The 63,828-nt window shown below is 42.1% G+C and overlaps 3 protein-coding genes and 1 long non-coding RNA gene across 9 annotated transcripts in view; 2 read left to right on the top strand and 2 right to left on the bottom strand.

Moving 5' to 3' along the window:
- Positions 1–3,135: 3,135 nt before the first annotated feature.
- MYL12B (myosin, light chain 12B, regulatory) lies at positions 3,136–20,279 on the bottom strand. Of its 4 annotated transcripts, none has more exons than XM_011957794.1 (4): positions 19,919–20,279; positions 8,930–9,128; positions 3,982–4,143; positions 3,136–3,644 (listed from the first exon to the last, which is right to left on the bottom strand). In XM_011957794.1, exons 2-4 carry the CDS (start codon positions 9,111–9,113, stop codon positions 3,472–3,474), a joined length of 519 nt encoding a protein of 172 aa, XP_011813184.1. In that variant the 5' UTR covers positions 9,114–9,128; positions 19,919–20,279; the 3' UTR covers positions 3,136–3,471. The 4 variants fall into 4 exon arrangements, with proteins under 4 accessions (XP_011813184.1, XP_011813185.1, XP_011813186.1 ...); XM_011957795.1 differs by having other exon boundaries at positions 19,387–19,991; XM_011957796.1 differs by having other exon boundaries at positions 19,415–19,991.
- Positions 19,800–26,049, top strand: LOC105523067. Of its 2 annotated transcripts, XR_001003532.1 has the most exons (4): positions 19,800–20,079; positions 20,958–21,016; positions 25,176–25,256; positions 25,661–26,049. It is a non-coding gene; the product is annotated as an uncharacterized LOC105523067 (long non-coding RNA). The 2 variants fall into 2 exon arrangements; XR_001003530.1 differs by lacking the exons at positions 19,800–20,079; positions 20,958–21,016 and adding an exon at positions 20,279–20,518.
- On the bottom strand, positions 25,262–33,806 carry LOC105523068 (myosin regulatory light chain 12A). Of its 2 annotated transcripts, none has more exons than XM_011957799.1 (4): positions 33,695–33,806; positions 28,040–28,235; positions 27,432–27,593; positions 25,262–25,753 (listed from the first exon to the last, which is right to left on the bottom strand). In XM_011957799.1, exons 2-4 carry the CDS (start codon positions 28,218–28,220, stop codon positions 25,581–25,583), a joined length of 516 nt encoding a protein of 171 aa, XP_011813189.1. In that variant the 5' UTR covers positions 28,221–28,235; positions 33,695–33,806; the 3' UTR covers positions 25,262–25,580. The 2 variants fall into 2 exon arrangements, with proteins under 2 accessions (XP_011813189.1, XP_011813188.1); XM_011957798.1 differs by lacking the exon at positions 33,695–33,806 and adding an exon at positions 29,149–29,261.
- Positions 33,807–56,848: 23,042 nt separating this feature from the next.
- The window catches only part of MYOM1 (myomesin 1), a 163,196-nt gene continuing 156,216 nt past the window's right edge, over positions 56,849–63,828 (top strand). The window contains exons 1-2 of the mRNA XM_011957820.1: positions 56,849–57,153; positions 61,680–61,997. Of these exons, the coding sequence (XP_011813210.1) occupies positions 61,708–61,997 (290 nt within the window). The 5' untranslated portion in view covers positions 56,849–57,153; positions 61,680–61,707. The remainder of the gene's footprint in view (positions 57,154–61,679; positions 61,998–63,828) is intronic.

Below are 63,828 nucleotides of genomic sequence, written 5' to 3'. Positions count from 1 at the left end.
GATCTCCTGACCTCGTGATCCACCCGTCTCGGCCTCCCAAAGTGCTGGGATTACAGGCTTGAGCCACCGCGCCTGGCCTGTTTCTTATATTTTAATACATATCAATTTTGAGATGCAAATCGGTGTAATTGCTGCTTTTCAGGATAGACAATATTAAATATATACATTGTGAGACATTCTGATCAGGCTACAGGTACTAATTATTTAATTAGGAAATTACAGGTTTAATGAGAAGCACCCACCTTGGTCAAAAAGGTTAGAAGTTAGACACTCCTCTAGCTTCTTCAGTTATACAAAGTTGAGCAGGTCAGGTAACTTCAGTAATCTCATCTGTGAAATGGGATGACAATTCCTACTTTATCCACTTCCTAGAGTTCTGAGGATCAAACACAGTAACATGCTTGTAAAACTGGTTCATAACCATAAGAAACTAGTGGTGGCGTTTCCCTAATCATTTTCTTGGGAGGAGCGCAACTGCCTGGGCTCAGGTAGTTGCCCCACTGCTTATTCCCTGTGTAACTTTGAGAAGTTACTTTCTTGCTCCTTGACATTTCATTTGTAGAATAGGGATAATAAAAATACCTACCTCAGACCAGCCGCGGTGGCTCATGCCTGTAATGAGCCTCACTTTGGGAGGCCGAGGCGGGTGCATCACTTGAGGTCAGGGGTTCAAGACCAGCTTGGCCAACATAGTGAAACCCCGTCTCTATTAAAAATACAAAAATTAGCCAGGTGTGGTGGTGCACACCTGAATTCCAACTACTTGGGAGGCCGAGGCATGAGAAGCACTTGATTGAACCTGGGAGGTGGAGGTTTCAGTGAGCCAAGATTGTGCTACTGTACTTCAGCCTGAGTGACTCTCTCAAAAAAAAAAAAACAAAAACAAAAAAACTCAAAGAGCAGTTGTGTAACGTGCTTAGTACATAGTGAATACTGAGTACATGTTCACTATGGGACCACACACACACACACACACACACACACATTCTCACTGCAGTGGCCGTGGGATCAACCAACTTAGGAGATTGTCACTATGTAGTTCTCAAAAGGAGAAAGATATTAAGTAGGCAAAGTTTTTATTGTCATCATTAATAGTATTTACTGGACATCAAAAAGAAACAAGGTCTTGGCCCAGGTGTCTTCCACTACTGGATTCCACACCACTCTTCACAAATAATGTAAATGAAACAGAACCGTGTGTCAGGTAAACATAAGGCAGTTGAGAAACAACTAAGTTTTTTTGTTTTTAATCTTCAAAACTTTTCTCAATTTTTCAAATCTGGCTTTAAGCAGATCAATAAAATAAGCACAGTTACAATTATGCCAGAGATGGAAAGAAGGCTGAGCTGGAGGCGAGGAAACAGGTAGGACCTGGAGAGGCATTTTATAACCATCTCCCCCGCTGAGTCCACGCTGCCCGCTCTTGCCTGGATGACAGCAACAGCCTCCATACTGGGCTTCTTGCTTCAATTCGTGCCCCTCCATTCTAGACACAGCACCAACACTGATATTAAGAATGTAAATCACCTTTCTTCCCTGCATTTCACACTAGGATTCTGCTCCAGATACCCTCTCTGGACCCATATCATCCATGTGCTCTCCCGATGCTCCTGCCACGCGTGCCTTGGAGTGGACAGCCTCGCCCTGATCTTCACAGGGGCCCCCGACCTCCTTCCTGTCATTCAGATCTCAGCTTACCACCCCCTCAGAGGCCTTTCCTGACCACCCTGTCATGCCTGCCCCGTTCTCTGCACAGCACTTACCTGATACTGCACATGGATCGTCTCCCAGCAGAGAATGCAGTCTCACAAGCGCAGCATCATTGTCTGTCCCATCCCTGTTATCCCCAACCCTTGCAACAGTGTCCGGCACAAAACAGGTGGCTGACAGTGGTTCAGTGATCAAGATTATCCCACCATATTTTCCTGTTTCCTGTGAAACACACAGCAAATCTCCACCTGGTTTTGTGACACTTTGTGGTGACTTTAAGCTTCTAAGTGGAAAAAAGAGCCAGATGTGGATTCTAGTATTTGTTAGATCTTGGGCAGGAGCTTCAGTCTAAACCTCAGGTCTATAAAGTAGAACTGATACCTCAGAGACTGAGATTAGGTAATGTGAAAGTTCATGAGCTGTCCCCTCATTCTGATGATAAAAGGAAGCCCAGGCCAACTGTTAGCAAGTGAATACACACCGGCCTACTACCGCAAGTTGTAAAGCACCCATATTAAACAACATATAAATGCTCTGGTGTTAAGCAGATAAAATATAATCACAATACTTTTAGGAGGAAAAATCGGTGTTGAACAATGTTGGTTAATTTTTTAAAACTGATTTTTTCCTTTTTCAGATTGTTCTCTTTATTCTCATATTGTTTGGCCTTAAGGATTCTAAATGGGCTCAGCAACCTTGTCTTTCGGCTTTCTAGTCAATGTGTTACATGAACTGCCTTCAAACACACAATAGTATCACTTGTTTATTTTAACCTGGGATAGAATTTTCTGAAATTCTGTTCCAATAATCGATTACCCCAAGATTATTTTAAATTTCAATAGTGACTACAGAATTGTATCATAATAGAACAGAAATGTCTTGACTCTTTTAGGCATTTGGGGCTTTTCATAGACAGTACCGTGGTTCCAGCACTGCGAGCTCTGGTTAGGTGCCCTAGGTTGGAATTCCAACTCTCATGTCCTAATAGTTACCCTGATCAACTACTCAACTATGCTAAGTCCTCCCACTTGAAATACAGGGCTAATAAAAATCCCACAAGGCTGTTGGGAAGATTCAATAAAAATTGTGTAGGCACAATGCTCCACATGTAGTTAATGTACAAGTAATCTTGGGAATTATGCCTCTTCTCAGAATCTTAGATGAATGCAATGTTTCATGTTTTCCCAGATACATTCTATATTTACCATTTAATAAACATCTGGCTAGAAGCATGAAAGAAACAGTGGCATAACTAGTTTGCACTGCATAATAATGTTAAAGGGTACTTAAAACTTCTGAAGAACACTGTCCCATATATGTGAAAAATCAATTTTACCAAAAAACTTGAGTCATATGAAGTTGAAACCCTGAAAAAAGGACTACCCGCACCTATCACTCATTTGTTTAACTTGCCATTACATTGCATTTGAGTCAGCATAATCTTTATTTCAAAATAACATTTTTATTATATAAAAATGTAAAAATCCAGCAAAACCAGAAATACGAATATATTTTTCTGGGCTTTCACATTTCTTGATTTTTATTCGCGATCTCTTTTTCAATACAATTTACACCCTCATCCCCATTTCCAGTCTGATTATACAAGTGCTAAGTGGCAGAAAGGTCTGGAATAAATACATCAAAAAGAGGCAAAGCTGTGAAACTAAGTTGCATGCAACAGGTTCTATGAGGGTGGGGGAAGTGTCTGAGAAATAAAACAGAGTAAGATAATGTAATTGGAAGGTTTTAGCTAAAGTTCTTTCAGTCATCTTTGTCTTTTGCTCCATGTTTCAGGATGCGCGTGAACTCGATGTAATTGAAATTCCCCTTTTTGTCAATAGGTGCTTCTCTGTACAGCTCGTCCACTTCCTCATCTGTAAACCGATCCCCCATGGTTGTCAGCAGCTCTCTCAGGTAATCTTCCTGAATGGTGCCTGGAAGGCAACAGAAAGAAGAACGCAGTCATCACTACTTCCTGGCACATTAATGGTTCATTTCTAAAGCTAGTCAATCTTATAAAACATTTCAGAATATCTATATCTAGAAACAAAATAAGTTAGTGAACTAAGGCTATATGAACTATATTATGTTTTCATTATGTTTTCCAGTTATTCTTAGAGTTCTGTCAAAAGCTCAGAAACAGATCATATACTTACAAAATTATTCTTAAGCAAATATTTTCGAGAGGTAAAAAAAGAAAACCCTTTCTATTTTAAGAGAAGTACTTCATATAGTCTGGAATGAGGCTGGGCATAAGCAGATAGTACTCACCTGTTGCTTCTTCATCAAAGCAAGCAAAGGCATTTCTGATGACATCTTCAGGATCTGTGCCATTTAACTTCTCACCAAACATGGTGAGGAACATGGTGAAATTGATGGGGCCTGGTGCCTCATTCATCATGGCATCAAGGTATGCATCAGTGGGATTCTTCCCTGTTAAAAATGCACATTTTAACATTTAAAGACAAAAAAATCTAACTTCAATAGTTATTTCACTATTATTATGCTCCTCAACATATTTTAAAAATTTACATCATTTGACACCAATTTTTCAATTAACTTTAAGAACATTTTTAAAAGATTCTTTTTGACAACTTAAAACATATTTGATATATCATTATAAAAATGTATTCCAGGCTTACATTGAAGGTTATTTATTCGTTTATGTGAACTTTCTCTTCATTATTTTTCATTAAAAACAAAACAAAAACCTGAAGCCAGGCAGTGCCACATTATTACAACTTTTTTTGGGGGGGGACCACAGACATGTGCCATCACGCCCAGCTAATTTTTTATTTTTTGTAAAGACTGGGTTTCACTACGCTGCCCAGGCTGCCCTTGAACTCCTGAGCTCAAGTGATCCACCTGCCTTGGCCTCCCAACGTGACAGGACTGCAGGTGTGCATCACCACGCCCAGCCTATATCCTGAATGCGGATAACATCCACGGTTCACAGGGGAGTCGGTTCAATACAGTCACTCAAAAAAATCTAAATATTCACATTTCCAGTTGTGGTACGGATGCCCATGAGTTGGTATGCTTTAAAGTTGTATTTATAAGTTGGCCATTTAAGTTTAAACTATTAGCATGGTTTTGAATTGGGAGCTTATTTTCAACAATGTTAGACATCTTCAAACACTGTTTACACATGTCATTGAACTGTGGTCTTGTTTGGTATTGTTTGTAATGGGAAATCTTAATCTCCATCCCAAGTGTGAACACTTCTTTTAGTGCAGTGGTGAACTCCCCTGACCTTTCCCTAGGAGCTGGAAGAAATCTCTCTGCAAAGGCCAGACATGGTGGGGGTGTTTTTGAGGCCCCACGGTGAGGGGGAAGCAGCACTGAACCAACGGTCTGGAATACTGGGTTTGAATCCCAGTTCTACCACTGGCTGTGGGACATAGGAGGAAGTGGCAGAACTGGCATTCAAACCCGGTATTCCAGATCCTTCATTCAGTGCTGCCCTATGTAGAATGTACTTCTTTTTTAAAAAAGTCTAGGGGCCGGGCGCGGTGGCTCAAGCCTGTAATCCCAGCACTTTGGGAGGCCGAGACGGGCGGATCACGAGGTCAGGAGATCGAGACCATCCTCGGTGAAACCCTGTCTCTACTAAAAATACAAAAAAAACTAGCCGGGCGAGGTGGCGGGTGCCTGTAGTCCCAGCTACTCGGGAGGCTGAGGCAGGAGAATGGCGTGAACCCGGGAGGCGGAGCTTGCAGTGAGCTGAGATCCGGCCACTGCACTCCAGTCCAGGCGACAGAGCGAGACTCCGCCTCAAAAAAAAAAAAAAAGTCTAACACTGACTGGTTAAAGTTGGTATCTCAAAGGTATCTTCCAACATTAAGTTTATATGATTTTATTAATAGATATTATAAGAATATCTATTAATCAGATATTCATATCTAAGGAAGCATCTCAAAATTACATCCAACTAAGCCAAAGCTAGAATAACAATCAAAGCTACAATTATAGTTCATATGTAAGTTTTAACTCTGGGAATTTGGGTGAAATTTAAACATCATGTTGGCATCTATTTCACTGCATTCCAATCCTACCTGATTACACTTACTCAATCCTCCAGTATCAAAATTAGCCCAAAATTAAACTCAAGATTCATTGAATAAGTTAAAGTAGCTAAAAAGATCTACTTTCGGCTGGGCGCGGTGGCTCACATCTGTAATCCCAGCTCTTTGGGAGGCCAAGGCGGGCGGATCACAAGGTCAGGGGATCAAGACCATCCTGGCTAACACGGTGAAACCCCGTCTGTACTAAAAATACAAAAAATTAGCCAGGCATGGTGGCAGCGCCTGTAGTCCCAGCTACTTGGGAGGCTGAGGCAGGAGAATGGCATGAACACGGGAGGCAGAGCTTGCAGTGAGCTGACATCATGCCACTGCACTCCAGCCTGGGTGACACAGCGAGACTCCGTCTCAAAAAAAAAAAAAGGAAGAAGAAGAAAAAAAAAGATCTACTTTCCTACCTCCAGATTTAACCCAATCACTTGCAGCATTTTTGGGGGGAGAAGAAAAACTGTAACCAAAAGGTGTGAAGAGAACTCTAGGGTACAAAAAGTTACAGGGATTTATAATGAATTGGTTTAGGCTAAGCACTTACCGACCCACTCAAGACATCCAGTGTAATCTGTTGATTTGAAAGGTAAATACGTATCTTTTGAAAATTCATATTTATTTCAATTGTTATGAGTACACAGGAGGTGTATGTATTTATGGGGTACATGAGATACCTTGATACAGGCATATAGTGCATAATAATCACATCAAGGTAAATGGCACAGCCATCCCTTCAAGCACTTATCATTTCTTTGTGTTACCAACATTCCAACTATATTGAGTTATTTTAAAATGTACAATAAATTACTGCTGACTGCAGTCACCTTGTTGTTCTATCAAATACTAGATCTTATTCATTCTATCTATACTTTTGTATCTATTAACCATTCCCATTCTTCTCCCCGCCCTTCCCAGTCCTGATAACCATCCTTCTACTTTCCATCTCCATGAGTTCAATTATTTTAACTTTTAGCTCCCACAAATGTGTAAGAACATGTGAAGTTTATCTTTCTGTGCCTGGCTTTTTTCACTTAATGTAATGTCTTCCATTCCATCCATGTTGTTGCAATGACAGGATCTCATTTTTTATGGCTGAATAGTATTCCATTGTACATATGTACCACATTTTTTAAATCTGTTCATCTGGTGATGGACACTTATGGTGTTTTCAAATCATGGCTGCTATGAATAGTGCTGGAATAAACATGGGAGTGCAGATACCTCTTCAATTATACTACTGATTTCCTTTTTTGGGGGTATATACCTAGCAGTGGGATTGCTGGATCACGTGGGAGAGCTCCTATTTGTAGTTCTCTGAGGAACCTCCATACTGTCCTCCACAGTGGCTGTACTTATTTACATTCCTACCAATAATGTATGAAGGTTCCCCTAAAAAGTAAATATATATGCTAAAGCAAACGAAATATGGCCTGAGAAAGACTCCGTATTTCTCATTTGAGTCCTTGTGGATGAACCATAACCTAGCTTATAGTCTGACAAGACTGAAAACCTGACTTAGGAGTATGAGCCTGTAACAACTGCTGAGTCTTGGCCAATCCCAGCGGCCATACTTCAACCATTCATACACTGCCGAGTGTTCAAACCATGTTCAAATAAGGCAGACGCCGAGCTGTAACCAATCCAGCCATTCCATACCTCACTTCCAACTTCTGTACGTCATTTCCCTTTTTTTGTCTATAAATCTTCTACCACGTGGCTGTACTGGAGTCTCTGTGAATCTGCTGTGATTCTGGGGGCTACCTGATTTGCAAATTGTTCATTGCTCAGTTAAACTCCCTTAAATTTAATTAGGCTGAAGTTGTTCTTTTAACACATATCTTTAAAAGGATGAGTTTCTGCAAAACAGAAGGCCTCAAAGACAACCTCTGACTCTATCACAGCTTGTTCATTCAACAAATATCTATTGAGCATCTATTATAAGAAGAGTATAGACTCGAGAGTTCAATCTTTGGAAGACGGCTAAGTTCCTCAATTTTCCTCAGAGGCCTTCTTCAGTACTGACTTGCCCAAGAATATACTCAGACATTCTGAATGTGAGAAACAGGAGGTTATAATCTCACTGCAAATCAGATAAAAATCTTTGATTCTACTCTCACTTTGGATAAACAGAAGTTATAAAATGTTAACAATCAGTGAATACAGCTAAAGACGTATAGGTGTCCACTGTAACGTTCTTTCCACTTTTGTAGGCTTAAAATTTTTCAAAATCGTATGTCGGATAGGAATAAGTACACACCTAAACTTTACTTTCAATGTGTTAGGAGAAATAAGCAAAATCAAAAGTTAGAAGAAGAAAAGCTAGCTAATCATTTCGTAGGCATTAAAAGAAAAAAACAAAACCCACCTTTCTTTGCCTTTTTGGCCAGTCAGCCAAGCAGGACAGAGTACAAAGTCTCACTGTAGGCCATGCCTGACCCGCTCCCAGCCTGCCTCACCCCCTCCACTTTGGCCTATCAAGGTCTCCTTTGCCTGTAGCTCCTTGACTCCCAGCTGTAAAATAACTGCTGACTCTGGGCTAGAACATGTAGGATGCTCCCTCCTGTCCTTCTTTTTAAGATCAAAAGAAACAATAACAAAATCATAAAAGGAATATTAACACCCATATACCAACATACAAATGGCTGTTTATGTGTGCTTTAAATCCTGTATCTTTACATTTTCTTTAGTTATTAAAAAAAAGTCATACAAAATATTGCGAAAGTCTTCTTCCCTGTTCCCTTTTCCAGTAGCACTGCCCCTCCTCTGCAGAGATAACCATAGCACTTACTGTCACTCCTTGTTTATAACCCATACTCAACCTTTATTAAGTATATTATTTAGCTATACTTATTTGAAACTCTGGTATTTTGCTGCCTAGCCATGCCCTGGCTTTCCATCTAGAGACCTAAAAAATTTAGCTAACAGGAACAGTAGTCTACCTGGGCACAGCATCTGCCAGGTCCCCAACCTTATAGACTTATCCCCATATGACTGGCCAAGCCCCAAAATGGCACCTCCCACACCCGGAAATCTCTCTAGAAGCCTTTTGAGACAAGGAGAGAAATATTTGTACATCACACAAAAAAATGATTCATAAAGAGACAAATTATTATTTTTGGGAAAATACAAATAAAGAATATAAAGTCTACCTAGAGAAGCAAGCATATCATGCAAATCTTCCTTGTCGATGAAGCCATCTCTGTTCTGATCGATCATGTTGAAGGCCTCTTTGAACTCCTGAATCTGTGACTGGTCAAACATGGCAAACACATTGGATGTCGCGCGCTGAGGGCGCTTCTTGGTGGTCTTGGTCTTTGCCTTTTTGCTTGACATGGTGGTTGTTTAATTCTGGAGTTTAAAAAAACACAAAAACATAAAACCAAAAAAAATCAAAATTATAAAACAAAGCAAAAACAGAATACATAACACCTAAAGTTAGTATGTAAAAATATCAGTATGGAATTATTACTTCAATTGGGTAAGAATAAGTATGCAACTAAACTTGTTATTTCCAATGGGACAATTAAATTTTAGAGATGGGGGGTTCTTACTATATTGCCCAGTCTGGTCTTGAACTCCGAGGCTCAAGAGATCCTCCCAAACCACTGGGATTACAGACAGGAGCCACCATGCCCTTTTCTCTTCTTCCCAATCATTTCTCGATTCTCTGTAATATGGCTTTGGTAGCAGCCTCCAACACTCTACTGAAAGCCACCAATAATTTAAATATCAAGCAGAAAAGACAGCTGTCATTTCATTTTTTATGTGCAGTTTTATATAATAAATAACACACAAAAATACCATCAGCTCTGGAGTTGGGAAGTCGTAAGTTCAAATCTCAGCTCCACCATTACTAGCTACATATAACCTCTGAAAACTTACATATCTGAGCCTAACAGCTTTCAGTGAGTTCTGTGAGTCTTAGCAAATAATCAAACTCAAGGGTGGTCTTAGGACAGCCAAACCTGAAACTGCTGTCAGCAATGATGGTCTCGCAGACTGTTTCCGTAACTTCCCACAATGTGAAAACAAATGACTAGACAGGTCAATGATTGAGCAGGGGGATTTTTGGACCTGAGTCTCCAGGACTTCCAGTATTGGGATTTTTTATATAAATTTATTGTCTACTTCTATTTCTTCAAGCTAAAGAACACGCACAGGGTGTTTTGAAGCTTGACTTAGTGGTGTAGTTTTGAAGTACACCAGCCTCACAGTCCTTACTATAACATTCCAACTCCTCACCCTCCCCACGTACAAGTCCTAAATAAATGTTAATTTTCTTCTCTTCCCTGTAACTTAGTTTGTTATTTGACCTTAGTTATATCGAAGGTTAAATCAGAGACAGAAAGAATGTAGTCTACTAACAAGGCATTTGATTATGTTTTCATTCTTGTTCACATACCAAAACTTATAAGGTTCATTTTAATGCTAAAAATTTTGACTCAATTTCTTCAAGATTAGTCAAGTATGTCTGAAGGCAAAAACATTAGTTCTTTCCCTCTCAGTATCAGCAAGTCATTTTTGTAATCAAGTTATTTAGAAAAAGTTCCCAAAGAGTTAAATATTTATTTTTAAAAACTAATCAAGCCGGGCGCAGTGGCTCACACCTGTAATGTCAACACTTTGGGAGGCTGAGGCCGGAAGACTGCTTGAGCCCAGGAGTTTGAGACAGGCCTGGGCAACAAAGTGAGACCCTGTCCCTACAAAAAAATAAAAAAATGAGCCAGGTGTGGTGGCGCATGCCTGTGGTCCCAGCTACTACTTGGGAGGCTGGGGTGGAAGGATCATTTGAGCCTGGGAGGTCGAGTCTAGTGAACCGTAATGGTGCCCCTAACCTCAGCCTGGGTGACAAAACAAGACACTGTCTCAAAAAATCAAATCAAATCAAATCAAAATCAGTCAATTGTATCATGCTACATCTACAGTTAACCCAAAAATATACTATATTTAAACATTTTTGAAGTTTAGTCTGAGTTCTCTAAGAAGCTGATACCAACATAGAATTAAACACCCAAGGATGTTATTAGGGGAAATGCCTGTGAGAAAGAATATGTAGGTAGTTAGCCTGATAAGGTTAGAAGAGCCATCACCATCTGACGGTGACGCCCAAGAAAAGGAAACAGAGAAGGCAAGTTGATGGAAGAGAACAAAAAACAATTCACTAACTGGTCCTAATCAAAATACGTTAGAGCAGATAAAGGCTCAATGTAGAAATACCATATTTTAAATTTGTTTCATACTTCATTTAAAAACAGTGGTACATTTGTATATGTATATGGTACCTATAAAAACACACACAACATCAGCTGAAAAGTGAGGCAAAATTGCATCAAAATAATCAATCTGAAGGGAACTCTGGCCCCTAAAGAAATTACCACCCTCTCTCCTTCCCTTCTGAAATAAGTATCTTGGCTTCCTCCACCTTCTCACTTCCCACTCACTTTTCAGCCCACCACAATCTGGCTTTGTGTTTTCTACTGCAACTGCTTCAATTGCCAAATCTGGTCTAAATCTTCTTGGATCAGTCTACCGCATCACACTATTTTATCCCTCTTTTCTTTGGAGATTCAGCCACTGTTAGCCTGGTGCTCCGTAACAGTAGAAATGAACTTTCCCAGGTAGAAAGGGTCCCAACCTTGAAGAACTTATGCTCTAATGAGGAAGACTGATTATGTACAATGGTGTATTTGACTTAATCTAGCTCAGTTCTCCTATTTCTAAGACTTCCTCCTCCATTTCCCTCTTAGATGTTTATCTCCACTTAAATATTCATGTTTCCCAGTATTCTAGCAGCACATGGTTTAAAGTTCTTTTCAGTCTTCGTTCCTTGGATGATCTCATCAACTTTCACTGTTCTGACAACACCTACACCTCCCAAATCTGAACCTCCAGGCCTGACCTTTCCTTGGAGCCTCGGACTCACATCCAAATGCCTGTGAAAGGCACCCATCTGGATACCCCATAGACACTCATCATCAACATGCTGAAAACTCATTATCTCCCCGCTCCTGAACTTTACCATCTTTGTTTCCAGTCATCTACCCAGTAGCCAGAAACCTAGGAGTCACCCTCCCCAATCCCTCTCCCTGATGAACCAAGCCCTGCCTCTGAGAAGTATTTCTCAGAGATGCTCATCTTCCTCATTCCTCTGTCACCACCCTAAACTGGATCCTCATTATCTCTTGTGTAAAATACTTCTATGGCCTCTTCACTATCCCCTTGCCTCTGGGCTCTCTCAAAACTACCCTTAGTTTTCTAGCCAGGGTTGTCTATGAATATGACCTCATCATTCCACTTTTTAAAATCTTCTTTGGCTCTCCACTTCCTAAAGGATAAAGTACCAAGTTCCTAAACATGGCGCATGAGTCTTCCTTTCCCTACTCTGGAATGAACTTTCCAGCCTCCTTTCTAGTCATTCCCTGCTTTGTACTTTTCCTTTAGCAACACCAAACTGCAAATGTCCCCAAGGTACCATGCCATTTCTTATCTTGTATATCTTTGTTCTTGCTATTTTTCCAACCCCAATTGCCCTGATCTACTTCTCTGCCTTAGGAACAGAGAGAGAATTAAAGGTCTACTCAACTTACAGCTACTACCATTTATTAAGTGAGTCACATGCTGGAAACATTATGTACGTTAACTGAAACATGCCCCCCTGCCAAGTGAAGAAACTGAAGGTCAAAGATATTAAATAATCTTGCCCAAGATTATTTGCAGCAGAGGTAGGATTCAAATCCCATTTGTTACAGGTTGTTTCTCCCTGTATATTTTCTACTTCCTACGAAATACTCTTCTAATTATTTTGAGTTTAGCATAAAATTTTTAAAACTTGCAATGCCACCAATATAATTCAACACTGATTTCTGAGCACCTACATTCCTCTAAATGCAAATCCTAGACAAACTGAGTTTTCTTTTTTTTTTTTTTGAGGCGGAGTCTCGCTCTGTCGCCCCGGGGCCGGGAGTACTGTGGCGATCTCAGCTCACTGCAAGCTCCGCCTGCCGGGTTCAAGCCATTCTCCTGCCTACAGGCGCCTGCCACCTCGCCCGGCTAGTTTTTTGTATTTTTTTAGTAGAGACGGGGTTTCACTGTGTTAGCCAGGATGGTCTTGATCTCCTGACCTCGTGATCCGCCCGTCTCGGCCTCCCAAAGTGCTGGGATTACAGGCTTGAGCCACCGCGCCCGGCCACAAACTGAGTTTTCAAACCAAGTCAAACTATATCAGAGACACAAATGTACAGAATAGAGTTGCAGTCAGTAAGTGAAATGTGAATGGCACTCCTTGGAATTGTCCAGTGTAGTAGCCCTGGTTGGGTTTAGTCAGGTGGCAACTATCAGTCATGGCTTTCCTTTGAAACTTTGATCTAGGACTGTCCAATTTATTAATGTTTAATCAAGAAGCATTCAAAAACAACAAACAAAAACACAAAAAAATCAACCCAACCCTTAAAGACAGAAAATAGCCATACAGAACACAGCACAAAATGAATATAATAACCCTCAATAGCAGTAAAAACACGTCTTCCACCCTCTGCAACCCTGTTACTCTGATATTGCTATAAATTTCTAATATAAAGTGAACTAAAGGATATAAGTAGTACTCAGAGGTTACATCAAAGGCAGGCATGTAGGAATTGATACAGCACTCCCTCCTTATCTGAGGGGGATACATTCCAAGATCCCAGTGGATGCCTGAAACCAGGGATAGCACCCAACCCACACAGTTAGCCCTCCATATCCACAGGTTCCACACTCAGATTCAACCGAGAATCAATTGTTCATTCATTTGGAAAAATACAAACAAAAAATACAACAATAAAAGTGCAAATAAAAAATACAGTATAACTATTTATATAGTATTTGCATTATATTAGGTATTATAAGCAATCTAGAGATGATTTAAAGTATTCAGGAGGATATGTGTAGGTTATATGCAAATACTATGCCATTTTATATGGGGGACTTGAGCATCTGCAGATTCTGGTTCCATCTGCAGGAGGGTCCTGGAACCAACCCTCTGCAGATCCAGATGAATGACTACATACACTGTTTTCTTATACATACATACCTAAGATAAAGTTTAATTTATACATTAAGCACAGTAACAGATTAACAATAATCAAATAGAACAATTATAATATACTGTAATAAAAATTATGTGGATGAGATCTCTCTCTGAAAATATCTCACTGTACTGTACTCACTTATTTTCAGACCTCAGTTGACCACAGGTAACTGAAACCGAGAAAGCAAAACCATGGACAGTGGAAAGAAGCATCATGTAAGACTACTGTATTATATATTATAGGTGGCTGTGGTATCAACATACTTAGTTGATAATAAAAATGTTTGTAAAGTCACTTGCAGTACTGACATGCAAACAGAAGCATGGACACCATGATCATTAGTAAGTAGAAATTGTCTATGTACTTCAGCATATACGGCTCTCTCGAAGCCTGGGGAAGATGCTCACAGAGCACATTCTGTTAGCTACCTATGATTTCCTCAACATTGCTTTGAGGCCTCTTCCTTCAACTATCTGAAGTCAGCTAGAGCAAGTAAATACGGCTCTTAAAGCAGTTAAATCCTCTGGTTTCAATCTTGGCTGCACATCAAAATCACCTCAGAAGTTTCAAACAAGTGATGCCTGTAGCTTCAAGGAAATGGAAGGTCTGGGGGTGGAGCCCAGGCATCTGTAGTTTCAAAAATGTACCAGGTGATTTCAATGCACATTGAAGGTTGAGAACCACTTAAATTGTTAAAGTTAACCACTTAGATCACATTGGCTGTTTATGCATCTAGCTGCCCTTAGTTTTTCAATGTTATCATTATGGTTTAATGGAGATGATGGAGACATGGATTCTAATTCTAGTTCTATCATTCACAAGTTGTATGACTGCTGGTCATTTCAGCTTTCCCAGGCCTCATTTTCCTCATCCATAAAATAAGTGTTAAGTAGATCAGAAGTCATAACCTGGCAGCTACCAAACTACATGCAGTCTGCACAGAGGTTCATTTAGTAAGCCACAGGGATGACCTTTAAAATGCCTTTTTTAAAAATTGAATTAGTTTGCCAACATTTAAAAAAAACTGAACATTTTACATAACCTAAATTTCAGATATTTTAAACAACTGTACAACAAGGAATCACTTGACCAGCATCCTGGAAATTCCTGTAGGTCGTAAGTGTTCAACAAGCAATCCCCTCTACTCCCTCCAGCTCCTTATCCCAGCTGGTATTAGTTTGTTATCTGTCTGGCCCCTCAGAACACTTCAACTTGCCCCTCTGGTCATGGTGGTAGCCAGCTCCCAAGAAAGCCCTCAACAATTCTCATGCCCTTGTGCAGTCCCCTCCAACAATGAAAAGTGTTGACCTGTGTAACCGATAAGATACTGTGACAACAAGATATTGTGGGCCGGGCGTGGTGGCTCACGAGGTCAGGAGATTGAGACTACCCTGGCTAACACAGTGAAATGCTATCTATACTAAAAATACAAAAAATTAGCAGGGCGTGGTGGCAGGTGCCTGTAGTCCCAGCTACTCAGGGGGTTGAGGCAGGAGAATGGCGTGAACCCGGGAGGTGGAGCTTGCAGTGAGCCGAGATCGTGCCACTGTACTCCAGCCTGGGCGACAGGGCAAGACTCCGTCTCAAAAAAAAAAAAAAAAAAAAGATATTGTGAAATGAGGGTGTTTGGCTTTGTCATAATACACCTTGCAGCTTTTTCCCTGCTCTGTCTTGGATCACTCAATCTGCGGGAGCCAGGTCATAAAGACACTCACACAGCCCTGTGGAGAGATCCATATGGCAGGGAATTGAGGATTCTTGCCAACAGCCAGCACCAACTTGTCAGCTATGTGTCAGCCATCTTGGAGGCTGATCTTCCTTCAGACGACTGCAGCCCCCGCATGCCACCTCATGAGAGACCCTGTGTCAGAACCACCCACCTAAGCTGCTCTGGCTCTGACCCTCAAAAATTGTTCATTGTTTCTGAGGTGCTAGGTTTTGGAGTAATTTGTTATACACCAACAGAAAAGCTACAAAGCCACTGTCTCCTTGACCTCTTTAATGTTAAAATAGGGCTATGCCTTTATTTCAGAATTATAGTCACAGTCCAAGTTCCAAGGGACCACAGTCAAGTTTGCATAGCACAGGGAATTTTCTATTTCTGAAGAGAAGTTTTAACTCCTTCTACTCAGTTCCCATTCAAGTTCTGTAGGTTCTCTTTACTGCACGAGTCACCCTTCCTCAACATTCCTAACACCACCATCCTATTCTTTCGGCTGAATTCCGCTGGCTCTGACCAGCAAATCACTTCCTGATTTGCTAGTCATTCCTGCTTTCTAATTAGAGCCTCAAAGCTCTGTCCTTTTTCCTAAGTACTAACTGAAAACCTGGTAGTATAAAGGCACCACTCAAAAACGAGATAATTGAGGAGGGGAAGGAGGAGCTGGTTTTGTGGGCAAAGGATGATAAACAACTCAAATTTTAGCTGGGCCACAGTAGAATGCTAGTAGAGGACAGGACTCTGAGAGGGTCTTGTTAGCAGTGCTGATGAGTGAGCAGAGGCACAAGGTAAAGCCCTCAGAGTAGATGAACTCACACAGAAAAGCAGAGAGTAGTTCTTGGGCTGAAACCTAAGGTCATTTTTACTCCACCTCATCTTCTTCAAGGTCTATCAGAATCTTTAGAAATTTATCATGGATTCTTATGGTTATTACTGTAGTCAAGATGAATGTTCTAACTGGAAGACTCAAATGACTGGACACATAAGCAACAGTCTGAAAACAGCAGTCATAAACAGAATTTAGTTTATATCAAGTTAAAATACTTCCGAAATTAACCTCATATACCTAATGACATAAAATTGGTTTTATGCTGCATATTTAGGCAAAAAAAATAGCTCTATAAATTATTAGAAGTATTTTTTTTCGGCCGGGCGCGGTGGCTCAAGCCTGTAATCCCAGCACTTTGGGAGGCCGAGACGGGCGGATCACGAGGTCAGGAGATCGAGACCATCCTGGCTAACACGGTGAAACCCCGTCTCTACTAAAAAATACAAAAAACTAGCCGGGCGCGGTAGCGGGCGCCTGTAGTCCCAGCTACTGAGGAGGCTGAGGCAGGAGAATGGCGTGAACCCGGGAGGCGGAGCTTGCAGTGAGCTGAGATCCGGCCACTGCGCTCCGGTCTGGGGGACGGAGCGAGACTCCGCCTCAAAAAAAAAAAAAAAAGTAGTATTTTTTTTCAAGGAGTCAAACTCAATTTTTTCAACTTTTTTTTTTTTTTTAACACCAGGGAAGCATTTCCCCTAGTACTCTAGATGTATTTTAACACTTACCACATACATGTAACACTGACATTTCTTTCTCTATTATAGGTTTTATGATCATTCCAGTTGGCTGCAAACTTCCTATTCTGAGCCTTCCATATCATTTTGTTTTACTGCAGTGAAATTTATATAGTCAAATGTACAAACCTTAATCAGTTTTTATAATGTGTATACCCATGTAACTATCACTCCCATTAAGTTACAAATGTTAACATTGTTTCAGAAAATTCTCTCCAAGTTTAGATTTCTATCACCATAGATTAGTTTTGTTTTTGAACTTCTTATAAATGGAATTGTACAGTATATATTCATATATATGCCTGTCTTCTTTCACTCAATACAATGTTTTTGAAATTCACCTCTCTTACTGGGTTTATGGCACAAAGTTCACTGTAGCCTTGAACTCTTGGACTCAAGTGATCCTCCTAACTCAGCCTCTTGAACAGCTAGGACTACAGGCATGAGCCACCATACACAGCTACTTTGCAAGGAGGGGGTGCGGGTGTAGAGACAGGGTCTCGCTATGTTGCCCAGGTTGGTCTTGAACCCCTGGCTTCAAATGACCCTCCCACCTTGGCCTCCCAAAGCACTGGGATTACAGGTGTGAGCCACCATGCCTGGCCATATTCATTCCTTTTATTGCCTTCTACCTTTCCACTTTGGACTGTGGAACTTAGTAGCATGCCTTACACACGGCAGGTGCTCAAATAATCCTAGTTAAGCAAATACATATATATATGTATAGATATATGTATAGTATATATAGTTGTGTACAGTGTGTATATATAGTTCCTTCCTGTAACAAACAGAATTACACATATATGTTCATTACAAGGTAGGTCCCGGATCTGAATTTCAACATAAGGCTTTTCTCTATGGTCTACCTATGGTTCCAGTCTCTTCCCCAAGAGATCCCTAAAGAAACTTAGCAGCTACCCACTGCTCCATACCTGGAAGCAGCAGTACTAACCAGGGACAATAACTGAGTGCTAAAGATGTGCCAGGCACTGATTTAAACATTTCGTATGTATTAACACATTTAATCCTCACGACAACTCATCATATAGGTACTGTTATCATTCTCTTCTCTCAGATACGAAAATCAGGGTAAAGAGAACAAACAACTTGCCACACCGCTAGAAAATGGCAGAACTTAAGAGTCAGGATCTGTACTCAGAAATCTAGCTCCAGAGCTTAAACCACTAGCCAGTAACATCCTGCGTTCAGGCAGCTGAAATTCTCTACCATGAAAATGTGGATAGCTGGGAGTAACAAGCAATGATACCCCAAAGTTAATGTGTGGAGTGAGGAAGGAAGATCCCAAAGATGCTGGCAAAAAGGGTATGATAAACTCACCCCCAAATACACCTGGAGTCTTTGAATCTTGGGAGAAAGGGAAAACTAGCCCCATGTTGGGGCTCCACATCCTGTTATCTTTCCTAACCTTAGCAACTCTCGTCTGGGGATCTGTCCTTTAGAAGTTGCAGTTCATCTTGTCCAAGCTTAGTCTCATCAAAGCATAAACGCACACCGAGTCGGCCATCATAAAAGTTGTTTCACTCAACAGAGCCTAAACAAGGCAAAAGCTGTGCTCTTCGTTATGAAGTCCAGGAGGGTCCACCACCTTGGGCAAATGACCTCACCTCTCTGGGCTTCGTTTTTCTCAGTTATAAAACGCAAAGGCTTCACAAGGTAATCGATTAGGTCCTACTGAATTCTAAATGCTTTGATTCTTCTCTTACCAAAGGACCATGCCAAATCTACTTTCAACTAAAGCGGCCAAATGAATCCTCTAAACATCCCTTTCTTATTACTCCCTTAGTGAAGACTCCAAAATTACTCTCTATGGCTTCTTACATAATCTTTTCTTTCTCCTAAGTTTTCAAGACATCCATAAGAAGGTCCCACTTACCTATCTACCCTTATTTGCTACTATTAGTCGTTATAGTTCTGTTCGATACCCGCCGGTATGGGTTCCATACCCCACGGTCTGCTTTTCACAGGAGACAATTCCCAGCTTTTGAATTTTGCTCTTGTTACCAACTCCCACACATCTAGCCGGAAACGCCAAGTTCTCCCTCCTAGGGCTGAATCCAAGGCCTTCAGTGAGGTCACGATTCTTTTCCAAGTAACCTTTCCCTATTTCTGTTAATTGTCCTTTCTTCAGGCAACACGAATAAACTAAATCTTTACAAGATGCAAGACACACTAAGCGAATTACAACTCTATGTAAAACATTACATTTGAGCCTGTATCAACCACACACTCGGCTACCGGCATGCTAATAGTTTCCTTGGAGGCTTCACCTTAGGCAAGACCTTGCACTAGGAGGCTCCTGCACCCTCCAAAGCATCTAGGACAGTGTTGGGCACAGGGCAGGTACTCCACACGAACACGCCTGCGTCTGCCCTAATCCACCGCCAGGGCCCGCCGCTGCGCCGGGGGGGCAGGCGTTGACCCCGGGGCCGGCGGGCGGTCCAGGGCCCAGGTGTGTGAGGTCACCCAGGTGGTGAAGGGTCGACCCACGCACCGCCGGGACCCGGCCACCACTCCAGCAGGGCGTCTCCCCAGGCCGGCTACATGGCCTGCAGCCTCCCGGCCCCCGGACTTCCGGGCCAGGGCCTCACCGCCAACCCCCCTCCCTCCACCTCCACCTCCGGCCCCGTGCCCCCTACTCAGCCAGCCTGACAGGTCCCGCCGACGCCTGGCCGCGCTGGGGCGGGGTCCGGCCGCAGGCGCGCGACGGGAGGGGCCCCGGGGACACGGAGGCGGCCCGAGGGGTATCGCGAGCGGAGTCGAGCGCCACTCACCCGGCGCCAAACACCAGAACCGGGGTCGCCCTGCGCGAGACGACGAGCGACAGCGAAGAGCGCTAGGCTGTGGCCGGACACTGGCGGCGCCGACACTTCCTGCCTGAAGGGGCGGAGCGGAAGGCGCACCGGAAGGCGCGGCTGGACCAAGTGGAACGGGGGTGCGCAGAGTGTTCGCGCCCGCGCGCGGGGTCTGCGAGTCAGCGGAGCGGCTGGGCTGCTGGGGTCGGAGGCACACGGTCGGGGTCTTAATTGCCCTTCGGCCTGCTCCGATCCGCTGCGATATAGCGGCCGGCGCTGCGGCGGTCGCCCGCAGCCGGGCCCTCGTCCCCCGCTCCTTTGGCAGCTCCGCGGCCCTTCCGCATTCCTGGCCCGCTGGGCGCGGCTGGGCCGGGCCCTGGAATTTGACCCGAGCGGGCCGCGATCAGCGGAGGATTTGGGGTACCCTTTGACCCAGGCGGGGCGCGATCCGCCGAGGATTTGGGGTCGCCTGGCGACGAACCCTGAGTTGCCAGATTTAGCAAGTAAAAGTACAGTTCTTCTAAATTTGAGTTTCAGACAAGACAGGGTTTAGGGTTCTTCCCATGTAATGTTGAGAAGGTGAGGGCGGCGCCTGGGCGGATTCTTTTCCGCTCAAGAATCCCTTTCTCTTTTCAAACCGCATTCCAGCCCGAGTTAAATCCTTTAACCTACTCCTCTCTGCTTACCCTCATAAGGTTTACGGCCTTGGAGGCTACGGCCACAGCCTATGGCTGTTTGATTCCTCTTTTAGCCACAAGAAAGTTTTATTCAAACTACTTTCTTTCCGTTATCAAGAAAATGGCAACGCACACACATAAAGCACACACAAAGAAAAACACGAAGCGGCTTGGCGCGGTGGCTCACGCCTGTAATCCCAGCTCCTCACGGAGGCGGAGGCGGGAGGATAGCTTGAGTCCAGGAGTTCGAGACCTGCCTGGGCAATATAGCGAGACCCCGTTCTCCACAAAAAGGAAGAAGAAGAAGAAGAAAAAGAAAAACACGAAGCTACGTTTCTCAGGTTTTGTTCTATATCGTGTTTGTGGCTGTGTTCTTCAAGATCTTTTCCCTCACCTTGAGGTAATCTAGCATTACTTCATCTAGCATTACTAAAATAGCATTACTTCAGGATGCTGGAGGATTGGCAATCTAATAGCAAATCTTTATTGAACTCTTCTTATTGCCTTAACATGTGCTGCATGCTGACAGATGAATTCAAAACCTCTTAGTGAGTTTATATTCTAGAAATCTTTGATCAGAAATTCCTAGAAGGGAGGGAGCTTGTGTTCAGCACTCTATAGCAGTTCTTAAACAGTAGCACGCCTAATAACAGGACTTTAAAAAACATTTTTGAGCCTCAAAACCGGGTATTAGGATTCAGTGAGTAAGGGCTGGAGGATAATTCGATTTTCTGGTAAGCACACATGATGCTGATGCGGTGGTCGTCATCCCAGCAGCACAGCTCTAAATCCAGTTCATAACTGTATGTATTTTCTGAATAGTGTTAGAAAAGCAATTGCTGAAAAGTCACACCTGGTTCTACAATATTTACCCTTTCCTTAACTGTAGTCTAGGTTTTGGTTCGATAGTTTAAATAATTAAAAAAAATAAGTTTCTAGAATTGTGCTGTCCAATACAATCGTCACTAACCACATGTAGCTAAACTTAAATTCAGTTCCTCAGTTGTATTTGATACGTTTGATACCTGGAATGCAGTGGCTATTCACAGGTGTGATCATAATGCACTACAACCTGGAACTCCTGGGCTCAAGCAATCCTCTCACCTGAGCCTCCCAAGTAGTTGGGACTACAGGTGAGAGACACCACACCAGTGCGTCTGGCAGTATTAGACACATTTTTTTTTTTTTTTTTTGAAACAGTCTTGCTCTGTTGGCCAGGCTGGAGTGCAGTGGCTCGATCTCGACTCACTGCAACCTCTGCCTCCCGGGTTCATGCGATTCTCCTGCCTTAGCTTCCTGAGTAGCAGGGACTACAGGCGTGTGCCACGACGCCCATCTAATTTTTGTATTTTTAGTAGAGATGGGTTTTCACCATATTGGCCAGGATGGTCTCAGGCTCTTGTCCTTGGGATCCATGCGCCTCGGCCTCCAAAAGTGCTGGGATTACAGTCGTGAGCCACCACGTCCGGCCAGTATTACACACATTTTAAGTGCTCAATAGCCACATGTGGTTAGTGTCCTTATTGTATGGCACAGAGAGCATTTCCATAATTACAGAAGCTTCTATTTGACAGCACTATTCTGAAGAAATAATTCTAAGGTACATTGTTCTCTCTAGATGCAAAAGAAAAGCCTATATAGGCTTTGTTTAATCATTAATAAAAATGTATTCACTATTAAAAATAGCTGGATAGCTAAATATCTATCATTGGAAAATTGTCAATTATAGCATACACACGTCAAAGATAATTGAAGTTAAGAATGGTTGAAAAAGCAATGTGGCTATGCCAAAACATGAGATATAATTTTAGTAAATGAAAAAACAAGTTGTAAACTCATTACAACTCTAAAATGTATGTGGATAAACATTGGAGAAGTCACAATTCCTGCTATTTGAGCAGACACAGAGAAATCTAGACTAAAAAGATATAGGGACTTGGAAGATGGACGAGCAAGTGAAAACGGAATAAGCAGCACGGGGAAAACTGGGCATTTCTTCAATGTGGGATTAGCTACAACAATCGCTTTATGGACAGAAAAGGTAAGCAAACATGATTAAGGACTTGTCAAATCTGGGGGCATCTCATTTAAACCTTCCCATACTCCACTTTTCTGTGTTGGACACTACTAACCTCCTTACTCTTGACATTAACTAGGTTTCCGTAAAACGGTTTTTGTGGCTCCATTTACCTCTTCAAACTCTGATCATTTTTTATCTGATCCTCAAGTCTAGGTGTTAAACCTCTCGCTGTCCTTCCTCTTTTCACTTTGTAGCAAGTGGTTTCCTTTCCTTCTCAATTTGCTTTTACTTGTCTCTTACGCTCAGGCCTTCCTCCTTTCTTTCCCAGGAGCATTCAATTCCTGCTCTCAAGTCATAGGTTCTTGCATCAAGTAAAATTTGGGGCCTGGAATCCAAATGACCATATCATATGCAGGTAGATAAGGATGCCACCCCCATTAGGTTGGTTTTGTCTGATTTTTTTTCTTTTTTTTTTTTTTTAAAGACAGGGTCTCGCTATCACCCCAGGCTGGAGTGCAGTGGCACAATCAGTTCACTCCAGCCTCGGACTCCTGGGCTCAAGCAATCCTTCCACCTTAGCTTTCGGAGTAGCTGGGATTATAGGCACCCGCCACCATATCCAGCTAATTTTTCTTTTTTTTATTTTTATGTAGAGATGGGGTTTTGCTTTGTTGCCCAGGCTAATGTCAAACTTCTGGCTTCAAGCAGTCTTCCTACTTCGACCTTCCAAAGTGCTGGGATTACAGATGTGAGCCAACGTGTCTAGCTAGATCTTTTGAAATGGTTTGTTTCAAGTTTGACTTTCATCATGGAAACTTTTGAGACTGATTTTTCAGTCAAACACACCATTGAAATGGATGCTTTTACCTTTCTATTGGCAATCATTCTTGTTTAAGCAAAGAATGGTATTACTTAATTAGGAGAATTATTTCATTCAGGGTACATCATTGTTCTTAATGCAAGTTGGTTCTTTGAGCAGTTATCTGAAAGGGAAACAGGAACCCTGCAAGAGATCATTTTAGTAGTACCTTGTTTTTCATATAGTGGAAACAATGTTATCTGTTCTTCACTGGAGATTTAACAAAGCATATGATAATTTTTTCTCTTGATATGGAAATTCAATTCAAAAAACAAGATTTTAGCACCATGGCCATAACCTGGAAAAAGTATTTTGGCTTAACCAGTGAATAAAATTCAGTAACAAAAGACAAAGAATGAAGGCAGGTTCTAAGATTCTAATGTTGAAGAGGACAAGAACTAGCTTTGACTAGTCCATCTATTCCTATAGCGTTGGCCTTCTCAGGTTACAGGATCTAGCTGATCTTATTGGCTGCAAAGGCCTGCTGCCCAGAAGGCTTTTAGTAATTGTTTATACTGAATGAGGTAATGGTTTTGTCCAAGGAGAGTCATGATAATCATAGCATAAAACTTGAAGTTATTACAGTAATTGTCAATTACTCATCTTCATGGGCTAATTGTCAACTCTTTTCAACCAAATTTTTCTCCGTTTCAAATATTTTAAAACTCATGAATCTTTGAGAGTGGGAGTTTTGGGCTGTCCATGGTTGCTCACACCTGTAATCCCAGCACTTTGGGAGGCAGAGGTGGGAAGATCACTTGAGTACAGGAGTTTGAGACCAGCCTGGGCAACATAATGAGACCCTGTCTCTACAACAAACTGAGAAATTAGCCAGGCACGGTGGTGCATGCTTGTAGTCCCAACTACTCAGGTGGCTGAGGTGGATCACTTGAGCCCGGGAGGTCAAGGCTGTAGTGAGCTGTGATCATGCCATTGCACTCCAGCCTGCATGACAGAGCGAGAGACCCTGTCTGGAAAAAAAAAAAAGAGAATCCTGAAGCCCTTTGAGAGTCAGATTTTTAAAGCTGAGAAAGAATGAAACTGTCTGCCACTCCCTGATTAACTATGAAACAGTTCTGCATTTCTGCAAATAGTGGAAGTTATTTTTAGGACTGAAATAATGACCTCACTTTCCCAGGCATGTAGATTCAGCTGTTTTGATTGTGGGAGGGTCAGGAATGTCCAAAACTCATACCTGGACTCGTGGTGAATCTCTGCATAAATATCTTTCAATAGGCACTGTTGGGTTAAAGAAGAACTACATATAATTTAAAAAATTGCATTGTATTTCCAGCACTTTAAAACCAAACATTAAAAAATCTCTCTTTGGTAGCATTCCACAGAACGTTTAAGCCAAAATGGTTTTTAAAAATATGAAAAATTGAAATTACACTCAGTGACCTGGTCTAATTTTAAATAATCAGAAATTACAAAAGTTTAAATAAAGCGGAAATGTTGGCAGGTATGTCAACTTAAGAACTTAAAACTACGGAAACTACCATATATATGCCAATTCTACAGGAAATTATTTTAAGAATTGGAAGACAAAGTGCAGAAAATCTGATTAGGGCAGTTAAAATTGGATATCCTTGGGAGGAGGAGGAGGAATGGATAGTAGAGGAGATAGGATTGTTAGGAAAATTGGAGGAAGAGAAAGCTAACAACCATATCATTTTCTAGGATTTCCCTCATCTACCTTTCTTTGGAAGATACGACTAAAACCAACAAAGGCCCAGTTTGGTAAATAAGAAGTTTAAACAAGTAAGTATGTTATCATAAAGTTTAATTATGATTCAGAAAAAATCGAGCAAATAACTTTCTCTGAAAAAAATATATTGACTCTGTATAGACCACAGTTATTGGGGGGAAGGGCTGGTAGGTTAAATTACCCTATTTTCTATTCTGAAAATGATATCAATAGAAAGTCCCTTTTCCAGTCTGAGTATAAAGATACATATGCCCAAAATGGCTGAGAATAAATACAACAGGAAATGCAAAAGCTGTAAAGCTAAGGGCATGCAAGAGAAAATCTCAAAAATACCCAAAGTGGCAACAAGGAACGTTTGGCTGGAATTTGAAATTCTTTCAGTCATCTTTGTCTTTTGCTCCATGTTTCAGGATGCGTGTGAACTCGATGTAATTGAAATTCCCCTTTTTGTCAATAGGTGCTTCTCTGTACAGCTCGTCCACTTCCTCATCCGTAAACCGATCCCCCATGGTTGTCAGCAGCTCTCTCAGGTAATCTTCCTGAATGGTGCCTGGAGAATAAAGAACAAGGGATCAGAATACATACTACTCTGAGGGTGAATTACAAAGAATATCTATACTCGACTAAGCATGTTCTGTACGTTAAAAACTACAAACATGCAAATATATGAACTACAGGGTGTCCACCTACTTAAAACAGCCTCAGCAGGGAAGTGTCTAGAAAAATGCCCAGATGTTTAGCGGTATCGCTCTGCTTTATCATTCTGCCTCCATATTCAGCTTCTGATCTCTTGATAATAGACTAAACCTATGCCTAAACAAAGTAATAGAAAGTATGGTTAAAGAATCTAAGCCTTACGGTTCCTTAAAGTGGCATGAATGGTCACGTGTTATTCTACAAGCAAATAACATTGACCTGCCACGCTAAAATCAACACTACATCATGCGCATCAATAAAGTGGTACAGTGGAAAGAATACCACAAACCTGAGGCCCAGTTTTAACAAGCTATTTTATTTCAGGCATTTTACTTTATCCCTGCCCTTTGGTTTTCTCAGATGTAAAATGAAATTTTTACTGTTTACAAATCCAATTATTATAACAAATATGGCCAGTCCCAGCACATGCAAAAACATGGAATAAGTATTTGAGCACTAACTATGTGGCAGGCACTGTGCTAGGCAGTGGAGGTGTGCAGAGGTAAAATGAAAGGTGTGTTCTTTACTTTGGGAATTTGATACCAGGGTTCTCATAAAACCTCCTGCCCACAAGAATCAGATGTCACCCCAGATTTATTTTCTGGTATTGGTATTTTTAAGATTTCCCAAATAACTGGCATGGACATGTGGAGAGCCTTGAAAGCCACAGACCATGCTTCCATCAGCAGGCCCTGGCAACCACCCAGTATTTAAACTAGTCCCACTAACTCAGGCAACCCAAGATTGTGCCTTCCTTCACTAAACACACTTGGCTACGCCATGTTGAGTTGGGTGTCATGGAAAATATTCCCTCATTATGTTTTCTCTTACATACACTTCTGCCAAAGGATCAGGCCCCTGTATAGTTAACATTCTGTTTTTTTGAGAGTTAACTCTGTGCCACACAGTATGCTAAGTACTTCATGTACATCTCACTTCATTTAATTCTCACAACAACCCTGTGAGGTAGGTAATACTGCCCATTTTACAAATAAGAAAACAGAGGCTTAGAGAAAGTTAAGCAACTTGCCCCAAATTACACAGCTATTATGTGGAAGAGGAATATGAAGCCAGATAGTCTAATTCCAGACCCTAAGTTCTTCTGGGTGTATTTTAAAATAGAGGTTAAGTGTCAGATTTAAACAATTTGAGAGCTGACAGATACCTGGTAAACACACGCAGGACTGTAGTGGTGCCACAGCCTATAACAGTGTATACTTCATCAAGATTATTCTGTTAAAAGGTTTTTATTGAATACATATTTTCTGATAGCCTAACCCTTGTGGAGGTAACATGCTAGGAAAGGGGTAATACAAGTTTCCCAAAGAAGTTTCAAATACAACCTATTCATTGTAAACTACTACTTAGGGCAGAAGCAGAAAGTGAGTGACAAACATGCCAAGAGAACTCTGTTTGAAAAAACAGGTGTAGGACAAACCTGACGGTGTTATCATATTTTAAGTCACTGTATATTTTAGTTACCATAACTAAAAATTAAATCACTTGGTAATTAAAGGTTACCTCTCACTTACCGGTTGCTTCTTCATCAAAGCAAGCAAAGGCATTTCTGATGACATCTTCAGGATCCGTGCCATTTAACTTCTCACCAAACATGGTGAGGAACATGGTGAAATTGATGGGGCCTGGAGCCTCATTCATCATGGCATCCAGATACTCATCAGTTGGATTCTTCCCTAAATTTTTAAAAGGGGTCATAATTTTAATTACATTATAATACATATCAACTATTAATGACAGTAAACATTTTGGTAAGAAAGATTATCATTCATACAGTTTACTGTTTGCACTCATGACAGCAAAACTACTTGGGGGGAAAAGTTTTCTTAATGAATAGGGCCTATTAAAGAGTCTGGAGAGTATATGATATTCCATTGGAATGTCAGAAGGAATAATAGTGCTTCCATAATCTAGATTAGTGTTTTTACACACACACACACATGAACCCCAACCCAATCCTAAGACAGGGTTAGGAATCTGCTGGTGGTCTGGTGGGAAACACCGTTCCACACTTTACTCAAACCATTAGACAGGCTTTAGAGAGCTTTAAGACTCATGAAATCAACATGAAAGGCACCGTGGAAATTCGATCCAATAGATGAATATTTAAACTGAGCATTACCCAATGAAGCAAGCATATCATGCAAATCTTCCTTGTCGATGAAGCCATCTCTGTTCTGATCGATCATGTTGAAGGCCTCTTTGAACTCCTGAATCTGTGACTGGTCAAACATGGCAAACACATTGGAGGTCGCGCGCTGAGGGCGCTTCTTGGTCTTGGTCTTTGCTCTTTTGCTTGACATGGTGGTGGTTAAGTCCTAATTAGGAAAGGAAATACAATAAAAACTAAATCAATATCTAAGATTACTTAAGTTTGAATCAAAACAATGATTCACAAAAGTACACAGAATCAGCCTTCCTGATATGTTTGAGCTACTCAGAAATGTGTCTTTAGAAGACACATGTCAACAAGATTACATATGACCCGTACTGCTATATAGCTAACAACAGCTGATAACCAAATCTGCTGATTTGATAACAATAAAAAAACCAAGCAGCAAAAAAAATTGGTTACCTAGGAAACTCCCAAGTTCTATACTTCAGCACTATAGGGGTGCTGAGGGATACTAATTCATCTTCAGTAGGTCCACCCTTTGCAGCCTTAGCCTAAATTGGCTATTCCATAGTACGGTGGACAGAAAGGTGAGGAATAGTAAGAACGACTAACTGATGGAACAGGTCTTCATCTCCTAATCTCTATTGACAAATATTGTTCTTCCACTTTCAACTAACATTTTTTATGGTACCCTCACCTCTAGGCAAAAGTAGTTCAAGAAAACTATTTGTTGAAAGGCTAACAGTAAAGTATTAAAAAACTGAAGGGAATTAATCTACAGTTTTTATAGACATTACACTCTATCCAAACCAGTTTCTTGTATTACAGTCACACTAAATCACTGGAAGTATCTAAGACCTCTAAACAGAAATCAGACTACAAGCTTTTAAAATAATTTTAAATGTTTCAGAAAACATCTTAAAGGTAGAAACTACCTTTGCTCTCTTATCTCAATTTATCCCAGTAAAATTTAAGTTAAAATTAAAAAGAATGTCTAGTAATACCTAAAATAAAAAGGCAACTTTCCTTTCAATACTCAATCTTTTTTAAAAACTACAAAAATTTGTTTGAAGTTAAAAATTCCATAGTCATCAGACAATAAAATTCTACCATACCATCCTTCAGAGTTGCAGTGAAGATGGTGGTCTGGAAAACCGCTCAGCAGCAAAAGTATGACACTGCATTGAGTTATATGCTTCCAAGCAGGTCTAAAATAGGCACTACTGATTTCACTCTGACCAGGATAACAATTTTAAAGCTTACGTTCTGAAAACATTTAGCTATGATCTGGCAAAACACTATGCCACTGCTCTAAAAATAAGTGTGTGGACTGCAAAGAATGAACTACCACCTAGATCTCAGCACTCCACAGTGACCCTAAGAATATGTTTCCGATGTGTTTAAAAAGTAATTTCTTACGTTATTTCCTTGATTATAACCACATTGTCCAGACTAAATACAATTACGGAATGATCAGAAAAGCTCTGCCTCAAATTTTTAAAAGCTAAATCTGTTTTCAGATTTTAATAGGAAATTCCACAAAGGATAGTCACAAATTCCAGCCCATCCAATATAGCACCATATGGCAACTGGAATATATTGTTGAAAAGATATATCCTACACAGCACAGAAGTTATGATATATGCTGCTCCCAAATTTCCTAGAATTCTTGAATCAACTTTTAGGATGCTGCCTTTCATGACTTAAACCATTCATAAATGCATATTTTCATTCTATAACACCTTTGGGGGTAGTAAATCCCATTCATATCTAAACTACATGGGGTTGTACTTTCCTCTCTAAGTGCTGTCTTTAAAAACGACAAAGAGTTAAAGGGTATATTATTCCTCCATCTCTTAAATGTACTCAAGGACTTGCAGCAAGAGGTTGAGACCCAATGTGTGACACGTTTACTAGTCCATATCGCTTTCATATTTTAGGCATGTCACGTCTTTGCAAGCCAAAGCACATCTTTAAAAATAGTCTGTTTTGTGTGACAACATTGTCTTTCCCTAATGATGCAGAAATGTCAGCTATTTTAAGACCAAAGAACTGATGAGGTCAAACGGCTGCCACAACTGATTTTTTAATCTATTATATAAAATCTCATATTACTAAATTTATGGGGGTCCTCTAGATACCTTTTCAAAATGTTTGGGTTTGGTTGTAAAGTAGTATGTTTTCTGAATTCTGATGTATTTCCTATTTTAATCATGCACTTTTTTGAATTTGTAAATGTATTATAAAATAGATTTTTAAAGTAAAAAAGTTTTTTTTTGTCAGCACTGACAATGGCTTCATATAGAGTTCTTCTTCAGCATATTCAGTACTTAATCTTATCAATCTTATTATGAACAGTTAATTACACTAATATGTATCAAGTGTCATATTAATTATGTTGAATACTACTTAAGAGTTAAGAAATGTAAGGCATGTGTCCTATCTTCAAGGAGCTTAAAATACAGTTGGGGAGGCAACTATAAAGAAATGAGATGATTGGTTCAACTTATGAAATGAGTCATAGTTTTCATTCCAGAAGTATGACTCTAAACTTAAAACAATGTGTGACAATAATGAAAAATAATTCGTAAGATGGTACATAATAATTAAATGTTGTGAGTTCAGAAAAGATGTTTCTGAGTAGTTAAGTGATTGGGGAGGAGGAAGACCTTGAAAAACCCAGTGTGGGATCATTTGGAAGCTACAAGGCATAGTTAGAATTAAGAATTTGGGTGTTAGTCTCAATTCTAACAAATTAAGGTAGTTAATTCTACCAAAAACTGATAGCGTAATGTTGAGCAAGTTACTACCTAGGCCTTTCCTTTTTCGAGGAGGCTGGATTCTGACCTTTTTCCACCAGAAACCTTTCAGCGATAGGGAGTTTGGCTTCAGTCACTTTTCCAAAATACAGAAACTGTGGGGTTTTTTCCTACCAAACTAAAAGTGTGGGGGGAATAAACAATGGTGGAGGGAGTCAAATCAGAAACAGTGCTATGGTCTCAAGGAGCAGATCATTTCTGATATTGTCAAGGTCCTCTGCTATTATTCTAGTTTGCTGTTCATTTTACTTTCCCGCAAACAATTGAGACTATCACTCTTCATATAATAAGCCTTCAGCAAATGCACAACTCTCATCTAAGTTTGGAAAACTAGGGTATACTCCTTAATCTAAAAAAGTTGAAAGTGCTTTTTACAAAAAGTAAGCTAGGGTAAAATAAATGGAAAAGATTTCCTGTCAGTTTAATTATTCTTTAGGATGCAAAGATCGCCAGGTAAGGACCCGAGGTTTCCAAGTTATGAAAGCTCTTCAGTCATAAAGTTGAGTCTTTATTTATTTATATTTGTTTATTTATTTTTGAGACTGAGTCTCGCTCTGTTGCCCAGGCTGGAGTGCAGTGGCGCGATCTCAACCTCCACCTCCAGGGTTCAAGCAATTCTCTGCCTCAGCCTCCGGAGTAGCTGGGATTACAGACGCCCCCCAGCACGCCTGGCTAATTTTTGTATTTTTATTAGAGACGGGCTTTCACCCACCTTGGCCAGGCTGGTCTTGAACTCCTGACCTCGTGATCCACCCGCCTCAGTCACCCAAAGTGCTGGGATTACAGGCGGGAGCCACCGCGCCCGGCCTGAGTCTTTATTTTTGAAGGATTAAACGAAAGATCTTTGGTGTGAAGGAGTGTATGTTGTATGAAACTGTAAAGCGAGGAGACTTCAGAACAGGCTTCTACAGAATAGAAGAGGATTTCAGAAGCATGAGAAAGTGGATGAAGGGCAGCCAGGAGACTGAGTTTACAGATTAATCTAAAGGAGCATAACCTCTTTTGAAGTCAGAGGAGGTGAGCGCTGGTGGCAATGAATCTGTTTTTTATTTTGTGTTTTAACTCAGAATCATCATGGGCTATAACGAGAGAGACACAACACGATTAAAGAAAATGTGAGACTAGATTAATAGGTGGCAGAAACAGAACAGATCCTCAAAGTGGCTTTCCTCACACACCAAAGGACACAAGATTTTTTAGATCTCTAGAAACTATGTTCACTGATAAAATGGGATTAATCCATACCAATATATACATTAGAGTGCTCTGGTTAGAACCCTAGAGTCCAGCATTTACAAAGTGACAATAAATGTAAAATAACCTAGAAACTTTTTCTACAAAACGAACACTCAGATTGATAATATTCTGAGAAATATCAGATATTCTTCAAGAAAAAACGACCATCTTACAAAACGCTGGGTAGTGTGGTATCATTTGGTCGGCTTTTTAAACCCTGAACAAATACACCGCCTCATTTAATCAATGCACTTAAAAAAAAAAAAACTAAGTGTAATTTATTTTCTGGTGCTAACCGCAATTTTTAAAAAGTGTATTTTCAAGTTGGTGCTTCCGTTCCAAGTAAACCAAGTTTTCATTTCTTATGCAAACTTCCGGTTGAAGGTAGGATTCCTTCTCTAGGACTGCCACACCCAAAAGTTCTCACCACTGGACAGACAATTGGCTGCTAGGGCTGACTTGCCAGTAAAGCTTCGCTTTTGAAAATAAAGTGCTTTTCTGATGACCGTTGATCAGAGCCCTTCCAGAACATGAGACAAATACCAATAATTTTAAGAAATATTCGCTTTATTCGCCTTTAGATAGAAAACTTTTTGCACTTAAGTTAAAATCTCTGCTAAATCCATAGGTCTCTCAAGAAACTGACAGATACATTCATATACCTACTAAACTACTTTAAAAGAAAACACTTCCATGGCGAATTGAATTAGCCCAAACTTTCCCCCCAAATGGGACAAGGCATTATATTTTGGAGTTTTTCCTCGAGCCACAAACTAAACTCCAGATCTCTTTGTCCAAAATTTCATCGCTTAAAGAAAAAAAGTTCTAATTACAGGAGCGGGTACTGAGTTGAAGAACTTCCCAATTTGAGTTGGTTATTCCTACTAAATGTAGCCACACAGCTGCAACAACAGCTGCAGCGGGGGGACAATGGGCTACGTTTTTTGCGCAAACCCTCTTGAATCGGGCAAGTTGACGTTAGAAACAAAAATAGTCCCGGAATCAGCTCTGCAGGGGTCGGGTTTCGCGGGCCCGGCAGTCGCCCAAGATCAAGGCGCCAGTGAGCGAGGCCACATTTCCCGGGCTCCAAGTTTGGGCACAGGAGGGCAGTTCGGTCTGGGCCACTCCCAGCCATGGCCTCGGATCCCAGAACCGGGGACCTGGGTGGCAGCACACCTGCCCAGGTGCGCTCCCGGCGCCAGGAGCCCCGCCGCCCTCCAGCTCCCCCGCGGAGACGGGTCGCCGGGATGGGTGTCCCGCGCCCGAACGCGAGTGCCACTCACCCGGCACAGCTACGAGAATCCGAGCACCTCTGCGAGCCCCTCGCTGCCGCTATTACACCACCCTACTACCCAGAGAGCCGCTAAAAACCACCGCTTCCGGCCTCCGCTTAGCAAGGCGGAAGGAAGCCCAGTCACCTTTCTTGGCCCGCAGAGTGGGGCAGACTTCACGGAGGGGCGACATGGAGGGAAGTCGCCAATGTGGTCAGCGAGCGCGGTACTGACCAAGTGCACGAGAAGGAAGTGTAAAGCGGGCGACCTAGAATATAGAGCAACATATAATGGTTCGCTGGGTCCTGTTAACTGAGTTTCCGTCTTTTTTGTACCTCTTGTTGCAGTGTTAAGCCTTCCTCCCCCCTATCTTTTCCGCAGATGGTTGCGTCCGTCCTGTGGCTTTGCTTGGTCGCACATTCCAGGGCACGGCGAAGGGCGGGGCCCGTCGGCCCAAGTCCTTGTAGGGAAATCGAGGAGACGGCGGCGGACACACGTGACTGGCCCTCGCCCCGCCCCAATCCCGGGCTCCAGCCTCCGCGGTAGTGTCCCTGCACCAGAAGCCCCTCGCGGGCTCTGGGTCTCCGCCTGAGGGCCTCGAAGCTGTGTGTGTAGCCCGGGAGTGGACCTTGATGCCAGCTCTGTGTGCAGTGTAATTTTATGAAGAGTCCCGCCTCCTCCATACAGGAGGAAACGTGTGTCCCTGGGGCCCTCAGCCAAGCGTCCACTATCTTTTTGGCCCAGACGGATTTCATAAGGTCACAAGTGGCTGGAGACTTCCTCCCTCTTGAAAAATCCTTGCCGTCGTTTTTCCCTGGCAGAGCCTCTTTGACCCTGGCTAACAAAGACAGCCTGACTTGGGTCCCACTAGGCGGGAAGGAAGGCGACTCCCCCGCCCCTCTTGCTACGATTAGGACTTGCGGCTTGGTGAAAACAGAAATCAAAACTTGGGTCTATTTCTCCTGAGTTCTCCTTGCCTAGAACAATTCGTAACAATGACTCTTACTAAAGTCCGGGAGGACTTTCTTTTTCTGCCCAGAATCCGATAAGGAAGACTTGTTCTGGCCCCCTCAGCTCTCTGACCTCATCTACCAGAGGAGTGAGTGGGATCCTCTAACGCTCGAGCCGTCATCCCAGCACTAGGAGACAGTGACCAGTGTGGCTCCCGTGGCCAGAACCCTTCTGAAGCTTGGGTTGCCCTGTGGTCTTCGCCTTCAAAGCAGGCCGTCACTCGAATCCTTCTGGAACGGACAGTGTTAACTGTCTGTAAACGCTGCGGAATAGTATCTTCTAAGTATTCGTAGCTTCTTTCTTGAGGGATCTCGGGAACATTCCGTGTATTAACCACTAGCATATTCCAAAGTTAACTTCGTGATAAAGTCACTGGGGAAAAAAATAATCGCTCCAGTTCCACAGGTGATTGAAACAAACGTGATTTGTTTCCCAGACTTCCTTGATGGTAAGAATTACTTGGGGTACCAATTAAAAATAAAAATAATTGCGTCATTTCCAACGCACTAAATCAGAGTCTTTAAGGGCAGGTCCTGGGAAGCCAACCACGTAACGGGGGTCCCAAGTGGGCTCTTATCAGCGAGGGCGGGGACTCAGCGAGAGGGCTGGCAGCGACGGGGCAAACCCCAGACAACTGCGCGGCTGCGTTTGTTCCTGGAGCTTGCGAGCCCTTGCAGTGCATGACACGTCCACAGGGTGGTGGCCTGCCACCACGAGAGCACCAGCACCGCCAACGTCCTCTCCTAGGACACTTTAGAGCAGAAGGAAACGGACAATTCAGTCTTCCCCTCAGCTTGAAGGCAGCATTCTTTTGCTTCTCTTTGAGTCAGGTAATTGCCTTGTCTTCCTTCCACTCAGTCAGCAGGTATTAAACGGCAACCGCATTGCCAAGCACTGTGGTGGGGGCTGTGGCTTATGCTTTCTGGAACAGAACATAGTTGTTGCCACCTTGGGGATGGGGGCGGGGGGAATAGAAAGAATGCGGAGTTAGCGGGGTGTCAGGGAACAAGGGTGGAACAGATATAATAATTAGGATACAGTTAGTTAGGGCCTCTTGAAGGAGCACAAACGAAGAATAAACTTGTCTGGGAACTAGTGGAAGGTGTCCCCCGGGGGATGTTAAAGAGCTGATTCTAGAATTAATTCAGTGGGGAAAGAAAAGGAGAGAGAGATGCCAGGCAGAGGGAGCAGCACGCCTGATTGTCTGGAGGTGATCAGAGGCCCTGGCTGATTGAAGATGAACAGGAATTGTGTAGTCTGTGTTCATTCATTTATTCATTCCACAACTATGGATTTAAAAACGGTTAGTCAACCAATGTGGAAAAATAACATCTCGTTAAAATGTTCTTCAAACGTCCACCTAGTGTTTTGATATTCAGTTCTGATGACTGGACCCACTATCAAAGGCCTCTGACTCTTTCTGATATTTCTACCCTTTTGGACCCTACGGGAGATCTTTACCTCCGCGTGATAATCTCCTTCTCACGTTTTTACTAAAAGTTTGGAGACTTGAATTCTGCTTCAAATAGAGTGAAACAGGGTCTTGCTCTATTGCCCAGGCTGGAGTGCCCTGGCTTGATCACAGCTCGCTGCAGCCTCCATCTCCCAGGCTCAAGCCATCCTCCCTCAATCTTTTGACCAATACTCAGAGTAAGAAATTTATTTCACTAAGAAATACTTGACTACCTATAATGTTTTTCAAAATTTTCTATTCTGTTCTTTTCAATTCTGTTATTAGTCTGCTTTAGCTGCCATACAAAATACTATACACTGGGTGGCTTAAACAACAGAAACTTATTTCTCATACTTCTGGAGGCCAGAAAGTCCAAGATCAAAGTGCTGGCCAATTCGATTGAAGGCCCTCATCCTGACTTGCAGACAGTCAGTCGCCTTCTTCCTGTGTTCTCATGTGGCAGAGAGATCTCGCTCTCTTCCTCTTCTTCTTTTTTTTTTTTTTAGTTTTCTAAATTCTTTTTTTTTTTTTTGTATTTTTTTTTTTTTACTTTTATTTACTTTTTTTTTGAGACAGAGTCTCACTCTGTTGCGCAGGCTGGAGTGCAGTGGCACGATCTCGGCCCACTGCAACCTCTGCCTCCTAGGTTCAAGCGATTCTTGTGCCTCAGCCTCCCGAGTAGCTGGGATTACAGGCATGTGCCACCACACTTGGGTAATTTTTTTTGTTTTTTTTTTTTGTATTTTAATAGAGACAGGGTTTCTCCATGTTGGCCAGGCTGGTTGCCAACTCCTGACCTCAGGTAATCTACCTGCCTCAGCCTCTCAAAGTGCTGGGATTACAGGCATGAGACGCCACACCTGGCCTTTGTTTGTTTGTTTGTTTGTTTGTGCTTTTAGTAGAGACAGAGTTTCACCATGTTGGCCAGGCTGGTCTCAAACTCCTGACCTCAAGTAATCTACCCGCCTGTGCCTCCCAAATGGCTGGGATCTCTTCCTCTTCTTATGAGGCTTCAGTGTTAATGAATTAGGGCCAACCATTACAACCTCATTTAACCTTAATTATATTTTAATTATATTTCCAGATATAGTCCCATTGGGGTTAAGGCCTTCAACATATGAATTTGGCAGGGAGGGGACACACAATTCAGTCTATAGCAAATTCTATGTCATTTAATTTTAAAAATACCTCTCAAGGCCCACTAAATGTGAGCTTATGATCCACTATTGCAGTGGTTCTCAATGGAGGAGGAGTGGTGCTTGGGTTTTGCCCTGAAGGGACATTTGGCGATGTCTGGACAGTCTTGCTCTTCACAATCGGGACAGCTACTGCATCTAGTGGGAAGCAGCCAGGGATGCTGCTAAATGTCCTACTATGCACAGGACAGCCCTCGACAACAGAGCATTATTCAGCCCAAAATGTCAGTAGTGCTTAGGTTGAGAAAACCCAGCACTAATCATTTGGAAACTCAATATTTATAGTAATCAATTATTTTGGGAGTACTAGAATTTCTACAAGGACACTATCCATTGCTCCTGCCTCAGAGTAAGCTGTCGTTATTTTTTTCCCCAAGTCAGATCTAAAGGGAGAAAAACATGGAATGAACAGTTATTATTATATGTGCCTATTATGTGCTAGGTATTCTGTATAAACATTTCTAGTATCTAATTCTTACAACAACCCTGTGAGATAGATATTATTACCTCCGTATCATTGATTGGGATACAAGCTCAAATACTTGAATAATCTGCACGGTTTCCCAAAAGGCAATGAAAGAACCTGGATTATAACTCATGTCTCTGATTGTCCAGGGGTAAAATAGAAAGGAAAACAGTAAATATGTGGATATTTATACACATATCTCTAACTTCTAATACAATGCCAAATACCCACAGGTGCCAGTAAATACATAGTAACTGGTCAATTGTTCAAGTGCACATAGCTCGTAAGTGGCCCAACCCAAAGCCCATATTTTATTTTACTATACTGTGCTTTCTCCTTTGGTCCAAAGTAGGAAAATTTGTTACCCAAACAACAGCAAGGAAGCATAGCAGAATGGATCTTGGTATTTACAACCTAAGTCAATGATTTTATATGCATCACTTGCAATTTTTATTGCATGTAAGAAACTATTGAATATTAAGAGACATGGCTTACATTCTGGTTTTGCCTACATAAATGGAATTTTAATTCTTCATACATGAAATATGTATGATGTAACAACACTAATCCATTAATTCAGGAAAACAGTAGGAGGAGCTCCTTTCTTTTTAAATAAGTGTTTACATAAATCTGTATAATAATTAATTTAGAGCACCAAAACTACAAACAATATATTACAAAGATATATAAGATTCTACATATATAAAGAACTGCTTTTTTAAAAACTTTAATCAAAATTATCAAAGTCGGGGATGATAAATGAGATAAAAAATTATGTGAAATTAGATTAAGGGTATTTGGGGACACTTATTACTTCCATACTAGAAAATTTGAAAAAATAAGTTAAATTAAAAAATAAGTATTTTAGGCCGGGCGCGGTGGCTCAAGCCTGTAATCCCAGCACTTTGGGAGGCCGAGACGGGCGGATCACGAGGTCAGGAGATCGAGACCATCCTAGCTAACACCGTGAAACCCCGTCTCTACTAAAAAATACAAAAAACTAGCCGGGCGAGGTGGCGGGCGCCTGTAGTCCCAGCTACTCGGGAGGCTGAGGCAGGAGAATGGCGTAAACCCGGGAGGCGGAGCTTGCAGTGAGCTGAGATCTGGCCACTGCATCCAGCCTGGGCGATAGAGCGAGACTCCATCTCAAAAAAAAAAAAATAAGTATTTTAATGAGATGTAAGAACAGAGAATATGAATAAAGCAAACAAAAAAAGAAATAAGGATTATATAGATAATAAATTATCTGGCTGTATTAGTCTGTTTTCAGACCCGAGGTCGGGCGCAGAGGCTCATATCTGTAATCCCAGCACTTTGAGAGGCCAAGGTGGGCGGATCATTTGAGTTCAGGAGTTTGAGACCAGCCTGGCCAACATGGCGAAACCCCCATCTCTACTAAAAATACAAAAGTTAGCTGGGCATGGTGGTGCGTGCCTGTAATTCCAGCTACTTGGGAGGCTGAGGTTGGAGAATCGCTTGAACTTGAGAGGTGGAGGTCACAGTGAGCTAAGATCATGCCACTGCCCTCAAGCCTGGGCTATAGAGCAAGACTCCATCTCAGAAAAAAAAAAAAGAGAGAGACATACCTGAGACTGGGCAATGTACAAAAGATAGAGGTTTAATGGACTTACTGTTCCATGTGGCTGAGGAGGCCTCACAATCATTGTGGAAGATGAAAGTCACATCTCACATGATGGCAGATGAGAAGAGCTTGTGCAGGGAAACTCTCCTTTTTAAAACCGTCAGATCTCATGAGACTTATTAACTGTCATGAGAATAGCACAGGAAATAATTGCCCCCATGATTCAATTACCTCCCACTGGGTCCCTCCCACAACACATGGGAATGTAAGATGAGATTTGGGTGTGGACACAGAGCCAAACCGTATCATTCCACCCCGGCCCCTCCCAAATCTCATGTCTTCACATTTCAAAACCAATCATGTCTTCCCAACAGCCCCCCAAAGTCTTATTTCAGCATTAACTCAGAAGTCCACAGTCCAAAATCTCATCTGAGTCAAGGCAAGTCCCTTGCACCTATGAGCCTGTAAAAGTAAAAGCAAGTTAGTTACTTCCTAGATACAGTGGGGGTACAGGTGTTGGGTAAATATAGCCATTCCAAATGGGACAAATTGGCCAAAACAAAGGGGCTACAGGCTCCATGCAAGCCCAAAATCCAGCAGGGCAGTCAAATCTTAAAGCTCCAAAATGATCTCCTTTAACTCCATGTCTCACATCCAGGTCACGCTGATGTAAGAGGTGGGTGCCCATGGTCTTGGGCAGCTCCGCTCCTGTGGCTTTGCAGGGTGCAGCCTCCCTCCTGGCTGCTTTCACCGGCTGAGGTTGAGTGTCTGTGACTTTCCAGGCACACAGTGCAAGCTGTCCATGGATCCATCACTCTGGGGTCTGGAGGACAGTGGCCCTCTTCTCACAGCTCCACTGAGTGGTGCCCCAGTAGGGAGTCTGTTTTGGGTCTCCCACCCCACATTTCCCTTCTGCACTGCCCTAGTAGAGGTTCTCTATGAGAGCCCCACCCCTGCAGCAAACTTCTGCTTGGGCATCCAGGCGTTTCCATACATCCTCTGAAATCTACGTGGAGTTGCCCAAACCCAATTTTTGACTTCTGTGCACTGCAGGCTCAACACCATGTGGAAGCTGCCAAGGCTTGGGTCTAGCATCCTTCGAAGCCACGGCCTGAGCTGTACCTTGGCCCCTTTCAGCCATGGCTGGAGCAGCTGGGATGCAGAGCACCAAGTCCCTAGGCTGTGTGCAGCGTAGGGACCCTGGACCTGGCCCATTAAACTACTTTTTCCTCCTGGGCCTCCAGTCCTGTGATGGGAGGGTCTGCCGTGAAGACCTCTGAGATGCCCTGGAAACATTTTCCCCATTATCTTGGGGATTAACATTCACCTCCTCGTTACTTATGCAAATTTCTGCAGCCAGCTTAAATTTGTCCTCAGAAAAGGGGATTTTCTTTTCTATTGCATTTTCAGGCTGCAAATTTTCTGGACTTTTATGCTCTGCTTCAAAACTGAATGCCTTTAACAACATCCAGGTAATCTCCTGAATTCTTTGCCTCTTATAAATTTCTTCTGCCAGATACCCTAAATCATCTCTCTCAAGTTCAAACGTCCACAAATCTCTATGGCAGGGGCAAAATGTCACCAGTCTCTTTGCTAAAACATAGCAAGAGTCACTTTTACTCCAGTTCCCAACAAGTTCCTCATCTCCATCTGAGACCAGCTCAACCTGGATTTCATTGTTGCTATCAGTATTAGCATTTTGGGCAAAGCCATTCAACTAGTCTCTAGGAAGTTCCAAACTTTTCCACATTTTCCTCTCCTGAGCCCTCCAAACTGTTCCAACCTCTGTGTGTTACCCAGTTACAAAGTCACTTCCACATTTTTGGGTATCTTTTCAGCAGCGCCCCACTCTGCTGGTTCCAATTTGCTGTATAAGGACATATCTGAGACTGGACAATTTAAAAAAGAAAGAGGTTTAATGGACTTACAGTTCCGTGTGACTGGGGAGGCCTCACAATTATGGCAGAAGATGAAAGGCATGTCTCACATGGTGGCAGACAAGACAAGAAAAACTTGTGCAGGGAAACTCTCCTTTTTAAAACCTCAGATCTCTTCACACTTATTCACTATCACGAGAACAGCACGGGAAAGACCTGCCCCCATGAATCATTTACCTCCCACCGGATCCCTCCCACAACATTCAAGATGAGATTTGGGTGGGGACACAGCCAAACCATATCACTGGCTCTGATAGTTAACTGGAGAAATGCTCTTTCAACTCTTAAAAGACAAAGATTCCTGATTTCTAAGCTGTTTTGAAGTATATAGCCTAAAATAGTGATACTATAATAGTTGGTTAATGAATGAATGTAGTGATCAAATTACATTTACTAAATTAATCTTATGACACAAATACTATTTTTGAATCCCCCGAATAAAACTAATACCTAAAACAAAAATTGTAGTTGATGCTTACTTTAGCCAATCTTTTAGTGTCCTTATCTGAAAAAGGGCATAATAATAGTGCCAACTTCATTCAGTGGTTGTGAGGATAAAGCACGATAATCCATGTAAATTTCTTAGGGAGAAATTTACTACCCTGACTAATTAGTATATGAATCCTTTGTCCACTTGAGTGTAGAAAACAAGCAAAGTGGTTGCACTTTAAATTAATGACCACAGACTTCAAATGGGCCCTCGATGCCCACATTTCTCTAGTCTTTTCATTCTCCTCTCTCTTCCTTTTTTTTTTTTTTTTTTTGAGACAAGGTGTTGTTTTGTCACCCAGGCCAGAGTGCAGTGGTACCATCATGGCTCACTGCAGCCTTGGCCTCCTAAGGGTCAATCGGTCCTCCCACTTCAGCTTCCCGAGAAGCTGGGACTACAAGTGTGCACCACCACGCCTGGCTAATTTTTGTATTATTTGTAGAGACAGGATTTCTTCACGTTGCTCAGGTTTGGTCTTGATCTCCTGAGCTCAAGCTATCTGCCTGCCTTGGCCTCAAAAGTGTTGAGATTACAGGCATGAGCCACCATACCCGGCCCATGCTCTTGTCTATTTGATGTCAGTTTTATAACTTTTGTCTCTTCACACCTCTAACACATTCTATTCTATCCTCACTCTCAATTGACGACCTTGCCTCTAACTCACTGAGAAGATAATGGCTCTCACAAGTCCCCACCACATTTACTCACTGGCCAACATCTGTCTTCATGCATTGTCCTCCCCCTCCTCTCCTGCTAACTAGAGAGGAACTCTCCTTGCTCCTACAGAAAACCAGCTCTTCTGTTTTCTTGCTAATGCCACACCAGCAATTCTGCCCTCTCCTGCATCATCAAGTTCTCTCTCTATGGGAGTATCCGACATGAATGCTGTAATGTACCCCATATGTAGTAAGCAGACTAAGGACCCCCAAAAGATATCCCTGTCCTAATTCCCAGAACCTGTGATTGTGTTAGGTTACACAGCAAAGGAGAATCAAGGGAGAAGATGGACTGAGGTTGCTAATGCACTGACCTTAAAATACAGAGATTATCATGTATTATCTGGGTATACCCAGTGTGGCCACAGGAGGTCTTAAAAGAAGCGAGAGGAAGAAGAGGGAGGCAGAAGAAGACTGTCAGAGAAAGATGTGACTGTGGAAGAAGGGTCAAAGAGATACAATGTTGCTGGCCTTAAAGATGGAAGAAGGGGTCAGGAGCCAGGGAATGCAAGAAGCCTCTAGAAGCTGAAACAGGCAAGGAAACTGATTCTCCCCTAGAGCCTCCCGAAAGGAACACAGTCTCCCTGACAGCTTAATTTTAGTCTGGTGAGACCCACAGTGGACTTCCAACCTACAAGATTGTAAGATGACTAAGTTGTGTTGTTTTAAGCCACTAAATGTGTGGTAATTTGGTACAGCAGCAATAGAAAACGAATCTATCACAAACAAACAACAACAACAAAAACTCTCTTCAGCTACTGTCCTATTTTCTTGCTCCCTTATAGAAAGCTCTTTACATGAGTCACCTGTACTCACTGGTTCTCAATGCCCACCCCCACCCCCCACCAATTTAGTAAAATGTACATAACATGACATTTCCCATCTTAACCTTGTTTATTGTATAGCTTAGTACAGCCCCCTGCCTCCCACCTCCCCCGGGACCCAGGGAGTGAGCTTTGTCTGTATTTACAGCTGCTCCCCATCGCTGGCATTACTGTGTGAGCTCCGCCTGCTGTCAGATCAGCAGTGGCTTTAGATTCTCTCAGGAGGATGAGCCCTATTGTGAACTGTGCATGTGAGGGATCTAGGTTGTATGCTCGTTATGAGAATCTAATGACTGATAATCTATCACTGTCTCCCATAACCCGTGAGATGGGACCATCTAGTTGCAGGAAAGCAAGCTCAGGCTCCCACTGATTCTACATTATGGTGAGTTGTATATGTATTTCATGATATATTACATTGTAATAATAATAGAAATAAGGTGCACTATAAATGTAATGAGTTGAATTATTCTGAAATCATTGCCTCCCCGCCCCCCACTGCCACCCCTGCCTCAGTCCCTGGAAATATCGTCTTCCTCTAAACAGATCCCTGTTGCCAAAAAGGTTGGGGACTAAAAGCTTAGTGGATTAAATATATTTGTAATGTTGTGCATCACCACCATCCAGCTCCATAACTCCTTGCATCTTGTAAAACTGAAATTCTATGACCAATAAACAATAACTCCCCATTCCTCCCTTCCCCCTATAACCACCATTCTACTTTCTGTCTAGAATTCTGACCACTCTTAAGTATTTCATATAAGTTATGGAATCGTAGAGTATTTGTCTTTTTGTGACTGGCTTATTTCACTTAGCATAATGTTATTGAGGTTCATCAATGTAACGTGTCAGAATGTCTTTCCTTTTTTTCTTTTTTTTATGTTTTTGATACAAAGTCTTGCTCTGTTGCCCAGGCTGGAGTGCAGTGGTGCGATCTCGGCTCACTTTAAGCTCTGCCTCCTGGGTTCACACCATTCTCCTGCCTCAGCCTCCTGAGTAGCTGGGACTGCAGGTGCCCGCCACCACTCCCAGCTAATTTTTTGTATTTTTAGTAGAGACTGGGTTTCACCTTGTTAGCCAGGATAGTCTCGATCTCCTGACCTCGTGATCCGCCCGCCTTGGCCTCCCACAGTGCTGGGATTACACGCATGAGCCACCACACCCAGCCATGTCTTTCGTTTTTAAGGCTGAATGATATTCCATGGTATGTATACACCACATTTTCCTTATCTGTTCATTTGTTGACGGACACTTGGGTTGCTTCTATATTTTAGCTATTGTGAGTACTGCTGCTATGAACATGGGTGTACAAACCCAATTTTCTCTTTAGTTTAGTTTTTACTTTTTTCTTCCTCAGTGATCCTTTTCTGACCAATTCCCTCTTGAATCTGCTATAATAAATCTTTTTTTTTCTGATCACTCCATCAAATGTGTGCTCATCAAAGTCACCAGTGACTTCTACATCCTCATAGTCAATTGTCAGTTCTCAAATAGTATTAGAAAAGGTGATCACTCCCTCACCTTTGAAATACCTTCTTCTGGCTTCCAGGATGCCACACTGTCCTGGTTTCTGCCTTCATTTGTGGTTACTCTTCAATCTTCTTTGCCAATTCCTCCTAATTTCGCTAATCACACTGAGTAGCCCAGGATTCAGTTCTTGGATCTCTTCTCTTTTCTGTCAACCGTCCTTCTGAGCTTACCTCATCTACTCTCATAGCTTTAAATACTACTTATACACTGATCACCAAGTGTGTATCTCCAGCCAAGACCTCTGACCTCTGACCTCTACTTCAGACTCACATATCTAAGCTCTCACTTGACAGCTCCATGAGGATGCCTGTTGGGCATCCAAACCTTCACACTCCGAAACTGATTTAATTTTACCTCCAAAACCTGCTCATCCTGTTTGTCTTCTTCATTCTTTAAGTTGCTCAGGCCGAAAACCTTTGACTCACCTTTGCCATCTCTTTTTCTTTCCTGCCCCTCACTCAACCTTTCAGTCAATTCTGGTAGGGTTTTCTGTCTGCTTCGTTTATAGAAGTATCTCCATGGCCTAACACCATCATTAGCACAAGCCTATTAGCGAAGTCCTTCAAAATACGTCCAGAATTTGATTAAGTCTCGCCACTTCTACTGCTACTATCCCAGTGCAAGTCATTTTCATCTCAAGCCTGGATTTTTGTTATAGCCTCCTAAAGAGGTCTAAGTAGTTTTCTTACTTCCTTTTCTCCCTGTAGTCTGTTCTCCACATAGCAGACGGAGTAATCCTTTAAATACAAACTGGAGCACATCATTGTTCTGCCTGACACCCTCCATGGTGAAGTGAAGTGTCCTACTACCTCTGCTTATGTCACTAACGCTGAGTGAAGTGTCTTACTTCACTTAGAGTAAAAGCCCAACGCTTTACCATGGCCTGCAAGGCCCAATAACTCAGGTTCTGGGAACTTCCCCACCCTCATCTCCTACTTCTGCCCTCCCCAGTCTGCTCAGCTATATTGACATCCTAAATGCTTCTTGAACAAGTCACGTAACTTTCCACCTCAAGACCTTTGCATTTGATATTCCTGATTTCAATGCTCTTTCTTCAGATTTTTCACTACTCATGCCCTCAACTCTTTCGCATCTTCAAGCAGATAACACCATCTCAGTAAAGCCTTCTCTGGTCATTCCATTTAAGTCTCCATCACCCAGCTTCCACCTGCAGCGTTCCCGTCTCTCCGTTTATTTTTTCCATTGCACTTTTTACCTCCAACACACCAGACACTTTACTGATTTTGTTTACCATCTATCTCCCCTACTAAGTTCTATGAAGAAGATATTTTGGCCTGCTTTGTTTACTAAAGTATCCCAAGGCCCAGAAAAGTAGTTGGCACATTATAGGCACTCAGTGTATAAATGTAAGTTTTTGACTGGTGAAGTGGTTATTGATTATGTGATGGATGGTTCTACTTTGTTTTTTGTTTTTGTTTTTCCCCCGAGATGGAGTCTCACTCTGTTGCCCAAGCTGGAGTACGATGGCGCCATCTCGGCTCATTGCAAGTTCCACCTCCAAGATTCAAGCAATTCTTGTGCCTCAGCCTCTCGAGCAGCTGGGATTACAGGAGCGTGCCACAACCCCCAGCTAATTTTTGTATTTTTAGTTGAGACGAGGTTTCGCCATATTGGCCAGGCTGGTCTCGAACTCCTGACCTCAGGTGATCCTCCTGCCTTGGCCTCCCAAAGTGCTGGGATTACAGATGTGAGTCGCTGCTCCTGGCCAGGTTCTACTTTTAAAAAGCCAAAATGTAATGAAAAAAAGCAAGGAAAGAACTGAAATGGAAACTTTTTGTGATAAATGACAAGTAAAAGCTTAATATCCACACTAGCAAACATTTAATAGAAAGAATATTTTATTTTGGTTTGTTTGATTGCAAGGAACAGGGACAGTCCAGTGGTTCATGCCTGTAATCCCAGCACTTTCGGAGGCTGAGGCTAGTGGATCGTGAGGTCAAGAGATCGAGACCATCTGGCCAACATGGTGAAACCCCGTCTCTACTAAAAATACAAAAATTAGCTGGTCATGGTGGCACATGCCTGTATTCCCAGCTACTGGGGAGACTGAGGCAGGAGAATCGCTTGAACCGAAGGAGGCAGAGGTTGCAGTGAGCCGAGATTGCGCCATTGCACTCCAGCCTGGGCAACAAGAGCAAAATTCCATCTAAAAAAAAAAAAAGGACGCATATTTTAGAAATACACATGACTGGATTACTGCTGAAAACAGAGGTAACTTGAAGGCTTGGCTCTTCAGGTTTTCTCTCAAGGGTCTCATGGGCCAAATGTTGTTCTCCAATTGCACCTGTGCTTCTTTAAGCCCATCTGTTTTGTTTGCTCCCTACCACCTATCTTTCTCCGCTAACTTTAGTTTGTGGTCCCTTGTAATTTCAACATGCCGTGGCTCATCTGATTCCAAATATACCTGTGGCATACCTTGATTCAGCCTCTTTGACTTTCGTTCCTTCTATTAAGTGTGTTGACACTCAGTCTTTTCAAATTCAAGTTCTCACGGCAGGAGTGTGATTGGCTTGGCTAGCCTTTTTGGCCCAGGCCATTCACTGTTACCTTTGGATCTGAAATGACCCATCACCTAGGATCAAAAAGCAGGGTCACCTGCTTCTAAACTTCAGTAGGGCAGCTTTCCTCAGGAAGGGGTATGAGTAGTGCAGGCCTTGAGTGCTTTCCTGTCTAGCAAAGAGAATGGTGCTTGAGAGACAGCTGGAACTGGATTCAAATCCCAGCTCTATTATTTAGTAGCTGTGTCACTTTGGGGTACTTGCCTAACCTCTCTGAGCCTTAGGTTTTTTGTACTCGTGGAAGGTGTCCAAGTTCTTGGCATTGTGAACAAAGAATTGGACAAAATGCACAAAGCAAGGAAAGAATGAAGCAACAAAAGCAGAGATTTATTGAAAATGAAAGTATACTCTGTATGGTAGAAGCAGCCCAAGCAAGCAGCTCAAGAGCCAAGTTACAGAATTTTCTGGGGTTTAAATACCCTCTAGAGGTTCCCCATTGGTTACTTGGTGTACAGGTGTACCCCCTATGTAAAAGAAGTACTGGCCTGCGATCAGTCTGATTGATTGCAGGAGGGGGCCAATCAGAGGCTGAAGCAAAGTTACAGTTACACCCTATGCAAAAGTCTGATTGGTTGCAGAAAGTGACCAATCAGAGGCTGAAGAGAAGTTACAAAGTTATAGTACTATGCAAATGAAAACTTGGCCAGCAACCAGCCTGACTGTCTCCCAGAGGGGACAAATCAGAGGTACTTTCAATTTTTCATCTGCCACTCAGAAAATGGGAGGTTGCAAAGGGATTAGCCTCTGGTCCTTTTCTTACCTGGGCATGGAAAGTTGGGGTTTTCTTTGTGATTGAGTTCTAGGAAGTCAGCATGAATTCGGCCTTAGGTTCCCTGCCTCCAGACCCTGTTCTCCTGCCTCATTTTCATTTTAACTTGGGAATAATAACTGCCTTGAAGAAATTTTGTAACAAATATATAAAATAATATCTGCAAAGCTCTGGTATAGTATCTAGCACACAATAGGTCTCAATAATGATAGCTATTTTATTATCACATTAACAGATTAATAATGATCTCAGGAAAAAGATACCTCACACAAGAGGAAAGCCAAATAGTGGGATAACATTTAAGGACATGGTCAGCCTCACAAATAATTTTTTAAACGCATTTGAGAATAGCTATGAGATACATCTCACTTTTTTTTTTTTTGAGACGGAGTTTCACTCTTGTTGCCTAGGATGAAGTGCAATGGCGCAATCTCGGCTCACCACAACCTCCGCCTCCTGGGTTCAAGTGATTCTCCATTCTCCTGCCTCAGCGTCCTGAGTAGCTGGGATTACAGGTATGTGCCACCATGCCCGGCTAATTTTGTACTTTTAATGGAGACAGGTTTTCTCCATGTTGGTCAGGCTAATCTCGAACTCTCGACCTCAGGTGATCCGCCTGCCTCGACCTCCCAAAGTGCTGGGATTAGAGGCGTGAGCCACCGCACCCGGCCACATCTCACTTCTGTTAAACTTGCTAAAATAAACTAAAAGTAACCATTCCAATATTGATGGGGCAATGAGGAAAGAGTACATTCATATTTGGTTGATGGCATTATACATTAGCCTAATTATTCCACATAGCAATCTCATAAAACATACTCTCCAATTCATAGTACCTTCTGGGCAAATACTTCCCAAGGAGGTAGTTAAAAAGGAATACTTATATTTGTACAAAATATTTACAGCTTTCTTTTTAATTCAGGCTTTTATCCTTTTCGAACTGAAAGAGACCTAAGAGATTATTTTTTTTTCTCTTGGGTTGCATGTTAGAATCATTTCAGAGCTTTTAAAAAACACTGATGTTCATGTCTCATGCCAGAAATATGGAGTTAATAATCCTAGAATATGGCCTAGGCCTGAGTACGGTTTAAAAGCTCCTCAGGTGATGTTAATGTACAGCCAGGAAGGAGAACTACTCTTCCAATCTCACTCTATTAGGGGATCTGTGAATAAACACGAGCCCGAGAGGCTGAAAGGCCTCTCAAAAGAAGTCACAGAGAGGTGATAGAAGAGCTGGGTTGAAACTAAAGATGCTCCAAGTGCCTGCTTCCAGCTTCTAGTCCTGGTGAATGACTGGAAATTTCCAGGTGCTCAGCACTTAGAGACCAGGTAACAAATTATAGCAGAGCAATACAACACATTCATTCATTGTTATTGAAAGGACAGCTGTGGACAGGGTAGGACATTGGTGAGAACCAAGTGGGATACTGGTGCCTCCATTACTGCCCCTCATAGAGAGAGAGCAACTGTTCCCAGCTGAAAGGGTTGAATCCCCGTGGGTGCCCTTATCTCTTCCTCCAACATCTCTGTTGTGGAGGGTGAGCTTCTCAGTGTCCAGGACTGCTGAATGATGGGCTGTCTGTGCTGAGCAGTGATGAACTAGCAAGAGTTCATTTTTAAAAACTGTGATGAAAGATGTGTAGCATAAAATTTACCACTTTAACCATTTGTAAGTATACAGTTTCTCTGGCATTAAGTACATTCACATTGTTTTGCATCCATCACCACTACCCATCTCCAGAACTTTTTCATCATCCCCAGCTGAAACTTCATACCCATTAAACATTAACTCCTAATTCCTCCCACCCTGCCACCTCAGACCCTGGTTGCTATTACTCCACTTGCTGTCTCTATATATTCGACTATCGCAGGTACCTCATATAAGTGGGATCATGCAGTATCTGTTCTTTGTGTCTGGCTTATTTCACTTAGCATAGCGTCTCTAAGTTTAAAAGGCCATTTAAAAAAATTATCTTCTTTCTCTGCTCCCTTGTTCTTTCCACCAAATGTCCTTTTCCTTCCAGGTTGGGGACCACCTATCCCTTCTATCAATCCTGGCTTACCCATTCTAGTATACTCTGCCTTTTTCCTCTTCCTTTAAAGCTTAGTGTTATCTAGTGAGCAGGATAGGAAACGCTAGCTCTGTAAGCTCGTATGTGAGACTGCAAAGTCTGAAGGGTGGTTTTGTTTTATTCTTGCATCTTCATTTCTGTTTCAGTGTGGACTGAGGGAAGAAAAGGGACTCTTGGGGAATGAGAGAGAGAAAGAGAAAACAGAATATAATCACATTTATACTTGGAAACGTAGACCTGTCTCACATGAAAAAATGGTATCTACATTATTTTAGAAATTGTAAAAGTAGAATTTCATCAGAAATGCTTTGTTTTTATGAGGAAATATTGCACACTGTTAAGCATATTAACTCTGGATCTGAATTATCTGAATTTGAATCCTAGCTCTAATACTTTTTTTTTTTTTTTTTTTGAGACGGAGTCTCGCTCTGTCGCCCGGACTGGAGTGCAGTGGCCGGATCTCAGCTCACTGCAAGCTCCGCCTCCCGGGTTTACGCCATTCTCCTGCCTCAGCCTCCCCAGTAGCTGGGACTACAGGCACCCGCCACCTCGCCCGGCTAGTTTTTGTATTTTTAGTAGAGACGGGGTTTCACCGTGTTAGCCAGGATGGTCTCGATCTCCTGACCTCGTGATCCACCCGTCTCGGCCTCCCAAAGTGCTGGGATTACAGGCTTGAGCCACCGCGCCCGGCCGCTCTAATACTTTTTAGTTGTGTATTCTAGAGCAAATAACTGAATTTCTCTATACTTTAGTTTTTGTTTTGCTTTGTTTTGTTTTGTCTCACTCTGTCGCCCAGGCTGGAGGACAGTGGCATGATCATAGCTCACTGCAGCCTCGACCTCCTGGGCTCAAGCAATCCTCTTGCCTCAGCCTCTTAAGTAGCTGGGACTACAGGCACATACAATCAAACCCAGCTAATTTTTTGTATTTCTTGTAGAGATGGAGTTTTGCCATGTTGCCCAGGCTGGTCTTAAACTCCTAAACTCAAGCAATTAGTCCACCTTGGCCTCCCAAAGTGCTGGGATTACAGGCATGAACCACCATGCCCATCCTGGTTAGTGCTTTGATGTTTCATTCGGTTAAATAAGGAAAAATAGATTTTAAGTTTTAAGATTTAAGTTAGCATTATTCATAATAGCCTCAAACTAAGCATAATGCAAATATCCGTTAGTTGATGAATGGAAAAACACAATGTAGTCTATCTTTCAATGAAACACTTCTTAGCAATAAAAAGAAACACTGCCAAATCACACACCACCACAGACGAAACTCAGAAACATCTTGCCAAGTGAAAGAAACCAGACACAAAAGACTACATATGGTAGGATTCCATTTGTGTGAAATTTCTAGAAAAAGCTGAACTGTTGAGACAGAAGTCAGTGGTGGCCTCGGGCATGCGCAGGACCCAGGATTCACTGCAGGCAAGCCTAAGGAAACTTTTCTGGGTGATGGAAGTGTTTTAAAACTGGATTTTGGTGATGGTTGCACAATGTAAAAATTGACTAAACCTCACTAAACTTTACTCTTAAAATGGATTAATTTATGGTGTGTCAATTTTATTGCTATAAACTGTTAAAAGGAAATTCGAAATGAATTGAAACTGGAGACTCAGATCTGCTGATCTTTATTCTGGTTCTTACTTTTAAAGGAAAAAAAAACCATATTGTTTTTGTAAAAATAACACACAGTCATTGTTGGGAGACAATTCTCCATGGGTCTCTTGTGTTTCAGCACATGTTTCAAGTGAAACTCTGGCTCTCCTTTGTTCCAGCCTGTTTCTGCAGCCTTTGAAGATAGAGGAAGTATCTCCAGCCAGAGCAAAAGGCAGACACGCTTACTATCCAGTGTAACAAGAGTATCTCCCTCTGCGGCAAAGGGCAGGTATGCTGAATGCGCATGATGAAATAGTCAGGTGCTCTAAAGTCAAGATTTTTCTTCTGTAATGTAGCCCACCGTGACTGCAGGTGTCACCTGGTCTTTATCACGTTGTCCTTTGGGAACTTGGGGATTGGGGGCTGGCAAACCAGTGAAGAATACGCTGACACTCAGTCACTGCTCTTGCTGTCAGGAGTAAAGCTCTTTGTCTTGTGTCTTCTGTTAACACCCATGAAACTGTAGCAGGCTCACTTTTTAGCTTGCACGTAGGGTAAAATCTCTGATTCCTGGGTTCTTTTTTGAAAGAATTGTGGTAAAATATACATAACATTAAATTGACCATTTTAGTCATTTTAGGGATACAGTTCAGTGGCAATAAGTACATTTACAATGTTGTATAACTATCACCATTACACATCTCTAGAGCTTTTTAAAAATTAATTAATTTATTTTTTGAGATGGAGTCTCACACAGCCCCTTGGGCTAGAGTGCAGTGGCTTGATCTCAGCTCACTGCAATCTTCACATGCTGGGTTCAAGCAATTCTCCTGCTCAGCCTCCCGAGTAGCTGGGATTACAGGCACCTGCCACCATGCCCAGCTAATTTTTTTGTATTTTTAGTAAAAACCAGGTTTCACCATGTTGGCCAGGCTGGTCTCGAACTCCTGACCTTGTGATTTGCCCGCCTTGGTCTCCCAAAGTGCTGGGATTACAGGTGTGAGCCACCGCGCCCGGCTCACATTGCTCTAGAGCTTTTTAATCATTCCATGTTGAAACTCTACCCATTAAGCAATACTCCTCATTACCCCCTTTCCCCAGCCCCTGGCAACCACTGTTCTACTTTCTCTATAAACTCGACTACTCTAGGTACCTCATATAAGTGGAATCATACACTATTTGTCCTTGTGTGACTGGCTTATTTCACTTTGCATAATGTCTTTAGAGTTTATCCATGTTGTAGTGTGTGTCAGGATTTCATTCCTTTTTAAGGCTGAATAATATTCCGTTGTATATATATACCTTCACAGTTCTTGATGCTAATTATATCTTAAAATCAAGTAAAAAAAATACAAACAAGAAAGTTAAAAAAAAAAAAGAAAGAAAGCATATCATCATTTGGAAGTCATTATAATTCCTAATATCTATTTATGAATAGACAGAAAAACAGGTAGAGACAAAAAATGTTAGAAAATGGGCTTTGGGGTCTTGCTTTCTAATACTCACCTCCAGCTCCCTGGCCTGGACTATAGGTGCAGGCAGTTTTCTGGCTTAGGGGTTTGTCCCACTCCCAGAATCTAACCACCAGCTCCTGAGCCTCACAGGCAGGTTAAGAGAGGCTTGCAGCAGTTGGCCTCCCCACAGCTGAACAGCTGATCCCTGACCACACTGACTCCTAGCGCTTGTTTTTTCCCATCTCTAAGGAGTCCCTATGTCCTGAGGAGTTGTCCTATGCCACATTTAGCACTGGTTAGCACTCCATTAAGTTTTCAGGATAATTACAAATCTGTAAGTGTATAATGAGTAAGTGTAATTGACTAGAGTCCACATCTATAAAGGAATCATAACTAAGTTACAATAATTGATTCATAGGAGCCCAAGTTTTTCTTCTTTAGTTTTATTATCCAGTACATCACCATATGTAATTTATTATGTAGCTAGTTGGAATTCAGATAAATTTGCTGTTAGAAAAACCTGAATCTAGATGATGCCACAGCAGAAAGATCACTTAGGAGATTCTGCTGGGTCTGGCTCATGCGTCTTTTGTCTAAACTTATTTTATATTTGTTTGGAATAAACTCTGGCTTTCACAGGGATCCTGAGAATCAATGAATCATTGATAATATTTTAGTTTTTCCATAGTGTGTGTGGACTTTTCTCATTTTTGTATTGTTAACAAGGATGAAAGTTCAGTAAATATTTAAATGTATTGATACTTGTAGCCAGTACATTTTGACCTAATAAATTATTGTCTGTCACATAAGAAACACAAATGAAACTCTTCTTCTGTAACAGTTCTTCCTTCTAATGGACAGTACTGGCACATGGTACTCTCTATCTACATAAATGTGTGTTTGTGCACACAAACATACACACACAAACAGGCATACACATACAGTTAAATGGTTGAGAGGCAGCACAGTGTGATATATAGGAGGCTATGCTCTGTGTGGAACAGTCCTGGGTTCCATCCTCTGTCACATTCTGGTTGTGTGGCTTTAAGGATACTGATCTCTCTAAATCTCAATTTTTTTTTTTTTGTTTGTTTCTTTTTGAGACAGGGTCTCTCGCTCTGTTGCTCAGGCTGGAGTGCAGTGGTATGATCTTGGCTCACTGCAACCTCGACCTCCCCAGGCTCAAGCAATTCTCCCACCTCAGCCTCCCGAGTAGGTGGGACTACAGGTACATGCCACAACACCTGGCTAATGTTTGTACTTTTTGTAGAGATGGGGTTTCGCCATGTTGCCCAGGATGGTCTCGAACTCCTGAGTTCAAGCAATCTGCCTGCCTTGACCTCCCAAAGTGCTGGGATTACAGGTGTAAGCCACCATGTCTGGCTGTAAATTTCAGTTTCTTAATCCATAAAATGTTTTCATGATAATCATGTATATGATAATCAAATAAGATCTTGTAAAACAGTGTTACTTCCTGGCATATAGCAAATAGTCATTAAATATTAGCTATTATTAGGAGGACTTATATCTCCTATTTTTGTTTATTTTTCCTCTTTTCTGCTTTGAGAAGATTTGGGGCAATTTACCAATATTCTCTAGAGAAATGGCTCACCAGGAATCATTCTAATGGCTGGTGGATAAGACTTGAGAAGAGTCACTGCATTCTGTATTGGATGTTTAGAGAACAAATGGATGCTTGGGGAACATAACACTTGGAAAACTCACCTATGGCTTCCAGATAGCTAAAATGTCCACATGCTCACTAATAGCAGATGTATGTATATGAAGAAATTCCAGGCTGAATTTCACAGGTAACTGGATCAGAACTAGGTGGAATAGATTCTTTTATATACTCAGAAGCTAACCCTCTATTACAAGTGAAGACCCATATTGCACTTGAAAGGCCATTTCAAAATACCTAGTTTCTTACCAGCAAAGTACACTGGAGGAGACAGCAATACATGACAACAAGTACACAGGGTTTGGAATCAAATATCTCTGAATGAAGTTGCGTTTTTGTCATCTACCAGCTGTGTGATCTTTGGCAAATGCCTTCCCTTCTGGAAGTCTTGCTTTCCTCAATGAGGTAATGAAGCTGTACTTTGCAAGGTATGATAAGAAGTCAGTGGGATCATGTATATAAACTGCCTATCCCAGTGTCTGGCACTGGGTAGGTCCTCAACAGTGTTAACTGTAGTGATCATCAAGAAAGTCATGATGAAGTATACTATAATATTGAGTCTGTTCAATATCTTGATAGAGGCTGGGTGCAGTAGCTCACGCCTGTAATTCCAGCACTTTGGGAGACTGAGGCAGGTGGATTACTCGAATCCAGGAGTTTGAGAGCAGCCTGGGCAACATGGTGAAACTCCATTTCTACCAAAAGTTAAAAAAAAAAAAAAAAATTAGCCGGGTGTCGTGGCACGCACCTGTAGCTACTCGGGAGGCTGAGGTGGGAGAATTGCTTGAGCCTGGGAGGCAGAGGTTGCAGTGAGCCAAGACTGCACCACTGCACTCCAGCTTGGGCAACAGAGTGAGACTCTGTATCAAAAAGAAAAACAATTTTGATAGACAGAAGTAACCTTTATTCAGTTGATGTAACATCACTGTCAGAACATAAGGCCAATAAATCAAAATACCAACCTACTGCATACACATAATCTAACAATGAGTTTTTATATTATTGGTGTCAGTAATAATAGCTGATGTTTACTGAGTCTATATTATGTAACTGTCACTAGGTCAAGTGCTCTGTCTGCAGTATCACATTTAATCATGACAGCAATCCTATAATTTGGATATTATTATCCCCATTTTATAGACAAAAAACCTGAAGCTTAGGAAGGAGAAATAAATTGCTAGAGATTACATGGCTACTAAGTGCTATCGGTATAGTGGGATCTAGATCTGGTCTGAATCCACAACACAGGCTCTCACCACCGGGTTATACCTCCTCTTCATTGGTCATACCATTTAAAGAACGAAGAAAGGGAATCTCTTATTAGATGGACTGACCCTACTCTGAGTTAGGAAGGATGCAACACTGAGTTGCATCTCAAAAGGCTTTAGTTAATGAACAGGGAATCAAATATTCAGGCTTGGCCAGGCGCGGTGGCTCACGCCTGTAATCCCAGCACTTTGGGAGGCTGAGGCAGGCGGATCACGAGGTCAGGAGATGGAGACCATCCTGGCTAACACGGTGAAACCCTGTCTCTACTAAAAATACAAAAAATTAGCCAGGCGTGTTGGTGGGCACGTGTAGTCCCAGCTACTCGGGAGGCTGAGGCAGGAGAGTGGCATGAACCTGGGAGGCAGAGCTTGCAGTGAGCCGAGATCGCGCCACTGCACTCCAGCCTGGGTGACAGGGTGAGGCTCCGTCCCCCCCTCTCCAAAAAAAACGTGTGTGTGTGTGTGTGTATATATATATATAGTCAGGCTTGAAGCTAGGACTTCACCTTGTAAATTTTCCTGAAATGAGAGAAATAGTGACCGTGATGTCAGGTAAAAATTGCCACCATGTATAACCCATTTCTTCCTTGTTTTGCCTTTAGTTAGCTTCAAGTTCTTTTTTCACTTTGTATCTTTTAAATGTACTGTACGTGTGTTATTAACAGCATGCCCAGAACCATATCTTGGCATTAAAATTCCATGAAGTCCATTTTGAGAATCATATTACTACACCTATTTTTAGCTGTTAACACAAACCACTCTTTCCATTACACTTTTACATTATCTAATGATAAAGTGACATTGAAAATAGCTCTTGTTGCCAAATAAAAATCCTGTATTTTGTTTAATTGGGCCAGACCCATTGACCAGCATTATGCAATTATATTACTGAGGCAGCTACCTGCCCGTGCCCCTCTCCTCCTCCTGGTTTGGGACTACCCTCCCCATCTGCTGCTATATTTAACTGCTTTCGTGGCCATAAAAGGCTGGTTGTGTGGCCTGACATTCGACTGCCTGACCACATGCATTATTTTTGAACTGGCCTCCAGGGTCCTGTCTTTAGCCCTGCCCCTTAACATTTTCTTGGATTCAACCTAGGCAGAGTTTTCATTCTCTCATCCAGCTCCTCGGCCTCATCGGAACATTTCCACCACCATTACTCCTTTGGAAACTGGTAAGTGTGACACTGAAGCGGAAGAATGCACTGGATAGCTTATGAGCTTAGCAGCACTGCAGTGTAAGTGCTTTCTTTCTGTCTTCTGAACTCAGCAGTTTTCTCAAAGAGATGTCAGAATAACAGAGAAATAGGAAAGTGAAGCTCCAGGGAAGGAAACCAGAACAGCCGGGTGCCAGTTGGGCTGGCACAGCTCTTGTCTCACATCACTGTATTCTTTTGAAATTAAGCTGCTGTTCATATTTGCCTCGGATTGAACTGCAAGTGTGTGTTTAATGCTCCTTCCAAGTACGATTTGGTTGAAATCTGAAATGGATGAGAGACAGGAGGCCCTGTATTTTCAATCCTGTGTGTGCCATACAATGCTCCCTGGTTACAAATTAGACCGAAAGAAGGAAAATTAACTCTGAAGTCACTAGTTTATAATTCAGGGATCTTGCTGTGACAATGCAGTGTGGGTAAATGTGAGCGTGCACAATGATATGGCCTCAAAATGGTTAAGTAATATTTCAGAGGCAACATAGAGCCCCACATAGCGATTTTTCTGGGAATCGTTTTCATCAGCTTTTGCCCTCTAATGACTGCACAAAGGTATCATAAATTACAGCTACGGAATTTGTATTCTTCCCAAATTCTCAAATTATTATCAGAAAGAAAATTTAGGTCTTAAAGAAACAAAAGTCACTAAAACCATCTTTCCTCCCAACCTTCTCCAGCTGTCATGTGTTGGGGCTAATCCTGGCTTTAGTTAACTTCAAGGGCTTACTTGATGAAGAGGAGGTGATTGTACCTTTGTTCCAGAGGTCAGGGCTGTGACAACAGCAGTGAGGACTTCAAGTCAAACCCCGTTTACTTGTAACCTACTATCTATGTGAGAGGAATATTAAGTATTATTAAAAATAAATGTATTTGGGAGAAATGAAACAGAGTAAAAAATAGTATTGGGGCAAGATATTTAAAGATTTTATTTTGTGAAAATAACAGCATTTCATATCATCTGGGGAGTGAATTTAGTTTATAACAATAACAAGGTTCTTTATTATTTATTTGAAAATTATCCAAATAGCACGTGCCATGTTACAATGTAGTATCATAACAGAAACTTCTCTAATATCTTTATAACTGCCTAATATAATTCTGTATTAACATTTTCTAAGCCCTTTGTTTTATCAAAATTCATCTAGTAGTTATTAATTATACATGGTAATTATCCTCTATATTTTGTAACAGAAAATAGCCATCTATTTAAGGGTTGAAGCAAAGTTGCTTGCTAGTAGCTATTTTTTTCTCTTAGGAAATGCCACGTAGATTGATATCTTCCATGAGCCCTAAGATAAATATTTCTGGAGTGAAGTTTGCTCGATTTTCTTCTCTAGGGAATACATGCTGACTTTTAAAATAGTTTAAATAAAAAGTAGTGTTAAACTTGACAAAGAATATGCTGAGTTTAGAAGGATTCATTCTTCAATTTGAATTTTTTTAAAAACGACATTTGGAGAAAACAGATCACTTTAAAACTAATTCTACAGCATTAAAACACTTGGGGGTGGAGCTTTTATAAAAGTATTACTTCATCCAGGGTTGTCAACATGGCTGATAGGCCTGCTTCAGTGGATAGACTATTCAAGAATGCTAAAGCAATGTGATGTCTCCCCACCCTATGCTAAACAAACATACCACATTTGACTTTCAGTAGAACTGTTAGCTCAGGTTCACAATGCCAGCTGCCACCCTGGGAATCAACTCTCTTACCTCTTTATGTAGGGAGACTAGAAGCCTGTATGTTCCTTATGGAGCAAACAGTTTTTTTTTTTTCTGCTTTGAGACTATACCTTTGCTTGAAGTGTTTGTGAGATTTGAGAGAGCTTATAAATAAATTAGCATACTCCAGGGTTCAGTTCTAGAACTTTATTTTATTTATTTTATTTTAGATTTTTATAATAGAGACAAGGTCTCACCATGTTGCCCAAGCTGGTCTCAAACTTCTGGGCTCAGGAAATCCTCCTGCCTTGGCCTCTCAAAGTGCTGGATTATAGGCATGAGCCACCATGCCTATAATTTTCTTTTCCGTGTATAATGGTTCTCACCTGTTTTGTTTTAGGACTTTCTTTTCCATGTATAATGGTTCTCACCTGTTTTCTTTTAGGACTTTCTTTTCCGTGTATAATGGTGCTCATCTGTTTTCTTGGCTTTTGATACCACCTATATGCTGTTGACTCCCAAATGTAAATCTGCATCCTGGACTTCTCCCCTGCACTTCAGAGTCACGTATCCAACTTGCCACTTAAAATGTCTCCTCTGGGAGGTCTAACAGGCATCTCAGATGTAGAGCATTAAAATCAGTCTCCTGTTTTTCCACCCCAAATTGATACTTTCCCACATTCCTCCCCATCTCAGTTAATAGCAACTTGTCTTTCAATTGCTCAACCTTGGAGTCATCTCTTTCTTTCACATCCTAATTCACAACTTTCAGCAAATGCCATTGGTTCTAACTTCAACACCTGTGCAGAGCTTGACCACCTCTCACACTTTCACTGCTACCCCTGTCACCTCTAGCCTGGACAATTGCAGTGGACTTTGTATTCTTTTGCCAGGGCTATCATAGCAAAGTGCCATGGACTGGGTGGCTTAAACAACAGAAATTTATTACCTGACAACTCTGGAGGCTGAAGTCCAAGATGAAGGTGTCAGCTGGGTTGGTTTTTTCTCAGGTCTATTCTCAGCTCATGGATGGCTGTCTTCTCCCTGTGTCTCCACATGGCCTTCCCTCTGTTATATACATATTTGGGTCTTGGTTTTCCTTTCCTATAGAGACACCATCATATAGGATTAGGGCCCATCCTCATGGCCTAATTTTAACTTAACTTCCTCTTTAAGGACCCGATCTCCAAATATGGTCACATTTTGAGGTACTGGAGGTTAGGGCTTCAACCTAGGAATTTTGAGAGGATACAACTCAGCCCTTTCATAAGTCTCCTGGCTTTCACTCTCTTCTCTCCACAGTCCATCTTCAGACATCGGCAAGAATGAGTCTCAGCTCAGAGTCTTCCAATGGCTTCTCAGCCCTTTCACAGTATTAGCTGAAGTCCTTACTGCTACCTAAATGACCCTACACTACCAGCCCATCCCCCATGCTCACAGCTCACCTCTCTGACATCATCTCCTATACCTCTCCCACCCCAGAACCCCTGCCAATCAGCGGTTCCTGGAGCACGATAGTCATGTTCATTCCTCAGCGCCTTTGCTCTGGTCTTCCTTCTGGAATACTCTTCCCCAGAAAGTCTCATGCTCAGGTGTACATTCGAGGGAAACTATCCCTGCTGAGGCTGTTGAGAATTGCATCCATCCCTCTTACCTGCGTTGTTTTTCTCTGGTTCTTGGCACATTAACCTATCTCATACTTGACTTGTTTTCTCTATTGTCTTTCTCCTGCAGTAGACTGTATGGTTCTGAACAAGGTGATTAGAGCAGGCATTTTGTCTGTTTTGTTTACCACTGTATTTTTTTGTTTTGTTTTGAGACAGAGTCTTGCTCTGTTGTCCAGTATGGAGTGCAGTGGCGCAACCTTGGCTCACTCCAAACTCTGCCTCTGAGTTCAAGTGATTCTCCTGCCTCAACCACCGGAGTAGCTGGAACTACAGGTGCCCACCACCATGCCAGGCTAATTTTTGTATTTTTAGTAGAGATGGAGTTTCTCCATGTTGGCCAGGCTGGTCTTCAACTCCTGACCTCAAGTGATCCGCCTGCCTCGGCCTCCCAAAGTGCTGGGATTACAGGCATGAGCTACCACTCCCAGCCTCACTACTGGATTTGATGGGCTGGATGGTGCCAGGCACACAGTAGGTGCTGCTAATTATTTGTTGAATGAATACCACATGACTCTATCCTTCCACATTCTTGCAGATGAAGTCCCAAATGAAGAATGAAATGGCAGAAAATGAGAAATATGTATTATAGAGAGTCTGAGGAAAAAGCACAATAGCCAGGTTAGAAAAACTTTGTTTTTCTAGGAAAACCTCCTAGATATAATCTTTTTTAAAAAGGTACAATGACAGGACAAGCCCATCTGGGCTATGAAGTGGAGAATTTTTTGAATATCCAGTTATGCTAAACTTCATACCCTTTTTGGTTTACTCTTTGGAAAAGATAAGAATATTAATTTTTATTTTATTTTTTTAGACAGGGTCTTTCTCTGCCACCCAAGCTGAGTACAAGGGTCAGTCATAGCTCATTGCAGCCTCGAAGTCTTGGGCTCAAGCAATCCTCCTGCCTCAGGCTCCGGAGTAGCTGGGACTACGGACACACACACCACACCCGGCTAAATTTTTCTTTTTTCTTTTTGTAGAGATAGGGTCTCACTGTGTTGGCCAGGTTGACTTTGAGTTCTCGGCCTCAAGAGATCCTCGTTGGGATTTCAAGCATGAACCATGGCACCCAGCCAAGTGTATTGATTTTTACACATTGATTTAGATGACTTGTTCTATGGAACTTGTTCCTTACACTCAAAAAGCGTTGTTTTCCTTCAGGTGGCCCGGTTCCTTCAAGGGGCACAGGATGTCTTTGCCTTTTTATCAGCGGTCCCACCAGCACTATGATCTCAGCTACCGCAACAAGGACCTCCGCACCACCGTCAGCCACTACCAGCAGGAGAAGAAGCGCTCGGCCATCTACACCCAGGGCTCTACGGCCTACAGCAGCCGCTCCTCCGCCGCGCACCGCCAGGAATCCGAGGCCTTCCGTCAGGCGTCCGCCGCCTCCTTCCAGCAGCAGGCCTCACAGTACGCCCTGAGCTCTGACGTCAGTCGGAAGGCGGCCTCAGCCTATGATTATGGCTCCTCCCATGGGTATGTCGGAAGCACTCTTCCCACCTCAGGGAAGAGGCGTGTGTTCTGAGTAACCCTCCCAGTTACTTCTTGTTTCGTATTGGTTTGGTCTTGGTTTTCTGAGGCAGAGTTTCGCTCTTGTTGCCCAGGCTGGAGTTCACTGCAACCTCTGCTGCCTCCTGGGTTCAAGCGATTCTCCTGCCTCGGCCTCCTGAGTAGCTGGGATTACAGGCACGCACCACCACGCCCGGCTAATTTTGTAATTTTAGTGGAGACAGGGTTTCGCTATGTTGGCCAGGCTGGTTTCGAACCTCTGACCTCAGGTGTTCCACCCGCTTGGGCCTCTCAAAGTGCTAGGATTGCAGACGTGAGCCACCGTGCCCAGCCTCTCCCAGTTACTTCTTGAATACGGCAGCCCAGCATTTCAACCAAGTGTGCAGACAGACCTTGTTTGGGAGTCCTGGGACCCATGCCTACCTATTTCCCTTTATTGTCTCTTTTAGCTTCACAAAGAGCTTGGTGTTCTCACGGGCGAGCCTTGCTTGTGTTACCAATTTGCTATTTCTAAGAGCAGGGAAATTTTGCCACAGGTTACTTTAGCAGCAGCAGGGCCAGAAAAGATCATTTCAGTACTCACAGCGGGTTTCCTCGCATTCAGAATGCTTCTGCCTAGATGAGAAGCTGATATATAGAATTTAAAATTCACAGGTGACAGGAGACTGAACTACTGCAAAGATGTATTCTGTTAAATATTTTTTCAATATCTAATAGCAAATACTTAAATTCAGAACTACTATTTATGCAACAAATATTTTCTTTAGCTTGACCATTTGATAAAAACATGGCCCTATTTCAGTCAAAGAATAATAGGAACCAACCTGTATTCTGACAAAATTAGGTTTATTGACCCAATGCAATGAAGGAGACTAAACACTAGAGGAAAAAGGGCTATTTTAGGATTCTAGGAACAGTGGAGCTTAGATGCAGGTCCGGTCTGCAAAGTGAACCCAGGGTTCTATTTCTTTGGAAACAATAAAGTTAAGATAAATGTGGACTGTTGCATCCCCAAGCCCCTTATCTGGGACTTCTCACCAGAAGTGGGAATTGAGGCTGCTTCTCTGTTTCAGTGAAGCAACTAAGATCCTGCAGGCAAGAGTGAGATGTTTTACTCTTACTGATAAAATTTTAAACAGCAAGCTCACTGATTGTCTTTGATGTTAGAGAAGAGTTTCTCAGTGAGTCTATAGTCAGTCGAAGAAGGAGGTTACCGTGACACTTTACAACAGCAATGTCCCTGGAGAAATGTCATTTCCTGTTCACTTTGCAGTTGGCTTATCTGTGGCTGCTGTTTCAGCCTGATGAATGATGGGCTGATATTTACTTTCTCAGTCCAAGGCAAGTTTTATTTTCTTCATATTCAGAATGATCCCCTATTCATGGAGATTAAAAAAACACTTGCAAGATACATGTGACTTTTCTTTAAATTCTATGGTCCACAGAAAAAAATTGCTGATCTTCAAAACATAGACATTTCTGGGCTATGTGGTCAATAACCACCTTCTGCCTCTAATCCTCTTCTCCAAAGTATCTGGCATAGGTTGCATTTTTTGCTATAAACGTAACATAGTTTTCAGTCTTACAAAATTTAAGTCCACAAAATATCTGGTAGGGCAACTAGAAAAGCTGTTTTCTCTGGGAATCTAAAAAGGTATTGAGAAAATAATAGAGTGGTCAGTTTGACTAGAAGTGATGCATGCTTCCAAAGGCAGAAATTCCTAAATCCCTCTTGGATTTGAGCAGCACCTGATCTACAGCTATCATTTTATCAGTGATGGTGGCCTCCTGGGAGCTT

Source organism: Colobus angolensis, unplaced genomic scaffold (genome assembly GCF_000951035.1).
Source record: "Colobus angolensis palliatus isolate OR3802 unplaced genomic scaffold, Cang.pa_1.0 Scaffold45, whole genome shotgun sequence".
NCBI classification, from domain to species: domain Eukaryota; kingdom Metazoa; phylum Chordata; class Mammalia; order Primates; family Cercopithecidae; genus Colobus; species Colobus angolensis.
This window is presented reverse-complemented; position numbering and strand designations above follow the sequence as displayed.

Excerpts from the sequence above, each read along its gene's own strand:
- MYL12B (XM_011957794.1), bottom strand. The coding sequence starts at position 9,113 with ATGTCAAGCAAAAAGGCAAAGACCAAGACCACCAAGAAGCGCCCTCAG. Across the intron at positions 4,144-8,929 it reads TGATATGCTTGCTTCTCTAG|GGAAGAATCCCACTGATGCA; the intron begins GTAGACTTTATA and ends CATTTTTAACAG. Across the intron at positions 3,645-3,981 it reads CTTTGATGAAGAAGCAACAG|GCACCATTCAGGAAGATTAC; the intron begins GTGAGTACTATC and ends GTTGCCTTCCAG.
- LOC105523068 (XM_011957798.1), bottom strand. Across the intron at positions 27,594-28,039 it reads TGATATGCTTGCTTCATTGG|GGAAGAATCCAACTGATGAG; the intron begins GTAATGCTCAGT and ends TTAAAAATTTAG. Across the intron at positions 25,754-27,431 it reads CTTTGATGAAGAAGCAACCG|GCACCATTCAGGAAGATTAC; the intron begins GTAAGTGAGAGG and ends TTTATTCTCCAG.